Source organism: Zingiber officinale, chromosome 7A (assembly GCF_018446385.1).
Source record: "Zingiber officinale cultivar Zhangliang chromosome 7A, Zo_v1.1, whole genome shotgun sequence".
NCBI lineage: Eukaryota > Viridiplantae > Streptophyta > Magnoliopsida > Zingiberales > Zingiberaceae > Zingiber > Zingiber officinale.
In genome coordinates this window covers 122,179,509-122,251,597 of record NC_055998.1, presented here as the reverse complement: position 1 = coordinate 122,251,597, position 72,089 = coordinate 122,179,509, and the positions used below count along the sequence as shown (strand labels likewise).

Sequence of the window (72,089 nt, the reverse complement as noted above, 5' to 3'; positions counted from 1 at the left end):
TACATGTGTCGATGGCAGCATATTTACGGATAGGGAAGTAATCAACGCATACATTTCAATACTCTTTAGGAATGCATCTTCATCTAGTATGGCATATAACCAATCCATTGATTGTTCAACCGAATATGAGGTAGAAATTTATTATTATCACTAACTACGAATATATCTTGAATTTACAGTCATCACAGGAACACTTATGGGGAACTAGTGTGTTACACAAAAAATCAAATTTGGTTGATCATGAAGTTAGGTATATTTTTATACCAATGAATATTAATCATGCTCACTATCATTTATTGGTCAGGGACACCGAGATAAAAAATATGCTACCATTTTAGTTCAATGTCCTACAGTAGAAAAAATATTTACCATTTTGCAGAGCTGGATAGTAAATATTCTTCAAAATCATCTTTATTAGACAATAACAAATAATTATATTTAAATAATTTATCTTAATCTTATGTTTTGTGATAGGTATATAGATTGAAAAATTTGGCCAACACTAAACTAAGACAAATGCATGACAGACTACAAGATTATATGTCGTTAGATGAATGAACCTCTACTAAAGTTGATTGTCCCTAATAGAAATTGTCGTAAGTAAATTTAAAACATGATTAATTTACAAATTTATATTACCATTTAACTAAGTTGTTGAAATATTTGAACATACGACTGTGACTTTTTCATAATGCAATATTGTCGTCATTTGTTGTTCAATATAAAGATGGATTTCACACAAAAGGATATTGATACAACTAGAGTAGAGGTTGCTTTGTCAATTTTGAAGGACAGGGGTAGTAGATTCAAACTATAATTAGGCAATCATCAATAGTGTAGGTGACACTGTTGAGTATGTATGTATATCTTGCATATAAAATGTAGTGTGTTTATATTGTAAAAAGAGACTTGTTATACCAATTTGGTATGGAAGTATTTTAGTCAAATGTTAGTACTGATTGTGAATTTTTATTGGTGTAAATTGCGATTTGTTGTGACATATATTGTATAAAATCTCATTGGTATCATGTTATTATTGTGGTTATTGTTATTTACTTAATTGAGATTGTGGTTTACTGCTAATTGTTGGTTAGTTTAAATTATTGAGCTCTTATTTGTTCTTCTTGTGAAGGTTTATCGACCACTTTTGTGATAAAACTGGCTAATATAATTACATTGTCTAAAAATGAAAACTTAAATTTATCGACATATTTGAGCCCCAAAAATTAAATTGTGTTGTCAAAAAGTGATATCAGACAGTGGATATATATTAATGTCTTACCACAAGAGACTACAATTTGTTAAAACATCATGGCAGTGATCCTCGTCTTGTTAATGACCACCTTGTAGGTGATTGTAGAAAGACCAGCAACATCATGTTGCTGGTATTTCCTACCATCAGACACTATTATATGTGTTAGAATAGTCTATTGTTAATACACCTAGAACAACCACAACATATTGCTGGTATTTCACATTAGCAACACACTATAATACATGTAAAAAACTCTGTTGTTGATCCTAATAAGACCAGCGACACATTGTTGCTGATATCCTAGAACAACAACAGTGTTGTTGGTATTTCCACACCAGCAACACACTATGATACCTGTTAGAACACTCTATTTCTGAGTCTAGGAAGACCAACAATATTGTTTGTTCGTGTTGCTAGTATTTTCATACCAATAACACACTACAATACCTGTTACACTCTCTTGTTGATCCTAGAAAAACCAACAACACGTCGTTGGTGATAATGTAGAACAACAACAACGTATTGCTGGTATTTTCACACCAGCAATACTACAATACTTGTTACATTATGTGGTTGATCCAAGGAATACCAACAACACATTGTTGATAAACCTAGAATAGCAACAACATGTTCATGATATTTCCACATCAGCGACATAATTTAATACCTGTTAGTACACTCTGTTATTGATCCTTGGAAGACCAACAACACTTTGTTGTTGATAAACTAAGAACAACAACAATGTGTTGCTAGTCTTTTTATACCAATAACACAATATAATACTTGTTACACTGTATTGCTAATCAAGGAAGACCAGCAATACATTGTTGCTGATAGCCCTAGAACATCAACACTATATTGTTGATATTTACACACTAGCAACACATTACAAGGTGTGGGACCAGTTTATTGCTGATATTCCAAAACCAACAACACAATAGAAAATCTATCATGACCATGATATCTTAAATTTAAACTACATCTTCAGGTTTGACACATTTGAAGCAGGAGGTATCTTCTTGTTAGAGGTAAGTGTGTGACGATCTTTTTTAGCGATCATCTTCTCGTGCATCCTCTTGGCCAATACAATAACTGAAGTAAGTTGGTGTGAAAATTGCTTGGATTTCTTATAGTTAAGAAGAGTGTCCTCAATTTTTTAGTTCGAAGGTAGGACACCATTGATTTCGAGACATAAATTGTCATTTTGGAAATTTATCCATTTTAGGGTTTAGGACATAATTGTTGTTAGGGTTCTATACTTAATCATATTATTGTTAGCATTACATTTAAATGTTTTTCAGTCATAGATGGCTTCGAAAACATCATTTGCAAGTGCCAGTACGTGTTGTCCAACCTAGTTTCCTCAATAGAGGTCGAAGTAAAAAAGATAGATTGAGTTAACAAACTACGCAGGTTCAGGAAGTTCATTAATACTATCAAACCAACTACTGAACAAGAAGTGTTGATTCAGAGCAACCCTTCTGCGTGGGTCCTGGACATCCTTGAGGATAAACACGTCAAAGGTTTGGTCCAAAATATGTTTGGCAATTGAGATCAGGAGGAAAAGTGTTTCATTTTTCATCAAAAAAGATTGAAATTCACCAAGTTAGATATCTCTGTTATTGTTTGTCCACCTAACAATGGAGTGGTAGTCCCAATTACGTTAAATGAGGCATCCATCCCACTATATTTGGAGTATTTCAAAAATTCTAAATGTAATTACAAAGATTTGGTGAATTACATAAAGATGACAAGATCGGCTGAGAATCCAAATTCTGCCAAGCTATATTCTCAGTTATATATTCTCTATTTTTTTACATGTGTTTTATTCTGTGGTAGGAGTAACATCCCTAGAATACCTATGTTGTTTCTAATTGATTGTGTAGATAATTTTGAATAATTAGGTAGATATAATTGGTGTGATGCAGTGTACCAGTTCATGGCTCCTCAAATGGAAGATATTGGTATGGTAGTAACCTTGCAAGGAAAACCATAAGATTCTATTAAAAGGCTAAAGTTGGGTGGCTGTCAAGATGATCCTCAAGTACTTAAGAAAAACTAAGGATATGTTCTTAGTTTATGGAGATGATGATATGACCATACGCAGATATACAGATGCTAGTTTCCAGATGGACAAGGATGACTCTAAGTCCCGGTCTAGATTCATATTCATATTCATATTAAATAGAGGCGCGGTTAGTTGGAAAAGTTCTAAGCAAGACACTATTGTAGATTCTACCTGTGAAGCGGAATACATTGCAGCTTCGGAAGCAGCAAAGGAAGCGGTTTAGATCAAGAAGTTCCTTGGAGTGATTCCATCCATTGTTGAAGCATTACATGTTTACTGTGATAACACTGGAGTCATTGCATAAGAAAAGGAGCCGAGGTCTCATCAGTGATAAAAACATATGCTTCGTCGTTATCATTTGATCAGGGAGATCGTTAGTAAGAAAGAAATACAGCTTAAGAAAATTCCCACTAAAAGGATTCTAGCGGATCCTTTGACAAAGGCTCTACCACAAAGCAAGTTTGAGAGTCACGTCTGTGCTTACGGTTTAGGACACCGTGGCGATTGGCTTTAGGCCAAGTGGGAGTGTTAGAATTTGAGAGATGTCCTAAGGTTATTGCCTTACGTATTTTTCTATTTATTTGATAAGTATAGATTCACTATTTGAGTGCATATTATATGTTTGATTGTCTTAAACTCATTTACTGAATATCCGTAATATAATTCATAACATGAGAGAATTTGTGATTGGATTGCAACTAGTGATTATCTCTACATGTATAATTATGAATATATTGAAATTTTCCTAGTTGTCGAATTGATGTATTCGGACATCATCAATTCTGTAAGACTAGCACGGGTTATACTCCTTGGTTCAGCCAAGTAGTTATTTTCTCACTGACTGGAGACATTGGGATGTCGAGAGTTAAACATGGATGTTGGTTATGGTAACTAGTTCATTTGAGTGACTCGATGTAAAACTTTATATGGTTCAAGACATATATATAGATATGTCTGTGAAGTTCTTAGTACAACATGAGTGCAAGTTTCCTTCAACTTGAGGTATACAAGTCATCTTGGTCATAGAGACTTATACTTTGACATCTTAAGCATGCATCTCATTGAGGTGTGGACCCGGGATGATTGTGTATAAGTTGAAGTGTCCGAAAGTGTTTGGATAGCCCACAGAGGATTCACCGCTCCTTACAAGGAGGCGTATATCTTATGGTCACTCATTAGGATTATTACTCAAAATCTTTAGCCAAAGCATCGCATATTAAGAGTGCGAGACTGTTGTACACATATACGAGTAATTTGAATCCGTGGAATGAGGATGTATTCTTGGGCTAGGTGTGACATAGTCAACCTAGTGGGGACAAGACTCATAGACCATGTCCTGAACCAAGTGGGTATAAGACAAGTGAAAGGAACGAGCTAGTCACGACTCACTGTAACTGCTGAAGGGTTTAGAATTAATTCTAAGATCAACTATGATTTTCCAACTAATTGGGGATCATGATGTACTACTAGGTGTCACTCATGACCGTTCTATAATTAAGTAATTAATTATGGACAGCCAAGATAAATCAGAAACCTATTAGGTCACACACACTAACGAATCTCTAAAAGACGTAAAATAAATTAAAGAATAGGATTCTTAGATCAAGAAATAAATGTTTAGTTGAACCATACATAAGACAAATATGGAAATATTTGTCACAATAAAAGCACGGATGAGTCACATCTCTTATGGAAGAGTTGAATCATATTTGGTTTAATCATGAATTAGTCATGAACTAACTTGGTTTAGTTGTAAACCAAACCAAGGGGTTAATGGGCTAATTTTTGGTTAAGGGACAATGGGTTGGATTTGGACTTTCTAATCCAACTCATTAATGAGGGTTATATATTGATATGGTTAAGAAAAAATTATACACATGAGATCATTAATTGGCTTGTAAGATTTTTAGAAAACCTTAACCCAATTTCTCTTCTCCTCTCCCTCTCTTCTCTCTCTTTACCTCCGCCAACAAGGGGAAAACTTTCCCCTTGTTGTCGTGACCACCACAAGGGTGAAACCTCTCCTTTGTATGCTTCTCTTTCTCTTCCTCTTGATCTCTTTTCTTCGCTCGTGGCTAGTAACTTTCGAAGGAGATACTTGTACTCAAGGAGTTGTCTTGAGGAGCTCGGTGTGGATACAAATAGAGGCGAGGTTTGACAACGTTGCTACGGGTGATGCCCTTCTCGTTATAGGTCATCCGTAAGATACACCTAGTGTAAATTTACTTTTCGTAAAAATTTAATTATGCAATCATGTTTGGCATATTATATCCTTGTATGCATGTGGTGCATGTGATGTAATAATTTAGGAATTATTATTGTTTTATTTTTCGCTGTGCATGTTTACGAAACATGTTTTAGCACACACCACATCGGGCATATCCCAACACCTTGATAGTAGCTCTCGACTAGTATTGGGCATCGTATTCACTGAGTTTAGTGGCTCACTTGATCAGACATCTTAAAGCCTCTAGATTGGTTAGCACTCGGCTCAAGGTGTTATTAGTGAGCACCGTGACGAGATGTCACGCCCCAGAGGAGTCCCTGCCAGACAAAAATCCGACAGTATCTCCCCTGTATAGGTGACAATATGAAGCAATAAATACATACAATACATCTATATAACCATCAGTCCACACGGCTGGAACATACATAAAATAAAAACAACATAACCATGTAGTTAATATACGCAGCCTACCCGGCTGGACATAAATGAATAAAACAACCACGCAATTAATATTTAACCCACACGGCTGTATCAAAACGTAGTAGAAAAATGAAGAGGAAACCCACGATCAACAACCAAAATTTACTAGCCAATTAGGCTTACACAACCACAAGAGCACGAAAGCAAAACACTACGAATCAAACTCCAAACATAGACCAATTCATACAATACCAAAATCGCTGTATACTAAAAGTACAAGTAAAGCAGGAATAAAATCGATATAATGCAGGACCCAAGACTGGCAGTCGACATCTCTCCAAGCATCCATGACTCATCTACCTGCTACCCGGCAAAAGAAAATCATTTTGTGGGGTGGTGAGTACTGGAACTCAGCGGGTAAGGAAAAGATAGTGCATGAACATCAAAATACAACTAGAAAGTGAGCCAAGAGTATACAGTCTCATAAAAGAGATAGCAGACACTAAAATAAATCATAAACAACACATGCTCATACATGATACCATATCCTAGGCTAGGTAATAGAAGGTCATAAGTAGTACTAACCTGCTACAGTACTACCTATAACTACAGAGGTAATGTGTAAGGTAGGTAAACATTTTCAACAAATAAACCAAGGTCTAACTACCTACCACGAAAGCATATCTCAACATAGGGCAACCTATCGGCATAAGTGAACAACAGCAAGAAGCAACGGTAGCATAAATATACCACAGCAGCATAAGTAAGCAATAACAGCATGTGTAAACAGCAGCAGCCACAGCAAATATAATAACAGCGTATGCACGGATGGTCACCCCGCCCACCTCTCTGCACCACGATCCATGTATGGTCGAGAGGTCGGATCGATGACAATTGTACCACCCAAAGGCCGCCACTCCTCTCGAGTGACCGGATGAACAGGTGCTAAGTAGCTATCTAGCTACCAAGTGAAGGGGATCCCTACTGCTCACAACTCCAGCTACCACTACCCATGAGTGGCTGAGTGCGGCACGACAGGACAAGCGACATCTCCTCCAGCTACCACTACCCATGAGTGGTCGAGTGTGCGACGCGGCCCGATGACTCACTCCCCCACAAGGAAGAAGTGGTCGCCTGCATACATGCAATGACATGATGTGTACAATGCAGTAGTCATCGTATAAACATAAGCTAAAATCTAGTATAGGTCCTACATGAAGCCAGCATGCTAAATACGGTACATAAGTAAACAACCAACAAAACATACAAGGTTGGTATAAAGTATCTGCTAAATATCATTGATAACAACAAGAGACTATATGGATATAAAAAAATGAATATCTCAAAGGTTTTGAGTGGAAGTATCAAGCATAGGAAAAAATTACGAGTGGAGTCAAGGTAAAGTAGTTTTTATCCAAAATAACTCATGTACTAAGTTCAAAGAACTAAAAAATCAAAGTAAGAAGTACCCGCCTTAAATGTAGATCATATCAGAATAAATCCCTCGTTGTGATGTCGTCTCGAATCACAAACCCAAATCCAATTGCACCGTCGCCCATCCATAACCGAAGGAGCTTGCTTCAAAAAATTGGTGGCCGAAGCTAGGTAGAGTTGCTAATCTCCAAATCTGGTACCCTATAACACCACCATCCCCTCCACAATTGAGCATTAGATCAAATTTCTGATGCATAACCTCTAAACCCACAGCTTACCCTAACGGGCCCCTTCTTCTCCAATCGGATCTCTAGCAGTAGATGCACCAAAGAAGATCAGCGACCATGTGGCGCTGGCATTGTGGTTTGCGGCGAGAAGGAAAGCTAGGGCACGACGACTGCGGCTAGGGCACCGCAAGAACGGCAATGCTATAGCTCCGGCGTCGGCCTAAAGCAGTTGATAGTGACCCCTTGCTCGTGGCCGATGAGAACTCAGAGAGAGGAAGGAGCAGCTTGGCTGAGGGTGGCATCGGGGTGCGTCCGTGCGGAGATGGCTGAGGAAGGAAGAGGAAGTCGGCGGTCCGACAGAGGAAAGGCTTCGACGCAGAGAGGAGGGGAACGAGGGTGGAGAAGGGGTCGGCGGTGAGGAGATGGCTAGGGCTCGGTGGTGCTGCGGTGACGCGTGGAGGAAGTCGGTGACGGGTGAGGGAGGAAGAGAAGGGAAACGGCGTGCTAGGGCACGCGGGAAAAAAAACATATAAAGGAAAAGAAGAAAAAAAAAACAAAAGAAAATAATTTTTTCCTCTCTTAAATAAGGTAGTTTAAACAGGTTTTTTCCTAGCCCCACATTTATCCCCTTAACCTACACCATACGGGCTCCAATTAAATCTCAGAAAATTTCTAAAAATTCCTAAAAATTCCAATAAAATTATTTGTCAAATAATCTTATTTTTTTTAATTATTATTTTATTGTCGTATTTTACACGAGATGCGAGAGAAAGTAAGGACAAAGCTAGCAGGCAATCAAGACTAATAGCAAAGCCAACTTTTCCAGTGTTGTTTAGCGGGTCTCGACGTCCTTAAGTATATGAATTGTTGGGCATTGCCTTCCTACCAAACCAAAACCAAGCCAAGGGCTTCTTCAGAATATCACAAATACAACCATAGGTGTTCTCCTACTATATGCTTGGACAGAATGAGCAAGTTTGCCAAGTATGCTTTGAGATCGATGAAATCTTGTTCACACTTCTTGTCCCATGAAAATCAAGTTGCCTGGCATAGTATTTTGAGGAATGGAAGGCTTTTAATGGCTGATTGAGAGGTGAATTGTGACAATGGAGTAATTCACTTAACTAGCCTTTAGACTTCTTTGGTGTTTCTTTGGGAAACCCTAGTGGTTGTTGTTGGTGCGGTCGTTGTTGCTCATTGATGGCGGTGACATTAGTTACAGGTTGTGGGGGCGCGAAGGCTAGTAGGTTGCAAACCAGAGGCATAGCGAAGAAAGTAAAAGAGGCTCGTGGCTTGACGACAGAATCAACGAGAGGCGACAAGAGTCCAAAAGGGAAAGGCTATGAGGGGTCCAAGGAGGAAGACGTGTGATAAGATGTGTTCTCATAATACATTTACAAACAATTAAGTATCGAACCTTCTACACTAATGTAGTATAGAGATGACTTGAATCGTCTCTCATAAGGAATGTTAGCAAGAATGAAATCTTATGATCAATTTATATAGACATAGAATTTGGATTTTAGCTGCTCAATCTAAGGATAGTAAGGAGAATACATAATTGGAAATTCACTACAGTATGAACATGAATAAGATGATGACAAACATAATGGTATACAATTAACAATGATAAAAGGAACACTAAGTTAACTACCATACATCAAAGTGATCTATCTTCCTTTACATAATTTAGGGATAGACCATGAGGATGTGGATGAGCACAACATCAACTAGAAAATCAATGAAATTATTCTATGATTACAACCTAATTCATGCAATTGTAAAGCGAACAACCACACCTCGTTTACTCTACAACAATGAGGAAATCCAACGTGAAAAAAACAAAATTAAAGTCACCAAAACTATTAAACAATTGGAATTCAATTCTAAGTGGAAGGAAATGAACCTATCATCAATCTTCCAACCACTAGATCTAAAGAAAATGAAATCTTTTTATTTGAGTAATTTGGTTCGGTTTCAGTTTTAAACTTTCTTATTTGATTAAACTAAATAAACCCCCACGCAATTCCTCCCTTCTCCTTTTTCTGCCCAAGTCCCCATGCCTGCACAACTCCTCCTCGCTTATGCTAGACGTCGTTCCCCCTTAGCTTCGACAACCATGGCGTCAGCCAAGATGTCTCAACACCCTTCCCCTTGTGGCTTCGACAACCACGACGTCGGCCTTGACACTCTTCCCCCCACGACTTCGACAACCATGGTGCCACTCGAGACAAGACATTTTCCTCCTACCTTGGCACCACCTCTCCAGGTATCCGATTGTTATGTCCAAAAGAAATTCACGTATCTCCATAATGATATAATATTGTCCACTTTAGGCTTAAGTCCTCATAATTTTATTTTTGGACTCTACCCAAAAGTTCTCATACCAATGTAGATATCTTACATCCTTTTAAACCCATGATCTTTTCCATCTCTTTCCAATATAGGACTTTGATATCCCTAACAATTCTCCCCTCAAACGAAGGACTATCATTACTTTCATGGTTCAAACCTCCCAGTAAACATCCATCCACTCTTGACCTGTATCTCCACAATAGTATGATATCATTCTTTACGCCTAAGCCTCATGATTTTATTTTTAGGCTCTATCCAAAAGACTTTATGTCACACCCCGAGGATAAGGTTGTATAAATGAATCATGCATATAAGGTAACAAGTAATAATCAACAGCCCACACGGCTGAAACATACACAACCACGCAGTTATATACACGGCCCATATGATTGGAGAAAAAGAAATATAACCATGCAATTATATAATACACAGCCCACACGATTATACTAAAAACACAACGAAAGACAGAATAAACAATACATAGCCTACACGGCTGGTACAAACACAAATTGCGCAAGATAATACACTGACTGCATATTGGCATGACTTACACCACAATACAAACTCCAAACGAATAAATATAGCCACAAGGCTTAAAACCATAAACAAAACCACATAACACAATATCAAAACCAAATACAAAGTACCAATAGCGCAATACAAAATCACATGAAAAACTGATCTCAGATGTGATGTGGGACTAGCAGCTAGGATCCTCTAAGAAACTCCATAAATCTTCTACCTGTTCCCTGGCGAAAGAAAAATGAGTACAATGGGTGGTGAGTGTGGATTACTCAACAGGTAATAAGAACATGGTAGTGCATGGACAAAAGTATAAGACGATCAAAGATATACAATCTCAGTATGGAAAAATAAGAACATAATCATATATATATATGGCATAACAAATATACATACTCATACCGGTCTAACTCAAATAGTATAATGATCAGTAACTCATTAGGGATCAACAACAAACCTGCTTATAACACTTGGACAATATATATGACAGTATAATCATGTATGATAAACAGTAATAGATCATCAAATGTGAGGACACTGATCCATCACAAAAATACGTCATATGTGGGAGCAACACTCCACCATAAGCAATCTATAGTATGTGAAAGCAACGCTCCACCATAACCAATCCACAATATGTAGGAGTAATGTTCTACCACAAACAATCCGTAATATATGGTAGAAACGCTCTACCACAACCAATCCGCAATATATGGGAGCAACGCTCTACCACAAAAAATCCGCAAGTGACTAAGACATCTAGCTATCTAGCTAGGGACTGCGCGAAATCACTCTACCACAGATCACTGTGAATAATCTGAAATGTCAGGGTCTCTGTCTGTGCGAGATCTCTCTACCACAGATTAATAGTCATCTAGCTACGGGTTGCGCGAGATCACTCTACCACAGATCATTGTAAGCAACCCAGAGTATAATAACCGGAGGATAAAACCATAAGCAAACAATCATATATGGGAGCTACGCTCCGCCACAAAAAAATACAAGTGACCAAGACATCTAGCTATCTAGCTAAGGATTGCACGAGCTTACTCTACCACAGATCACTGTGAGCAGTTTGAATTGTCAGGGTCCTTGTCTGTACAAGATCACTCTATCATAGATCACTATAAACAGATAGGTAGTAGATATCTAGCTACAGGCTGCGCGAGATCACTCTACCACCGATCATTGTGAGCAACCCAAGATATAACACCCACCGTCAACTGGCTTTGACCTCATCCTATAACGAGAGAGAGCCTTGGCCGATAGGAGACATGTAAATCCAGAGGTATAACAATCGCTGTCAACTAGCTCCACCTACAAGGGAGCAATGGTCGTCAAACTAACTTATACCACATGGGAGCAATGGTCGTTAAACTAGCTCGTACCACATGAGAGCAATGGTCGTCAAACTAGCTCATATCACATGGGACAATGGCCGTCAAACTAGCTCGTACCGAAAGGAAGTAATGGTCGTTAAACTAGCTTATACTACATAGGAGCAATGGTAATTAAACTAGCTCATTCCGAACGAGAGAAATGGTCGTCAAACTAGCTCATACCACAATGGAGCAATGGTCGTCAAACTAGCTCATACCACTAAGGAACAATGGTCATCAGCATGTATATAGTGCAATGATGAACATGATGTAAATAACCATGATACCGATACAATAATCATCAATGCAACAACTCCCTCAACATAGGTACAATATAATCAATATGATCCTCCAATAGTACACACCAGACACATGTGTACACACCACACGAGTATAATCAACATGATACCTCTAATAATACACACCCAATATGTGTGGATATTCAACGTAGGTATAATCAGCTAGATACCTCCAATAGTATACACTAAACACGTGTATACATACCACAATATAGGTATAATCGACAGGATACCTCCAATACCACTCACCAGCCACCTGTACACACGACAACCATGTGTACACTCACAACATAAGTATAATCATCAAGATACTTCCAACTAAACATGTTGAACACATGTACACATAACAACAAAGGTATAATTGATAAGATACCTCCAATAATACTCACCTAACATGTATGCACACACACAATATTCAATATATCCAGAATCATGATCCATCAATCACATACACCTATATGCATTAAAAGACCTAACATGTGTCTAATAACAACATTTACAATACATAGCAACATCTATACATGTGTGCACACTAATAATGCATAATCGGCATGATAACCCCTACGGTACACACCATACACATGTGTATACTATAGAGTAGGAATATCAAACAATTAGACTGTATGACAATAAAAAGATCATCTTAAAGATCAAGTATGGATAAAATACGAATGAAGTCAAAATATAACAATCTAATCCATTAAATAATCCATGCATTAAATTCAAAAAACTATAGAGGCCAAGAAAGAAGTACCTACCTTAAATGTAGGTCATGTCAGGTAACTCCACACGTAGAGATGCTCGTCTCTAATCAAAGTCCTGTAATCACATAATGTATAGTTTAGCTAAGAGACCTGCTTTTCCCCCCTCCCCTGACACCCTCACCTCCCGGCCCCACCCATTTTTTTACCTTTATACCCCTTATTTTGTGTCCATGTTTTTTTTTACAAATTTTTATTTCTTTTTAATCAGTTTTTTTATCAAAATTTTTTTAACGGATTTATTTTTTAATCAGTTTTTTTTATCAATTTTATTTTTTTAAATAATTTTTTATTATATATTTACCATGATAAATAATATTTATTTAATATTAAAAAATAGTATAATTTTTTAATATTTTATTTATTTTTTAATGGTATATTTTCACATTCCACACTCTCTTTTCCCGCTCCATCATATTATTTATCTTTATACTATTTTTTTTATTCCATTTTTTTTTATTAAGTATTTTCTCTGCAAGAATATCATATTTGTAATCTGAGATTGAATTCTATGTCCCTAATTTTCTCTGTCCACCGTGTTCCACTCGTCGCCTCCAGCCCACTATTAGCGACCTCTGGCCGTCGTCCCGATCAGAACTATATCCTAGGGGGAAGATGAACTCAAGGGGATATATCGCCATCGACACGATCGACATCGGTATTCGACCGAATCTGAGCAGGGACTCAGATCGACGGTGAAGGAAAGTCTGCTCAGATCCGGTAAAATTTTGGCGCTGATCGCGCCGATGCGACCTCACTACGTTCACATTCTCCCTAGAATATAATTTTAATCGAGGCGGCAACCGAGGGCCTCCGACGGTGCCGCCGACGGTGGGATGAGGCGACGAGTGAGAACAAGAGCAGGTAATATTGAAATAGAGGATTCGATTTCTTGTAATCTTTTATTTTTTTTAATAGTATATTTTAGGGGTTATTATTTATAAAAAATTTAAAAGTAAAATATGGATAAAAAATATTAAAAAAATTGATGAAAAAATAATAAACAGAATTTATTAAAAAAATAAAACTAAACAAGTAAATAAAATTGAAAAAAAAAAAGAAGTAAATACAATTAGAAAAAAAAACCCTGTGATTTAAAGGAGGGGGCGAAAAAGTCATTTAACATAGGAGAAAGAGGAGGGTGGGCTGTCAGAGGGGGTGGGAAAAGCAATTTACTTTAGCTAATTAAATATGTCACTACTAACTAAACTGCATCCCAACAAATTAGGAAAAATCCTAACTAAAATGATCATTAATTAACCTTAATTAATGATCTACTTGAATTGATTCTAATTATTTGATCAAATTGCTCTAATACATCACTAACCCTAATCTAATCCATCCCAATAATTAGATCCCTCAAATAGTAATCAACCTCGACTAAACTTATTGTTAATCATGCATTTCACTCTATCAATTGAAGCAAGGTAGTCAAGTTTAGTTAGGGTTTACCCTATCTGATGATAGCTGATGGTGGCTCATGATCATAGAGTGCCTCGCTGCTAGAGGGATGGTTAGCCACAGTAAGGGACTGTCAATGGTCTTCCCATGATCGTAGCAACCTCCAATTGGTAGTGAGGGAAGTAGAGAACACCCCAGCCTATGGCTAACCACTAACCACTGAACTACCGACAATAACTCAGGTCACTGTGGTCGCAAGTGGGTGGAACAGCTCCGACTATTAGGATGGTGTCGTCTGGTGACGATGGCACCAGCTCAGAGAAGAGGAAGACAATGACCCTACCAGGTTGGGCTTGACACCGTTAGTGGGTGATGTTGCTTTGGTGTGAAGTGGTGGTGATTGATCGGCATTGGCCCTCGACGATGTCGCGGAGCAGTGGTGGCGCGAGGCGGTTGTGAGAGATGGTCGCTGCTCCTATCGTGGCCGCAACCTACGCTGGAGGTTGTGAGGTTGAGCTGGAGGCGTCCGACCCCTTCGTTGTCGTCGGCGTTGATGCCCGATGACCCTGTGGTCGGCGGATCGGAGTAACGCGAGTCGCGCGATGCGGGAAGTCAGAAACTACGCAGCCGAAAAGGAAACTCGTGTGCTTGGTTTCCGGCGAGTGTTCGCGGCCAGGAATGAAAGGACGATGGCCAGATCGAGGCTTGGGCAGTTGGTCCTGACGAGAAGAGGTGGAGGTTAGGGCACCGGTGAAGAAAATAAGGAGGGGGATCGAGTGAGAAGGTGTGCGGTGGTGAGGGAGAAAAGGAAAAGAATTGGGAGTTTGCACAGTAACCCCACTTATAAACTTAGGTTTAAATTCATTAAAACCTAAGTTAACTCCTTAATTAATTCCCACTTAAATTATTCTAAACCAGCATTCTTCTAACCTAATTAATTCATCCTTTTAAATGTGTCAAATGTGTCATATGTACTTCGTTTAAATCTTAAAATTTTTCTAAAATTTCCTAAAAAATTCTATAAGATTATTTTTCTAATAACACTTATTATAAAAATTCCGTATCTTACACTTATTATATCCTTTTAAACTCATAATTTTTTTTTATCTCTTTTTAATATAAGACTTGATGCCTTCTTCCCCTTCTCTATGAAAGCATCGCCTTGTTGTTTGAGTTTGGGTCGGACAGCACCGCCCCTAAATGAATTCTGCCTGACTCTAAATTAAGATTTGAGTTTTTGCCAATATAATCATTAATTAATTATAGTCATGCTCTACTACTTCACCTGAGAGGCATCTCCAACACTACAAAGAAAATCAGGGATACAGACGAAAATATCTGTCGGTATTCTGTCAGTATATGTGACTACAGACAAAATACCAAAGGAATATCCGGTGTCGGAAAGTAATTTGATGGAACATATTTACCAACGGAATTACATATTTCCGTTGGTAAAAATTTGCCGACAGAATACATATTCCGTCGGCAATGACGCAGGGATAGGGTAATCCAGCATACTGAAGTTTACTAATGGAAAATTATTTTCATCTTTCCGTCGGTAATTACTGACGAAATATGCATATTCCGTCAGTAATATATCAAAACACCAATGGAATGGAATGTTCCGTTGGTGATTCATTTCCGATAATCACCGACGGAATGCACATTCCATCGGTATTCTGTTGAAAATCAAAAAAAATTGCCAGCAACGTCTTGATTTCGCTACTTACCATGTTTACAATTTTCAAATATATAAAATCATCACAAACGATGGCATTATACATACAATCCACACATAAACAAATCAAATATATTCACACACATACATTATATAACAATCACATGTACATACAAACAATCACTTGTAAAATCCACACATAATACAAACAAACAAAACTAAACAATTCTACATGCATGATACAAAAGCAAATATCCATATATAAATCCAAGTTTACCAAATACATATCGTAATAGGAAGTACTTTAAATAATACGACACAGATAATAAAGAAAATCTTGCAAAGAGTCAAATATCAAATGATCATGTTGATGTATAAATAAACATTTTTACATATATGTTTAACGAATTTTGTATGCAATAAAATGATACTTGAACAAAAATGAGCATATGATGATATGAAGAGCCAATATGTAAATAGAACCAAATGTGACTTATGAAACACATAATAATAAAATATTTAGAAGTGAGCATATTATAATATTAAAACAGAATAAATATGTTACCATGATCTATGTATGATAAATAAAAAATTAAATTGTAATTGAACATACCTTAGAAAAAGCTAATCATCACCGTCTGATGGAACTTGAGTCTCCTGTGACTCAGAACCATGTGATGCCTGGGTGAAAGAAGCCACGATCGCCCGCATTTGGGCCATGAGAGCTTCATTACTCTTGTCACATTCGGCTCTCTTCTTCTCCTCATCAGCCCTCCATTGATCTATATCGACCATCCTCTGATCCATTAATTTCAATTGAGTGTACAGTTCTTGATTTTCACGTTTTAAAGACTGCATCTCACTAGAAGAAGAGGAACTAGCATGACCCACTAGATTCCTCAAACAATCAAATCCTCCTGACAAGCTTGGCCTTCCGGTGTTCGACCCGATCACCCAACCCAAGTCCATCAATAATAACGTATACCACTAAAGGGTTATTATTGAACTACTGCACCAATCCCATATTACAATATGGGCTCCTTCTTATCATGAGTGTGTTAATCTTCCTGTGTTTAAGATATCGTATGTCCGTTAATTAATTGAGTCACTGACAACCCAATTAATTAATATCTGATTCCAAGAGTATTACCACTCAACTTTATTATCATGTCGGACTAAATCCACTTGCAGTGTTTACATGATAATTCTTATGAGCTCCTCAAGGGGACATCATCAACCTAAATAATTAAGAAATAGATTCCTTCTATAATCAATAACACACCATATAAATAGTACTATTTCCCAACTCATCGGGCCTATTGATTTAACGAATAAATCTTACCCATTGATAAGTTAAAGAAATAAATACTAAGTATACGTGCTTGTTATTATATAGGGATTAAGAGGACGCACATCCATAATAACAGAGGTTCTGTTCTTTTATATAGTCAGTATAAATCGAATAACCTCAAATGGTCCTGTTCAATACATACATAGTGTACTAGTGTAATTTTATAGTCAAGACAGACTAATACCAAATTACACTACAACCGTTCCAATGGTTTGTCTCAATCCATCTTGGTTGTGAGCTACTATTTATAATTTATAAGGAACCGATAACATGATCTTCTGTGTGGCACCATACAACATGTTATCTACAATATAAATTAAATGGACAACTGCATTGACATATATATAAATATAAAATGTAGACATTTGATCAAAGTGATTCTCATTTCAAAATATTTCAAAAAATAGATCTTCATACAAAAGCTAGGCTTATAGTATACATCCCAACAGAAGTCTCAGTGAGTGAAGTCGGGCCCTAGTGAGTGAAGGTAGGTGGTGGAAGTCCCGATAAGTGAAGTCGGGCCCTAGTGAGTGAAGGTAGGTGGTGGAAGTCCCGATAAGTGAAGTCGGGCCCTAGTGAGTGAAGCTAGGTGGAGGAAGTCCTGGTGAGTGAAGTCGAGTCTTAGTGAGTGAAGCTAGGTGGAGGAAGTCCTAGTAAGTGAAGAATAAAAGTCCTAGTGAGTGAAGCTAGGCAACCCTAAGGGGAGATAACCCTAGGTTATACTTGAATTCTATTAACACTGTTTTTATCTGTTGAGCTAACTTAGTGTTGCAGGAAAGTTCATCTAGGTCGATGGGCTAACCAGATAGTTGGCACGAAGTCTAGATGGGTTGAAGGGTTGATCGGGCGTCTGACAGGTAAGTTAAGGTAAGTCACTAGAAGGGAGTGACTGTGAGGGTGTATTCCTGGGAAGGGAACATTAAGCGTCGATCCAACTTAGATCCATTTCGAAAATCTAAGTTGAGATCGTGATTAAATTCCGGTCTCGAGGAGACGTAATCTAATTACTGCTTTTATTACTCTTATAACTTAACTGTGCTAACATTTTATTTTGTAGGGTAGTTTTGCATTTTGCCTCAGACTAATGTTTTTTGCAGGTTGCTGAAAAAACAAAGGTCCGAGCGCCCGGAAGGGATCTGGGCGCCCGGAATGCAAAAGTTATCCCCGAAGCACGGTGCCACATGGAGCACTCTGGTTGGATGGGTTACATCACACTCCAGGCACCTGGAAGGGATCCGGGTGCCTGGAGCCTCTTATATAAGGAGGATGCACCCTAGAGCAAAAAACAACTAACAACAAGATCTTCCAACGCTTGCTTTGCCGTGTCGTGCTCCTGCGACACTGCGAAGCTCCTTCGACAACACGCTTCTTTTTCATTCCTTATTGTTGTTGGTATTTTTCCTTTAAAGCAATTGTAATTTCACTTGTAATATTTCGAATTGCTAGTGGATTGCCCAACAAAAGCACTCAACAAGTGCGGGTCTTGGAGTAGGAGTCGACGAAGGCTCCGAACCAAGTAAATTGGTTTTGTGTTAGCGTTGTTGTGTTCTTGTTTTTTCGTTGCGTACTTACTAAATATTTTAAATCGCTATTCACCCCCCCCCCTCTAGCAAATTTCTCGATCCTATAACTGTTTCGCCTTGTTCCAACTTAATGTTGTTGATCTGGTTTCTAAGTAGATCCTGTCTTGCAGATTTCACCTCCGAGGTTCCTTTGTGTAGTTCCACGAACTTCTCCAGAGCTCCTTCGCAAATTCGTAAAGTCCGATCCGACTGACTTCTTCTGGCGGTAGAATACTTAGCAAATGAAATTCTACTTTTTCATTTGCCACGAAATCAGTTAGTGATATTTATCTTTACCTTCGGGTGCTACAAAACCAAACTCCATTATTAAAAATAAATCAAAATCAATCTTGAAAAATACCTCCATTTTCTTCTTCCAGATGGCGAAGTCCCTCTCGAACTTTGGTGGATGGATGCTTAAACCGACCATCTCGTGTGCTTTATTTGACGGTTAGTCCTCCTGAATCTGTTAGTCTCTAATACCACTTGTTGGACCGGGTAGGCCGGCTGAAGAGGGTCGAGTTACCTTAAACACAAAAATAAAACACCTTCTCGATCTTTCAACTCGAATTAGTATTATAATTATAACAGAAATAACAACTTTAAGAAAAATAGTAAAAGACACCAGAGTTTACTTGGTTACAACCTAGATGGTTGTTAATCCAAGGCAAATAAATGCTCACTAAGAATCTCCTTCACTGAAGGTGGAGAAGCCTTTTGCACTCATTAATAGCTCAAAAAAGACTAGTAAATTGAATACTGAAGTTGTTGTTGATTTCCTAGGTCCAGGAGTCTTTTTATAGCCCCCGAGAAATCTCACCCGAAGCTTGAAGGCGCCTCCCAAGGGTTTGGAGGGCGCCTCTAATGAGGTGCCAAGGGATAAAGTTTTATCCCTTGGTAATGGTAAAGTTGACTGGCTGAAGGCGCCTTCCATAGTCTTGGAAGGCGTCTTCACACTGTTCATCGAAGGCGCCATCCAACCATGGAAGGCGCCTTCCACAGAAGGCGCGGAGGCGCCTTCAACAACCTTTGAAGGTGCCTCCAGCAGCACTTACAGCTCCACTTCGCTTCTTTGCTGCTGTGATTTCTTGGGTGATTTCGGCCACCAGAATAGGGCACATTTAAACCCACTTTCCGGCCTTCTTCTTGAGCAGGCTTTCGCTCCGGCTTCTCTTCCCTCGAACGTCATACACATCCTTCTCGTCCACCGACATACTCTTCCGCAGCGTCTCTTCCCTCGGACGCACCAAGCTTGTCGGCTCTCTCCCGTACCGTCCTTCTTGCTAGTCACATCTTCCGCTCGACTTCTTATTCTCCTAAGCTCCTGCACACTTAGACACAGGGATCGGAAAATAACATGACTTAACCTAACTTGGTTGATCACACCAACAACAACCTTGAGATTCCAACAATATTTCCATATTTGCCCTTTGTCTATTCTAACCAAATATCTTATCTCTTGATTTGAAAATTGAATTCTCAAACTTGTTTTATGTCCTTTAGATACTCGTAGTGTGTGTGACCCAATAGGTTTTCAATTTATTTTGACTGTCCATAATTAATTATTTAATTATAGATTGATCATGAGTGACACCTAGTAGTACATCATGATCCTCAATTAATAAAAAAATTACAATTAATTCTAGAACTAGTTTTGAACCCTTCAGCAGCTATAGTGAGTCGTGCCTTATTCCTTTACTTGTCTTATACCTACTTGGTCTATGTGTATGTCCTTACTAGGCTGACTACGTCATACCTAGTCCAAATAATATTAACTCGTCATGTGGATTCAAATTGCTCCAACATATGTATAAGAATCTCATACTCTTAACATGTGATGTTTAGTAAAGACTTTGAATAACAATCCTGACAAATGGTCATAGGTATATGTCTCCTTGTAAGGAGTGGTGAATCCTCTGTAGGCTATCCAAATACCTTTAGGTACTTTGAATTATACCCATTCATCTTGGGTTCATATCTCTATGGAGATGTTTTACTTAAGATGTCAAAGTATAAACTTCCATGACTAAGGTGACTTGAATATCTCAAGTCAAAGGAAACTTGCACTCAAGCTACAATAAATACTTCACAGACATATCCATATGCGTAGAAAATCATATAAAGTCTTACAACAGGTTACTCCATTGAACTAGTTACCATAACTAGCATCCACGCTTAACTTTCGACATCCTAATATCTCCAGCTAATGAGTAATAGCTGTTTGGTCAGACCAAAGAGAATAACTCGTGCTAGTCTCATAGAATTGTTAATGTCCGAATACATCAATTCATTTATTATAGAATATTTAAATACTTCCATAATTACACATGTAAAAATGCTTACTAGTTATGATTCAATCATAAGTTCTCTCATACTATGAATCGTATTGCGGATATTCAGTAAGTGAGTTTAAGACAATTCAAACACATAAGTAAAGTGCACTCAAATAATAAATCTTTATTTATAAAAATAAATAGTATAAATTATAAGATGATTTACCTTAAGACATCTCTCAAACATATCACGCTCTAGATCTATCAATTATTATATGATCGTCTTTAAAAAAAATAAAAAAGATGCTATATTTTTAAGAATATTTCTTTTTTCAATACTATTAAAACATAACAACTAATTATTATAATGTGTAATACTTCATAAAACATTGTTATAGTAGTGTAGCGGTTATTATAGTATCTACAATTATGTAACAACTATTTAAATTAATTTAAAATAATTTTAATTAAGTTTAAATAATTTTGATTAAGATGCTAAAGAGTATTTTGATAGAATAGTTTTTAGGGTTTAGAATTTAAAATTTTAGGATTTAAAATTTAGAGTTTATCTGCAATATATAGATCCTTAATAATTTCTATAATTATTTTAAAATGATTTTCATCCATTTAAAGTGATTTTAATAAAAAATTAAATAATTTTGATCAATTTTATAAAATAGTGTTCAAAATTTATGATTTATGATTTAATGTTTAAGATTTAGTTATAATTGTGTAACAACTACCTAGAAATTTTTACCATCGTGTCTCACTTACTCAGTAGTTTCTATAATTTAAAAAAAAAAATTTTATAAAGTTTAAATAATTTATACCAAGTTCATAAAAAAAAATTAATATAATAATATTTTATGTATAATAATTTTGATTAAAATAAAATAATTTTTTAATTTTTTTTTGATAAAGTGTAAATAATTTCTATCAAGTTTATAAAAATTATTTTAATATAATAATATTTTATGTATAATAATTTTGATTAAAATAAAAATAATTAAATCTTCAGTGTACAGTTGTTCTATAACTATTATATGTTATAGTGGTTAGTTATAGTGTTGAAGAGATTACTTTCCTTTTAATTTTTGCCCTTAAAAATATATTATTTAAATTTTTGCCCTTTATAATATATTATTAAAGATATTGGAAAATAAAAATGTAATATGTTGGTTGCCCAAGCTTTCGTCTCCTAACCAACTTCCTACTTGTAAATCGCATTACTAGAAACGGAGACCGAGAAAAATATTTTTTTTTAAAAAAAAAAGGATATTGGGAATAAAAAGGGTATATAAAATCAAGCGCCGTGCTTGTGTTATCTCCTCCATTCCATGCCATTCCATCTCCATTCCACTTCTGCCGCCTTCTCGTCAAATCTCCAACTCAACGGAGAGGCAGAAGTAGAAGCGGAAGCATGGCTCCTTCCTCCTCCTCCTTTCTCCCGTCGAATCTTTTGGTGCTGCTCGGGCTGAGCCTCGCTGGCGTAATCCTTATGACGCGGCGCCTCCGGCGGCGCGTTCCGAAGGAGGACCTCGGCGCCTTCGTCCAGCGTCTCCAGATTCTCCCACCGCCTCCGCCCCCGCCACCCAAGGCCCCCCACCCATTGACCGGCCTCACCTTCGCCGTTGCCGACATGTGAGCATCGGATTCATCTCCTGCCCTTTTCTTACTAGTGCTCTTCTTTTTTTCTAATTGCCCTTGATCGTGCCGAATCTCGTCGTTTAGGTTGCGGAGAATTCTCCTTACTGTGCGTTTTAGGGGTTCTGTGCGACCTAGCGGTTCATGCGGTTTCTTTGAGACTGGATATCTAATAGTATGAGGTCTTGTATGATTACTATGATATCAAATAGTGAAGTGAGACTATAATTAATAGGATATGAATAGTATAGAGAGCCCGTGGCAGATGACTTTTGAAGTATAGAGAGTCTATGGGAGAGACTTATTGAATGCAATTCTCGCAGGTGGTAGGCCAAATTGTAGAGAAATCTCTTAATGTGATTTATTTTTTTGTTGGATCTTTATCCACAATCTGCTGAAGGTGCAGAGGTCAAGATGGCTTGAGCTGATTATCTCAAATTGTTGGCCTAGTAGGCCGATTTCCAACTTCATCTAGAGCTGCCCAAGACTGAGTGGGAGAGGGAATTTGCCGAGTCACCAAGTTGCCGAGTCAGTACATTTTTCTGTTAGATTGTCATCAGCATCAAGCCGTGTTTTCCCAAATGGTGGTGGTTGTCTAAGTTTTCATGCCCATAGGTTTGAACAAATTAATGTTATCGTCAACCTTTTCATCCAGTCTTGAGATAGTCGTTTTTAATTTTTGTTTGATGTACTAAATGGATTTTCTGGTGGTTGTAGGTTACCTATAACCATTTGGCCTTCAGGCTATTGGTCTTGTCATTTTAAAATATTTCCATCTACAAATGCAGACCCTAGTATTTTTCTTCTATTCTTCTTGTATCTGTCATTCAATTTTCAGATTGAGTGTGCTTTTTATCAAATGAAGTTTGTTTAAGCTCACGGGCACTCTTATTTCCTAATAAGAAAGTTATTTTTTTATGAATCAATAGCTAGATGTGCTTCAGCCAAAAGTTTAAATACATTTACAAACTCAGTGAGATTCTGATTATTTGGTTAATTAACAGATTTGATATTGAAGGATATGTGACTGGGTTTGGCAACCCGGACTGGGCAAGGACACATGAATTTGCAACGAGAACATCTCCAATTATTTTGACTCTTGTGGATGGTGGCGCTAGTTGTGTTGGAAAAACTGTCATTGATGAGTTAGCATATGGGTATAAAAGTTACACTTCGCATCCTCATTGATATTCATTCATATGTGTTCTATTCGTGTTTCCAGTCATATGTGCCAATATTTTCCTATGCGCCATTTGATTTTTTTTTTTATGTTTACATAAAGTCTTGTAGTCCATCATTTTCATCCTCTCTAAAGTTCTTCCTTCACTATAGTCATTCTTAGTTAATACCTTGGTAATTTTGCCAGCATAAGTGGTGAAAACAAACATTACGATACGCCTGAGAATCCTTCATCTCCTGAGCGAGTACCAGGAGGATGTTCAAGTGGGTCAGCTGTAGCTGTTGCTAGTGGCTTGGTAGACTTCTCCTTGGGTGAGCTTTTATATTTCGTATTCTTTTGTGAATGAGCTGTTAAAGTTTTATATAAAATCTCCTTAAACTAGTTTCTTATGCTTCATTTTGTCCTCTCAATTTTGTAACTGTTCTTCATGTGCTTTAGTTTGTATCTCTGAAACTGAAAAAAGATCAAACAACGACCAATAATCATGTAGTTTATGTATGTTTTTCACTATTCTTTAGAAATGATTTACAGTGATGACGATGAAGTTATCTTGCATAATGAGTTAGCAAACTAAGATTGAGTGTGGTTTATTGTATGATTGGGTAACATACCTAGTGACAGTGTGTCATGCCCCAAAATGAGCACTTCTCAACTGAACATATTTCCATTGACAATGTCCTTTGTGTCAGTTATTGATCCACGTGAGATGGTAGATAATACTCGCAACACTTACGCACAAAATCATCAACCAGCAAAGATGAATATCACATAAGGACAATCATAACATAATATATATCCAAACAAATCTTATACCATGCCAAAGTGTTGCCAAATGCTGCCAGTAGCAAATTGGAGGTGGAGGTGGGAGGTAGGAGATGAAGAAGAAGAGAATATAATTGCATATTTTGGGACAAAGGTTTAAATTACTTTTTGGCACCATGTTATGTTGACACAACATGCTTTGGTATCAATGGAAGCATGTGGAGATGAATTTAGATGGATTTATTCCTTTAATATCCTTTCACTTTTTACTTGTATAAATAACACACTGGCATTATATATATATATATATATATAAAATGTTTAAAATTTTGACCCGTGCTGAGGGTTCGGTTTCAAACTAGAACGATGCGGTTTTAGTATCATGTCGTGCCGATACAGTTTCGGTATTTTTTATAATTTATATATAGAAATTATTAGATAGATATGTTTATTGTGTATAATTTAAAAATAAATTGTATATTGATTTTATATAAGTTGTTTGATCAACTTAATATGGTTAGAAAAAATAATTAAATATAGTTTTCTTTAAAGATGTATTAATTACTCGAATTAAAATTGATACATCATAATTATATAAATTAATTGTTTATTCATTTAATTAATTATTAGTTTAAATATTATATATTTAAAATGGTAAAAAAAATCAAAATATCAATTAAACAGCAAATAAATAAATAATAATAATAAATTATCAGAATATAAATATGATTTATTAGAATTTTTAAATAAATTTTAAACAGTAAAAAAGAAATTTTTATAATATCAATTAATAATTTTTTATTTTTTAATTATTTTTTGATTATTTTTTACATTTTAAATATATTTTTATATATTTATAGGGATAATTTAATTAGGATTTATAAAAGCCTATTTAAAATATCATATTTCCAGTTAGGAATTGTTTAAATTAATTAAATCTTTTTTTCTTTTGCAACAGTACTCATACAACACCGTGATCTCGCAAGCAGTACTCGCGCGATACTTCCTGTGGCGGCGGAGGCGTCGTGCGATGCTTTCGGCGCCGGCGGAGGCGTCACGCACACTTTTGGCGTCGGCGGAGGCGCCGATCGCGGGCGGATGACGAAGGCAAAATTGGTTCACCTGCTGTGCCAATTTCGCTTCCTCACCGGAATGGTAAATTATATATATATATATATATATATATAAAAGAATGATACCCTACACAACTTATCCCGTGGGCGACATCCAACGTGGATGCTCTGACGCGGCCTTTACTCATTTTTTTTATTTCTCTCTCATCTGTATGCAATTCTCTTCTCTCTCCTGCATGCAAGGTGGTGTTGGTCTTTAAAGACCAGTATCAGGATACTGTTTTAAAACTAGCACCACATTAGTGCACCAACTCTGGTTTGAAACCAGCACCAACGCACCACGTTGGTTCTGGTCTTTAAAGACCAGCACCAACGTTAGGTTCAAACCAGCACCAACATGGTGCTGGCCTTGAAAGACCAACACAGTGTTGCTGGTTTGAAACCAGTGTTGCTGGTCTTTAAAGACAGTACCAACGTGGTGATGGCTGGTGCTGGTTTCAAAACAGCATTGGTGTTGGTCTTTAAAGACCAGCATCACCTTACATGCAGGAGAGAGAAGAGAATTGCATGAAGATGAGGGAGAGAAATAAAAAAAATGAGTAAAGGCCGCGTCAGAGCATCCACATTGGATGTCACGGTTGTGCTGGATAAGTACACACACACATATATCACTGATACTTGACATGTTTCAACATTTTTAATAAAACAATAACACATCTCATAAATACAAAGTAAAATAGAAAATACACAAAAAAAAAAAATGAAGGAAAGCAGAAAACAACAACCAAGCCTTTTCCCATTAGGTGGAGTCAGCTGTATGAATCATTTTACATCATTGAGCTCTATCTCCTATTATATCATCATCTATATTTAAATAAATTTTATCTTGTTTTATTGTTGTTAACCAAGTCTTTCTTGGTCTTCCTTTTCCTCGTTTGATATGCATGTTTATCATAGTTTCACATCGCCTAACTGGAGCATTTATTGGTCGTCTAAGTACATGTTCGTACCATTTTAAACGTGTCTCTCGGAGTTTTTCCTCAATAGATGCAACTCTGACTTTCTCTCTATTGCTCTCATTTCTTATTTTATCCATCCTCGTATATCCACACATCCCCTTAACATCCTCATCTCTGCAACTCTCATCTTCTTCTCATGTGCTCAAGTCATAGCCCAATATTCAACTCCATATAACATAGCAGGTCTAACTGCGGTTTTATAGAACTTACCTTTAAGTTTAAGAGGTACTTTACGGTCACATAAAACACTCGACGCTCCCCTGCATTTCACCCATCCTGCTTGTATTCTATGTAAGACATCTCTCTCAATCCCTCCATCGTTTTGCAAAAATGATCCTAAATATTTAAATCTCTCGGTTTCGGGCAACTCATCCTCTCCTATCTTAGCAATTGTTTCATTACTTCTAATATAGCTAAACTTAAATTCTATATATTTTGTCTTTAATCTACTAAGCTTAAAACCAACCCCTTCTAGGGGTTCCCTCCAAGATTCTAGTTTAGCATTTACTCCTTCACGTGTTTCATCTACCAAAATAATATCATCTGTAAACAACATACACCATGGTACTGTGTCTTGAATGTGCACAATGAGTTCGTCCATAATTAGTGTAAAAAGATAGGAACCTAGAGCTGATCCTTGATGTAACACTATCTTTATTGGAAATGTTCAATTACTCCGCCTAGAGTCTTTACTCTGGTCGTTACATCCTCATACATATCCTTAATTAGTTCAATATATGTTACGCTAACATCTCTCTTTTCTAAAATTTTCCATATAATTTCTCTTGGGACTCTATCATAAGCTTTTTCTAAGTCAATGAATATCATGTGTAGATCTTGTTTTTGCTCTCGATATTTTTCAATTAATTGTCTAAGAAGATGTATAGCTTCTATTGTTAACTTTCCAGGCATGAACCCAAATTGATTTTCTGTTACTGTGGTCTTCTTCCTTAATCTTTTTTCTATTACTTTTTCCCAAAGTTTCATAGTATGACTCATTAGTTTAATACCCCTATAGTTTGCACAATTTTGCATGTCTCCCTTGTTCTTATATAAGGGAACTAGAGTACTTATCCTCCATTGATCAGACATTTTTTTCGTTTTCAATATCATGTTAAATAATTTTGTAAGCCATTCAATACCTTATTTTCCTAAGCACTTCCATACCTCTATCGGAATATCGTCTGGTCCAACAGCTTTTCCATTGTGCATCTCATTCAAAGTTTGTTTTACTTCTGAAGTTTGAATTCTACGATAAAAATTAAAATTTCTGTACTCATTTGACTTACTTAAATTACCTAAGTTAAGTTGGTCACCTAAACCTTCATTAAAAAGTTGATGAAAATACCTCTTCCACCACTCTTTTATTTCTCCATCATTTACTAATATCCTATTACATTCATTTTTAATACATTTTATTTAGCTAAGATCTCTTATTTTTCTTTCTCTCACTTTAGCTATTCTATAAATATCTCTTTCCCCTTCTTTTGTATCCAATTTTTGATATAATCGTTCAAAAGTTTCATTTTTTGCTTCACTCACTACTTTCTTAACTTCTTTCTTGGCTATTGTATATTTTTTTAAGTTTTCCTCATTCTTACAAATATATAATTTCTTATAAGTTATTCGTTTTTCCTTCACTTTCTCGTGTACTTTCTCATTCCACCACCAAGATTCTTTACTTAGTGGTGTATGCCCTTTTGACTCACCGAGTACACTTTTAGCTGCTATTTTCAACTTTAATACCATCTTATCCCATGTTGTATTAGAGTCATCGTATATTTCATCTAATGCTTGTACTTTTACCTTCTCCTTAAATATATTTTGCTTTCCATCCTTTAACTTCCACCACTTAATTCTAGGAATCATATATATTTTCTTTCTATTGATACTATGTTTGAAGCGTATATCCAACATTACTACCCTATGTTGGGTAGTTAAGCTTTCTCCAGGGATAATTTTACAATCTTTATAAATCTTTCTATCTTTCTTCCTAATCATAAGGAAGTCAATTTGTGATTTATTATTCCCACTTTTGAATGTGATTAAATGTTCTTCTTTTTTTCGTAAAAAACGTATTAGCTAATATAAGATCATATGTTATCGCAAAATCTAATATAGTTTTCCCTTCCTCATTCTTCGTTCCAAACCCATAACTCCCATATACTCTCTCATATTCCTCATTTTTCACTCCGACATGCCCATTTAGATCACCTCCTATTAAAATCATTTCATTTGGTGGAATATTTTGTAATATTTCATCTAAGTCCTCCCAAAACCTTGATTTGGTAGCTTCATCTAATCCTACCTGTGGTGCATATACGCTAATTATGTTCATAGTTTCTTTCGTCACTATTATCTTAAGGGTTATAATTCTATCCCCTTTTCTAACTACTCCTGCAACTTCAACTTCATCCTTTAACAAACTATCTATAATAATACCCACTCCATTTCTTACTTTACTCTTTCCAGTATACCATAACTTAAAACCTGAGTTCTCTACCATCTTTGCCTTCTCGCCTGTCCATTTTGTCTCTTGTACACACAAATACTAATTCTTCTCCTAATCATCATATCTACTACCTCCATTGATTTACCAGTGAGAGTTTCTATATTCCATGTTCCAAATCTTAGATTATTAGTTTTCCTATCATATTCGTTCTTATCCAACCTATGGATATGGATAAGTATAATAATATGCTTAAAATTATTGCAATTATTGATAACTTAACTTACTCGGGCTTGTGCATGAGTATCTGCCAAGGGGGTGGATCCAAGTGTCTCACACAACTATTACTAAAATTGTGACACTGACGTATAAGAATAGAAATGTAAGGTATCCACTCGGAGTGTCGGGGTTCTACTGTTGGTAGCTACAACTATGAAGGGATGAAGAGTCCAAGTATCAAAGTTGATAAACAATTTTGAAATTCTTCACTACCTTCTTTTTGTTTCTTTTGTACTTTTTCCATATGATCTGACCATGTTCCAACAGTTCTTTTTCTGCTTCTTCTGTTCGTTTATAATATGCTTCTTTCTACTACCTTCCCGTGGACAAGTGTTAGTCTCGGCTATTGGCTTAATATCTGACATTTTAAAAAGACTTTTCTTTTGGCAAAATGAATTTATGCCAACACTTGAGCTTTATTCTACATCCATGTTTTGCAAGTTATGAAAATAGGTGGGCACTGCACGATATTGAAAAAAATGAAGATATTGCAAGATCACAGAATATTTCCTTTTTTTTTTTTTTTATATTTGCAGGTGTTGACGCTGTTGGTGGAGTGAGAATACCCGGGGGATATTGTGGCATTTTAGCTTTCCGGCCTTCTTATGGTGTTATTTCTAATATGGGTGTTATTCCTGTTTCCCCTAGCCTGGACACAGTTGGTATGCAAAGTTATTCCTGTTTCTCCTAGTCTTGAAACAATTGGTATGCAAAGTCTTTCTAGCTCTTGAAATATTACATATTCAACTGAACATGTGTGCTTTACTGTTTGCTGAAAACTACCATGAAGGTTAGTCATATTTTCAAATTTTTTGATATGGTGCTAAACTTATAAACTGAAGTGTTAGAATGTAGTGACTATTTATTAGACCATCACATGAGATAAGTTTTTCCATTGGATGAATGACTTAATGCAACATTGAGATGAGTCGAGAACACAAGAACACATTATTTCTTGATTCCATTAGAAATTTTGTATGTTTGATATTGTATCTTATCCTTTATTTGTTTTTACCTTTAAAGTTTGTAACAAAATAGTACTCTGTGATGTTTCATTTCTAACCAATTATTAACCACAGATATTTGCGTTTGTATCTCTGGTTTCAGGATTATTCTCCAAGGATCCAAATGTGTTGCATCGGGTAGCTCATATACTGCTCCAGCTTCCATATGGCGGTTTGCACCAACCTAGAAGTATGATCATTGCAGATGACTGTTTTGAACTGTTGAAGATACCAGCGAGTAGAGTGACTCAGGTGCTGGTCAAATCTGTAGAGAAGCAGTTTGGAAGTAACTATCTTGAGTTTCTCCTCCAAGGAGATGCTTATATCTCCCTTTTTTTTAATATTCATGACTTTGTTCTAACAGTATCTTGCTAATTCATTGGTGTAGGGCGACTTCTAAAGCATCTAAATCTTGGAGATTATTTGTCTTCAAGAATCGATAGTTTGAAGCATCTTCAAAATGGAAAAAAGAATGATGAGTCAACAAGCACACTCTTATCACTTGCAAATGCTATGCGATCACTTTATAAGTAATTCCTTATCGCCATTGATACTTGAGCAATATCTAATTTCCTCTGGATATTCATGTTTAAATGTTTTAGTTGAGTTTTCTCTTTGGGTTCGTGATGATGCAGTTTTTCCTAAGAAATTTTTGAATAATTTGAGAAACATATGTTTCAAAAGTTGAACCAAAATAAGAATAAACATTTTTCTGCAATTCTAATTTAACAAATCCTTCCTGATTAAGGAGATTATGAATTTTGGTCTTGATTTTTCTGCTAGCTTATGGATGGTTTGGTGTTAATTTCTTGTCTACTTCATCTTGTTCTTGTTGGGTACGCCGTACACTTTACCTCATATATTTTTCTACTGTACATTCAAAAAAGAGCTTTGCCTCTGGCTTGGTGAACTTGGTCAATTCCTGTGATTGGGGAGTTATCTTTGCAGCATATGTTATGCTACTCACTATTTGGTATATCATGCGCGTTTATGCGCTGGCTCCTTACTTTGCACAAATACATGATGGCACTACATGGGAAATTAGAAGGAAAGAAATTAAAATAGATGGGATATGAATTGTACTCAGAATCTCGATGTACATGAGATCTATATCAGCACTGAAAGTTTAAAGAAAAAGGGAACAATTTCATATGGTTGTTGCTATGATCTCTAAGGACTATTGGCGCAAAATGTGGATTGTGCAAGTCATATGCTGATAGGTGTGGTATTGACAACTCACCAGGATTTTTTTTCCTTTTTGGTAAATGTCCTGTTATTTTCTTACTTAATCAACCTATGTTTTTTTTATGTGCATATAATTGGACTGATAAAATGTATTGGAATTTTATTTTTTATACCGAATCTTTGTTTAGTAGCAAATTCTACCACTGCTTTCACATTCTTCGTATTGCATACATTTTCTTTATGGCATTGCTTAAGCTTAAATTAATAAGTTTGTCCTTTATTCACAGCCATGAGTTTAGGAATAGCCATGACGAGTGGATCAGCTCTACTAAGCCTGTCCTAGATCCTTTTATATCAGCACAAATAAATAGATCGTCAGACAATACACTTGCACTTGATTGTTGCCATTCTGCAAGAGATAAGACACGCTTGGCCCTATATTCTCTTCTAAAGGTACAAGAGATAGAATTATTCTCGATTCAATAACATATGTTTACAATGGAAGTTCAAATGTAATAAGACATGTTATGCAACTCTTTAGTCTGATAAAATTGAAGCATCAAAGTTTACTTTAATATTGTTAGTTTGTCCATTGTTCTAATTCTTTCTCATTAACAGAACAGTTGACTTGATTTTTTTGGCTTATAGTTAATTGAATGTCCATACATAGAATTAGTACAAGTATATTTAATCAATATATTTGTGAGAACATCATCATTAGAAGTAGTTTATATCAAAGTGTTAGGACTATGATGCCTTGATGTTGTGAGAACATCAACATTACTGCTCTTTTTAACTATACTGTTATTTTGACTGAGTTGGTGGTTCTGCAAACAGGATGATGGCATACTTGTTATACCTACAGTGTTAGGACTTCCTCCAAAGCTTAATGCAAAGGAAATATCATCAGAAAAATATCTTTCTTATACATTTTGCCTGTCTTCTGTTGCTAGTATGGCAGGTTGTTGTCAGGTACAATGCCATTAAATGGAAGCTCAGTGAATTTATGTTGGCAGATTTAACTTGCATGACTCATGATATCTCCAGTTATTCAATCATGCTAACAATGATTGTTTTATGTGCTAATTCCTTACAACAGGTCACTATCCCCATAGGAATACATGAAAAAACTCCAGTCTCACTTTCCTTCATTGCCAGGCATGGAGCAGACTCCCTCTTGCTAGATACTGTCAAGTCAATGTATTCTATTTTACAGGAACAAGCTAATATAGCATCCAAGTCCAGCTTTTCAAAAAGCAGCATTAGCAAGGAAGAATCTGCTGAAATTGCAAAAGAAAAAGTCAGTTACAATCTCTTTATTTCATGTGTTTGCTTCTGTAGATTTATAGCTAATCTTTACAATATGGAACAGATTATTAGTATTAATGCTATTGACATTTAACTTTTATAGCTAATAGGAACACCTGTATAATAATATGGAAAATCGGAGAGAAAAAATGAGAACGGGGATAGGGTAATCACTTCGAGGGATCGACCTCCAATAATCAAGTGGAATTGATTACTCAAAGAAATTACTTGTCTTCTCAAAGGTTACATAACATCTCTTTGAATAGACACGTAAGAGTACCTACAAAAAATAGAAAAAATCTAATAACTTATCTAAAGGAAAATTAAATATAAATTTATCCTAAAAAAAAAGAATAAATAAGGATAATGTTTTCAAGGGTTTATTTGAATAGGTCTATATGGGGATTGTATCATTTCATCGTACTTCAAAACAACCTTGTCCTCAAGGTTGATCTTTTTCTTTTTCTTTCGATGATTTGCATGAAATAACTTCTTATTATGTGCCAATTGAAATCTCCTTTTGATGAAGACAGATTACCTTGTATGATTCTTTCTTAAGTTTGAAAATTTCCTTTGATAATGAAATATATTGTTTTGGGTCTTTGTAGAAAGTTTATGAGCATGCTGATACTTTCTTTTTCTTCACTTAGCTTTGCATTGAGTACTCATCAAATTATGATAAAAAAATACTCCATGATTTGTCAGATGTTGTTGAAGGTGACAAAGTATTATTGCTTTGTTCACTTGAATTATAGAAGTAGTGATTGGTGTTAACGACTTCAATTAAGGGTGTCACAAAATTAGCTACTCATGTATATTGTCTTTGTAACTATCTTGTTGTTGTTCAATGAATCCTTTTACCTTTATTGTTTGTGGAGGTTGTTATCCTTCTAAGTCATGAATTGATTTGGTCATAGCAACATCTTGTATTTCTTCTTCATTGATATCATCTTTTTTCTTTGAATCTTCTATTGGTTCCTCCATCAAAACTCTCTTCTGTGTACATTGATGACTTTGGTACCACTTATTATTTCTTCACGCTTCCTCATTGACTTACTCTTCTTGCAATCGTGCAAAGGACCATGCAGCTTTTACATTGCGAGGATAGTACACTTCACCTCTTTTTGGATGTTAAGATGAAGTCCTTCAATAAAGGTATTCAACAATTTTCGTTCTCACCAATCACAATTTTGGTTAAAGAGTCGAAGAAAACGACTGATATTTTGCTACCATTATGATTTGTTGAATTTTAGATAATTCCTCATTTGCATTATCATACTCTTGAGGTGTGAAACAAGTGAGAAGACCATCTACAAACTCCTCCCATATTGTAGATCCATGGCATGACACAAATAATTGATACTATCGGAGAGCCTCTCCATGCACATGCAAAGATGCTATTTCCACCTTCGAATCATTTGGTGTGTTGTGTAGGAGAAAATGTCTTTCTGCTTTGGAAAGTAGGATTTCTACTTCGCCAACAAGAGAATTCATCTTCATAGAATCTCCAATTTGTCATAATATGAAAATCCTTGCTCTTACCAAATTGATAGGAACCCTTGTCCTATCATCTGGAAAATCGGAGAAAAAGAATGAGAACGGGTGATAGGGTGATCACTTCGAGGGGATCGACCTCTAATAATCAAGTGGAATTGATTAATCAAAGAAATTACTTGTCTTCTCAAAGGTTACATAACGTCTCTTTAAATAGACACGTAAGAGAAAAAGTCAACTACAAAAGGGAGAAAATCTAATAACTTATTTAAAAGAAAATTAAATATAAACTTATCCTAAAAAAGAGAATAAATAAGGATAATGTTTTGAAGGGTTTATTTGAATAAGTCTATCTGGGATCGTATCATCTTTATTTCATGTGTTTGCTTCTGTAGATTTATAGCTAATCTTTGCAATGGAACAGATTATTAATCTTTATGCTATTGACATTTAACTTTTCTGCTGATTGTTCTGTGCTTTCTTCATGGAGGTGGCCGGTTGTAAATTGTTTTAAATGCTGTATTGTTTGTTCAAATTGGAGAAAGTGCCACCTATTTCTTTTAAATATTTCTACTGTGTTTGTCTTTATGGATTTTTTTTCCTCTCTTGATTGTGTTGCAGGGTAATGCTGCTTACAAAGATAAGCAATGGCAAAAAGCTATAAATCTATACACCGACGCAATCCAACTTAACGAAAAGAGTGCAACATACCATAGTAATCGAGCTGCTGCATATCTGGAATTGGGAAGGTACATGTTGCCTTTGGCATCTTGTTCTATGATTTTCATTGATGTTCTCTATAACAAATTGAATTACTTTATTTCCTTGATTTTCCAATCAGTTACCTTCAAGCTGAAGCGGATTGCACTGCTGCTATCAACCTTGACAAAAAGGTAAGTTTTTTTTTACCTTTTAGTGAATAAATTTTGTTTTAGATATGGGGAGCTTGGAATTAGTATAGTCCCTCTTTTCCCTTCAATATCATGCTGTTTTTTGTCATAAAGTTGCCATGACTTCTCATGGTTATATAATAGACATTTGGTTCGACTTCTATAGTTGCTTTTTTGTTGTCTTGTGTCAATCTTGGGTAGAATCATGTTAAAAGTCAAGCGTTAGATTGTGACATTAGGCACATAATTTTGGTTTATATGTACTTCAAAGATTATTTATCAGCTGAGTGTTGAAATGTATACTTCTGCATTTGGTTGATAGGAATAACCATTCTATTTCCTATCAATTCCTGTAAAATTATTTCTATGCATGCTTACAAAAGTGAAGATTTTTATTGGAAAGAACCCATATGAGTAAACTGAGAGTTCACTCAGTTAAGCATTAAATAGAAGAGTACTATACAAGAACTACCACAAAGCTACTGACCAAAAAATAAAAAAAGCAGCTCTCATGACACCATACAGGGATAGTAGCATAAGTTGGGATAGTAGCATAAGTTAGGATATAATTAGTTCTTGTTGGAATCCATCAAGTGGTAGCCAAAGATGCTGAAACATCTGAATAAACCTAACCACCCTTTCTTCAAAATAAATAAGCCTGCCCCATAGGCTGATCAAATTTCAAAGCTCCAAGCGTCTGTCAGATTGTTCAGAGACTCCTGTAGCTTCCTATTAATGCCTCCACTGCCACCTCTCACTTTCCAACTAGCGGCATATCCATCCATCTTTAAACCATAGCTCTAATGGAAACATTAGACCCTGGAAAATTTTCTCGCATCCAAGGAATATCTGTAGATTTGTGATTCCTCGATCATCCTTCTTAGCTATTCCTTCATTCCTAGGAATAGCTATTTTTCCTCTTATCCACTCTTCAAAGAATATCTATTTCTATTCTATTCAATTTTCCAAGAAACACATTTTGAATAGGTTGGGTGCGCCTAATGGACTGATCAGGTTGGATGGGCTGGGCTTCTGTCTACATTAACATACTTAAGCAACCATATTTACTTGAGCAACCATATTTCTGTATCTAACTTTGGAATATTTCAAATTACTAGTTGGTCGGTTTGTCATCGTCAATTCTTGTTTGTCCCAAGTGCCAACTATTGGAATTGGCTATATGAAATCCTATTACACCATTCAACTCTATAAAAGGTTATCTCACTGGTAAAATTATGTAGTCTATTGGAATGTTGTTAATTTTCTCTTGTTATCTTTTATTCAGCATATTATCGGCTTGAAATATTTCCCTTGAATTGGTCAATATTCATATTTGATCAGTTTTTGAAAGCACTTGAATAATTATCTCATTTTCAGCAGCATGTTTTTTTATTTTGCTAGAATGTTAAAGCATATCTACGAAGGGGAACTGCCAGGGAGATGTTGGGCTACTATAAAGAAGCAATTGAAGGTCTCTCTCTCTCTCTCTCACACGCGCACACACACACACACATTATGAATCTCCAACTATTTGGAATTGACCATAGAATCTTATTCTGTAATTGAAACCTCACTATATACATATTCAAGCTCTCACACAATATACATAATCTACATGAATGCATGTGAATTGACTTATTAACATATCTGTTTGTATTAATTGCAACCTTTCCCCTGAGACAAAGATCACCCGAGGCCTATGTGAAGTCTGTTAAGTCTAATTAGTACCAAAGAATTGTGACCCGCTTATATGAGATGAGATCCTCTGTCTCCAAAATGCTATGTCCCCATGTCCCAGAGCCGATCGGACGGCTATGATATTTTCAAGATATACACTGCATTCTTGAGATGTGATTTAGTCCGTCCGATCGACTCTGGGACATGGGGACACAGCATTTTGGGGACAGAGGATCTCATCTCCGCTTATATATCTTCAACTTATTTCTAATTTATGATTCCATCCCTTAAATATGCAGATTTCAAGTATGCTCTGGTCCTGGAACCAACAAACAAAACAGCAACAAATGCTGTCAATAGGCTAAAGAACGTGTTTCCCTAGATCTTAGACTACACGAACTTCCAGCATTTGAAGTACTTACAGATTTTGATAGCCCGCTGTCGATGAATGATACGGGTTCCAGCTGTGTTCCTTGCAAGAGTGCTGCACCAGTCATAACATGAATGCACATGAAATGTGCCCCAATGGTACAGTGCTATAGTTGTGCTGGTGGAGGTGCCTCAGTTTTGCAATAGCTCCGTTGTCCGATGACAGTAAATATTTTCATATTATCTGCCCTTTTTGATGATTATCTCTTTGTTTTTTGAATCTAGACTCATTTTTAGCTGCTGTTAAGTGGGAGCGCTATAGTTGAATAAAATTTAAGACTTATTTCTTATAATTGCAATTTCTGTGTAACTAATCTTTCCTTTTGTTTTTTTATTGAGCATTTTATCTGAGTTCTATTTCATGTAAAATATTATGATCAGAACCAGAAAACAAACAGGTCGCAATAACATGGTAATGAATTCTGGCTTGGGTGAAGTTGAAGTAACCTTTACAAGTTTGATTATTTCCTTTCTACCTAAATTTTGATTAAATTTTTAGTTGATTGCTGAACATTCTATTGTCATACTGAATTACATTGAAGAGAGAAGTTGAGGGATTCTGGTGATGATGAATTTATTTGGGTTGATGATGGTCAATGGATTTAGGTGAGTTGACATAGATTGTGTTTGATTAGCCTAAACCAGAAGCTGATTTGGAATAAGTTCGCCATTACATTTTAATTGTTGTCTAATGTTTTTTTTAGTTGGCACTAGGTATCAATTGTTGTCTAATAAACATTATTTTCGAAGCATATAGCCATTATTTGATGGTGATTGGTGTAGAAGATCATGTCATTATTTGTTGTTTTATGGTAAATGATTATACTGTGTTGCTTGAAGTTCTTGTCATTCATTGATTATTGTTGTGATAAATGGGTATACTTGCTGTTTGAAGTTGAAAGGTTAAGATGTTGGCATTAGTGTTTGTCATTTGTGATGCCGTGCTATCATTCAAGAGTATCTAATCAAAGGGTCCCCATGGGATGCACCGTCGTTAACTACTTGAGGTCAATTTCTAGTGGCGAAATGTTTCTTGACTTCCTTACCTTCCTCATGCAGGGTCCACTGTGTCAAGAGCAAAGTCTGATTTATGTCTCTATAGATGGCTGTGAAATCGGTCGCATGTAACTCCAGGTGAACATATGACCTTTTGTCTATCAAAGTAGTTCCATTGTCTGTTTCAAAATTGAAGATTTCAATGCTAGAGATCAAGTGTTGTATTATTCGGATTAAAAATTAATAAGAAAAAAACGGAGGTGATGATGCGAGAATTAGATTAATCATTCTAGTGCAGCCATGGTTATTTTTGTTGCGATTCTTCGCTCCAGCAAAGACGGTGCATGCCACATTTCACATTTAGAATTAGGCCATAGTTTGAATATAGTGACCACGTTTGTGTTCAAATCTTACCTATCCAACAAAAAAAAATAATAGCAGAGTTAAAATCATCTAAAAAAATCCACATTTTTTGTACTTGTTTGTGTTTGCCAAACGTTCTTTGGCGAGTAAAACCACAATATACTTCATTAGCGGTAAGAGAGCAGCAGCAGGGCAATGCCAGTGATGTTCATTTTGCAGCACTATAATTATTTGGGCAAAGTCAAAAGAAGGTTTTTATTTTTACCGAATTGTATAAAATGATTTTCTGGCCTATATCTTGGGTCTAAATTTTAAATTATCGGACTTGTACTAATTATAGTATCTAAATTTTGAATGAGTTATAACAGTTATGATTTTATAGTCACTATAATATTAGAAAAAAAAGTAAGATTAAAATTGCTTTGAGCCTTCAAACAAGATTTAAATGATGTTTTTTGATTATGAAATTGTATTATTACGATTCCAATCCAAGATAAAAGTTATAATCTTTCAAAGTTTAAGATTTAATATTCACGTTGTAGCAATTATGAAATCGTAGTTGTTACATAATTATAGCAGTTACAGTTTCATAGTTATTACAATGTGAATGTTAAATTATAAATTTTGAGTGGTCATAACTTTTAATTTGATTTGAACAACAGGATATATAATATATTAAATCGAAACTTGTTTAGAGATATACAATTAGTTACGGGGTGGAACCCATAATGACCTAGTTTCAGGTTAAAAAAATATTATTTAAATCATTTTTGAATGCTTTAGATAATTTTAGTCATAAATTTTTTTCTATATTGTATCAGCAACGGGATCGTAGTTGAGACAACTATGTGGCCGTTAAATTACAGCAGCTACAAAATCATAGTTGTGATAACTACGTAGCAGTTACGATTTTTAACTATTACAATACGTTCGATCAATTTAGGATTTAGACAAGAGATAAATAGTACGTGAAGATAATTATATCATTTTATAGAAGTAAGACATCATTTTATAAAAAAAAAAATGAAAATGGAGCGCTTCACCTTATTTGATTTTTTTTTAATCAAAGGGCACCCCACCTCCTTAAAAATGACATAATTGTTCTCCCTTCAGAACTATTTTTATTATTATCCTACCTATATCTCTTACCCAAATCCTGAATTGATCGGTACATTGTAGCAGCTACATTATGGGAAGAAAAATTAAGAATAAAATTGTTCGGAGCCGTCGAAAAGGATTTAGGCGAGGTTTTTTTATACTAAAATCGTGTCGTTTTCCACCCTATAATTAGTCGTAAATCTATGAATGAAGTTTGATTTGAAATATTGTGTATCCTGTTATTCAGCTTGAGTCAAAAGTTATGATCTCAAAGTTTAGGATTTAATATTCATGTGGTAGCAACTACTAAATCGTAATCGCTACAACTTACGTGATAAATCAGTTGTAATAGTTATGAAACCTTAACTGCTATAATTGTGTGACAGATCAATTATAGCAAATATAAAATTATAGTTGTTACATAGTTGTAGCAGCTAAGGTTTCGTAATTATTAACTTTAAAAGACTATTACTTTTGACTCGAGTTGAACCACATGATGTACAATATATAGCTCATTTAGAGATTTACAATTGATTATGAGATTCCATAATAGTCTAGTTTCAGACTCAAAAAATATCATTTAAATTCTTTTTAGAAATTCTGAACCATTTTAATCTTAAATTTTTTTTCATATTATAGCATATACGGAACCGTAGATACTATAATTGCATGGCAATTCAGTTGTAGCAGTTATGAAATCATAACTGCTATAATTGTATAGTAGCTACGATTTTGTAGTTCAGGATTTAGGTAGGAGATGAATAGTATTGAAGGATAGTTATATTATTTTACAAGAGTAATATATCATTTTGATAAAAAAAAAAAAAAATGAAAATGGAGTGCTTCTTTAATGATCGGTAAAAAAAGCAAAAGGCTCTTAAGGCGTAGCTGACATGGTAATCATATGGCATATTTGTAACATGGAGAGCAAGTAGGGCAGATCTAAAAGTTTTATTAAGGGGGCAAAGAGTTAAATATCTCAAATACATAGATAAAAAATTTATCACATAATAAAAATTAATTGATGAAGATTATTGATAAAGAGTATCTCTGAAAAAAAATAATTCCTTTTAATTCAGGCATTCAGCTATAGATTAACAGAGAGCCCTTCAGGAGATATTTTATTAATTATAATTTATATGTAAAAAAATTAAAACATAAGGGTACTAATTAATAGTTATAAATAATAGATTAGTAAAATTTATTTAGAACATAAGGTTAGTATTACTGTAACTATATTACTATAGTACTCTATTATTTCATATTAAAATATTTAAGACGGTAACCATCCCTAGTGGAGTCGTCCCTAGGAGCGAGGGTTGAATCCTGACAAAATCGATAAAAAAATGCTCTCTTATAAGAAGGTATACTCAGTACATAATTTACTTTCTCCTATGAAATAATCGTAGAGGTCGAATTTCATTTCTTATTTTTTATGAGGTAAAAAACAATAAAATGTATCCTAATTTTTTCTTTATGAACGAATTAACTCGCTTCATTTACTATTTCTAAGTATCTTATAAAAAAGTGATAATTTCAGTTAGTTTTATTGACTATCTTTAGGAATGATCGGTCTGACTCTATAGAAATTTTCCACCAACTACCAAGATAAATCGGGAAGCACATATGATGGTCAGATCATAAGTCCATCATCTTTTAGTTACGTTCTCTAAGAAAAATTTTTATAAATGTATTATAATTAGAGATCGAATCATAAATTTTTAAATAATAATTTAAATATTTTATCATGATATCATGACGCATATTTTAATATCCAATAAAAGATGACTCAATATATTATTTTAAGTTCATTATTTTACCTTGTAGACCTATCAAGTTTAAGAACTTATCAAATTGAGGATTTGATCTTTCTTACTAAGGAAGGAGACATTATACTCCCTTACATGTTTTCCATGCTCGTACTTTAATGCCTCCCCTCCAATTAAATTTAATGCAGTGACGTGGACATGAGTTTGATGGTTTAGGATTTGATCCAATTCCGCTCCCTTGCCAGCTCATGCATGATTTCATCTCAATCCCTCTGTCGCTATCCTTCCTTCAGTCTTGTAAGGTTAGTTCTATTGTCGGATTCGGGTAATCGGGTTTTGCCGAGGTTGGACTCCTCCAGTTGTCCCCACACACCCTCGCACCCCTGATCCATGATCCGTCCGTACGCTCGCCTCCCCTCTCCCTCTGCCCTGCAATCGAGCGGTCCAGATGCGGAGGCGATCGCCACGTCACCCACCAACCGTCCGATGATCTCGTTCCTATATATTTACTCGTCTTTCGTCACCCGTCTCTCTCTCCTCCTCCTTCTTGCATCATTTTAATCGGCGCCATGGAAGTAGGGCGCTCCCTTCTCCTCCATTATTCCTTCTTCGCCGTCTTCCTCCTCCTCTCTGCATCCCTCCTCTACCTCAACCGTGCCTCCGAAGCCTCCTACCACCGCCTTCTCCTCGCCTCCGCCTCCGCTTCCCTTGCTCTGATCTCCGTCCTCCTCGCTCGGTCGCGCCTCCTCCGTATCCGATCCGCCGGCACAAGCCTCCCCGTCCGATGGTTCATCGGGTCCGTCGAAGAGGACCCCGAGAGATTCCCGAACACGCGGGGAAAGGTCGCGCGAGAGGGTGTGTTGCTCTTCGGCAATGGGGATGTCTACGAAGGGGATTTGTCCGGGGGGCGGTGCCATGGGGGAGGCGTGTATTGCTTCTGCGAGAAGGGGCGGTACGAAGGCTGTTGGATCGATGGGAAGTACGAAGGGCACGGGATCGAGAGCTGGGCCCGAGGGAGTCGGTACCGCGGGCAGTACCGTCAGGGTATGCGGCACGGCTTCGGGGTGTACCGGTTCTACGACGGCGACAGCTATGCCGGTGAGTGGGTCGGAGGAAAGAGCCAAGGATGCGGAGTGCAGACTTGCTCCGACGGTAGTTGCTACGCCGGCGAGTTCAAGTGCGGGGTTAAGCACGGCCTCGGCCTGTATCGCTTCAGGTGACGAATTGGTCTCTTTAACAATTTTTCCACGACGCTTATTCTCCCTTCTCGGTTCTACTTCTTGAATCGATCCATGAATCAACGAATTCGTTGTATCATCTTGACGAATCGAACCACATATGTTCCGTGGAGCTGGTTGAACTCATCATCTGTTCCTGATGATAGAGTTCTTAATTTGGAATTATGAATCATAGAAGAATAATGCATCAGACACGAATTTCTTTGTCGATTTCATTTTTCATTTGGTTTGATCTCGTTGAATATGTTATGGAATAATGCATCAAACCACTATAGATCTGTTTGCTCTCTTTTACTCCCTCAATTGGCATGATGGAAGAGCGATCGAGAATTCAATTTCTGTCTACAATTGGGTGACTGGCCTTTCCTGTTGCAGGAATGGTGACAAGTATGCCGGCGAATACTTTGGAGACAAAATCCATGGATTCGGGGTGTACGACTTCGCCAATGGTCACTGCTACGAAGGTTCATGGCACGAGGGAAGGAGACAGGGCTTCGGAAGATACACCTTCCGGAATGGCGAAACACGGCCTGGTGAGTGGGACTATGGCGTTTTGAAGAACAGCCTCTGCGCCTCAGATCCTGCAGTCTGGCGAGCTGTTGAGGTATGCCTCCCAATCCATCACACTACTCTGCTATTCTCATCAATTTGAAATATCTTTCATTTGTTTAGGCTGCAAGGACGGCCGCAGAGAAGGCAACTAAAGTTCCTCAAGTGGATGAACAAGTTAGGCAGGCTGTCTCAGCCGCAAACAAATCCGCCACCGCCGCTCGAGTTGCGGCAGTGCGAGCCGTCCAGAACCAGAAGGAAGACAAATTCTGTTGCATTTTTGTATAAGTTCAAACCTTGCAATCGAAGATTTTGCCAGGAACGACACAGACGTCTACCTGATCCCAATGGAGAATGAGCTATACGCTCCAGAAGCTGAGAGCAAACGTCAGAATTAATACACCATTTAACACTGTAGAAAAGTCCATAGGTTTGCATCGATCTCCATCTGGTCAGCATCTTCTGCTCCATCCACTAAAGAAGAAGTATTTTGTAGGATAATGTGACAATGTGCTGGTTGTCAGTGTACTCCAATCTGCATTTGGATTCTCACTGCAGTCACTGGATGCTCATTTGATTTACTTTGCAGGCTTCTCTTCTCAGCAGACAGATTTGCCTTTTTATTTTTTTAATTTTTTATTTTATCAATTTACTGTATGACTTGGAAACTTAGTAGGGTAACATCTTGTTCTGTTGCAGAATCTTGGAGCAAGCTCCAGCTACTCCCACCTGCAGGCTTTTCAGTAAGTGGTGCTGGCAATATTAGTCATTACATACCGTATTTAATTTTATTTGTTTGGCACGGTTAGTAGAGATAGAATATAAAAATGGTGTGGTACCGGTACGATCTAATAGACAACTTATTTTAAAAATTAAAAAAATATCTTTCATAACATAAAATAATTTATTCCTATATGTTTAATAGCAAAAATGAATATAAAAGTATAATTTTTTACTTTTTCATTTGTATATTTTATACCACGTTAGGTGGGTTAGCCAGGTAATTTTTTTATTACACATGTAAATTTTTTATTTAATTTATTAAAATATACTCCTTCGACCCTCAAAACCTAGCCCACCTCATTAAATTCAAGTCCCCTGGATGGTAGTGCAGAATGGCCTATACGAAGCGGAGGTGATTTAAGCAATTTGGTCCATCCCAACGGAGAGAATAGTCTAGGCTACCCTAGACATAGAGTTCGAGAGACTGGTGCGAGTAGGTCAAACGGATTGACATGCTAGTAGATCTGGACAGACTTGTGGGTTTGACAATTTGGGTAGGCCACTTAGACGGCCCAAGCATTGAAAGGTGGTTTGGATGGTCCATACTAGTCGATCTTTGGGTTCCAAATCTAGTTCGGATCCTCTGTCCCAAACCTTCTCTGTCCTCATGTCTCACTGTCGATCGGACGGTCCAGATTACATCTCAAGGTTGTCTTGCACATCACAAGGATACTACATACATCTTAAAGATGTCATGATGCCTTAAGATATAATCTGGACCGTCCGATCGGCAGTCGGACATGGGGACAGAGAAAGTTCGGGATAGAGGATCCAAACTATTCCAAACCTGTGCTTCTATACACATTCAATTTAGACTAGGGGTGAACAGTCTACCCACTAAATCGACCAATCTGTTTATATCGATCCGAATCGAATCGAAAAAAAATCCGCCGGATATAGGGCTAGATGTAGGGTCTTGATATTCCATTATCCGATCTAGTAGGATCGGGTAGTTTTTTATCCCAATAATCGAACCAACTCGATCTACAATCACCCCTACTTGTAACAACTACTATCGATAAGTTGTTACATGTTGTAGTAGTTGTTGCCGATCTGCTACAAGGTGTAATGAATAATGTCTACTATCATTTTAAAATATTTTATTTGTTTGTTGTTTTATATTTATATTTTATATTTCATTGGATATAGAGTCAGATATCCAAATAACTGACAACCCGTCGAATATCTGATACATAATAACTGCGGATATAAGATTAGATGTAGGTTCTGATATTATATTATCTGATCTATTAAAGTTAGATAATTTTTTATCCTAATAATCGAATCAATCCGATCCACGATCATCTCTAATTTTGACTTGTTTTATGTGGCCATGTGGGCCTTTGTTATTTCGTTTTTTTTTAATTTTTATAGCTCTCCGAAGGATTAACCCAGAAGATGACTAGTTCAACCCTAAAATAATATTCCACCCTATCAAATTAAATTTAGGAAGCGCTTGCATCATGCATTCAGTGTAGGGCGTTCACTATCCATAATCTCACCATAGACAATTGCTTTCTGGGCAGGATTCAAATTGTGATACTATATTTGCAATCAAAGTACTTTACTGTTGCACCATGCCTCGAGGGCACCTTTGTTGTTTCATTTTTTTTATATTAGGTATCTAGATCTTATAACTAGGCTAAATTGGGTAAACGATATCACCTCACATTCTGCCTATCAAATAAATCTAGGAAATACGCTAGCTCCTGACGAGGCACCTAACACACTAAAAATTTGATCGCCACAAGTGCTCTCGCAAGGGATCAAACCTTCACTTCCTGTGAAAAATGCCCAGTTGTTGCCAGCATGCGACACTTTGGGGAGCACCTTTATTGTTTTATTTATTTATAGTTGACACTAGATATCCAGTTTACGTCAACTAATCATAGGATGACCAACTTAGCTCCACGAAAACTTTCTACTAACCAATAGAGTAAATCGAGAAGCACTCGCAACAGATGACCCATCAGCCCAACATTCTTAATTTAACCATTTATTAAGATAAATTCATCCATTAATTTGTCGAAGTTGGAACTCGATCTTTAGATGTTTGGAAACTGAGAAGGTGTCATGTCGCTGCACCATTACCCAAGGGCACCTTTATTATTATTTTTAGTTGGTACTAGATATCCAGCTTATGTCAACTAATCCTAAAAGACTAACATTCTTAAGTTAACTTTCTATTAAGAAAAATTCATCTATTAATTCGTCAAAGCTAAGACTCGATGCATATATGCTTGAGAAACTGTGAAGGTGCACTACCTTCACCTTTATCGTTTTATTTTTTTTAGTTGACACCAAGTATCTAGTTTTTTGAACCGACTAATCTTGGAAATGACCGGACCGGCCCGACCCCACGAAAGTTTCCCACCGTCCATCAGGATAAATTGGGAGGTGCTCGTGGTCGTCTATCTAGACGACTCGCTTTCTCAAAACTTTTATTGTTTTATTTTTTTTTGTTAACACCAGGTATCTTGCAGCTTACGCCGACTAATCCTGGAGTAACCGACTCAACCCCATGGAAATTTTCCCATCGTCCAACAGGGTAAAACAGGAAGCGCTCGCATTGAGTGGCCCATCAACCCAGCATTCTTAGTTCAACCGTCCATTAAAAGAAATTCATCTGTTAATTTGCCAAGGTACGTTTATTATTTCATTTTTTTAGTTGACACCAAGTGTCCAGTTTATGAAGACTAATTTTGAGGATGGTCTATCAAAACGACCAACTTTCTCAAGACCTTCATTGTTTCATTTTTTTAGTTGACACCAGATATCTAGGTTATGTCGACTAATTCTCGTGATGGTCTATCCAGATGGCCCGTTTTCTTAAGACCTTTATTGTTTCATTTTTTTTTAGTTGACATCAAGTATCCAACTTACACTGACTAATCTTGAGGTGATCGGTCCGACCCCATGAAAGTTTCCCAATAGCTACTCGGGTAAATAGGGAAGCGATCGCAATAGACACTCCATCAGTCTAGCGTTCTTAGGTTAATCACATATTAAGGGAGATTCATTCATTAATTCATGGAGGCACCTTTATTGTTTTATTTTTTAATTGGCACCAGGTATTCAGCTTACATAGATTAATCCCGAGGGTGACTAGCTCAGTCCTACAAAACTTTTCCACCGGCCACTAAGATAAATCGGGAAGTGTTAACAGTGGATGACCCATCAACCCGACATTCTTAGTCAACCGTTCATTAAGAGAAATTCATTCGTTAATTCGTCGAGGTGGAAACTCGATCCTTAGATGCTTGAGAAACTAAAGGTGCCCCGTCACTGCACCATTACTTGAGGGCATCTTTGTTATTTCATTTTTTCAATTAATATCAAGTATTCAACTTATACCGATTAATCCTAGGAGTGACCGACCCTGTCCCACGGAAGTTTTCCATCTGCCACCAGTAGAGCCGTCAATTTAGGTTGGGCATGTCGAGTTAGTCCACCCTTGTCAAATAATTTAAACGGGTTGAGTTGGAATTTCTAGGTGGACTGACATTCTTGGGTCTATGTCACGTGTGGGTCGACTCATGGTGTGATTGGGTTGACCCGGGGGTTGAGAAGAAAAAAAATTATCCAAGTAAATTTTTTCTCAAATAAATAGAAGAAGCAACAACAAGAGATTTAGGAAGTGTTTGAGAAAACTTTTGCTTATTTAAAAGTGATTTTATAGGGATTATTTTGAAATTAATAAGAATCTAAAATATGGAGTATTTGGAAATAAAAACCAAAAGCTAATATAAGGTAAAATTTAAATATTTGATAAATAATTATTTCTAACTTTAATTTTTAGTTAAATGATAACAATGTCCTCAAACTATATAAATTAATATTTTTTAATTATCTAAATATAATTTTGATACACTAGTATTTATATAATTATTATTATATTTTTAATATTGTATCAAAAATAATTTTTTTATAACAGGAATGTTTAAAAATATATATAAATTAATAAAAATAAAAATATAAAAAGTGATAAAATTTATATAGATATGCAAAAATATGTATAAAAAAAATTTGAAAATGTAAATTATATAAAAAATAAAATATTATTTAAAAAATAAATACTTAGGTCATTGACTAATCCTCGGGATGACTAACCAGACCCCACAGAAGTTTCTCCCAACCATCAGAGTAAATCCGGAAGCGCTCACAGCAAGAGGCACATCAGTCCAATGTTCTTAGGTCATTCACCCATTAAGTAAAATTCATCTGTTAATTTGTCAAAACTAAAACCTAATCCTAGATGTCTAGGAAATTGAGTAGATGCGCTGTCGCTGCACCATTGTCCTGGGTCACCTTTGTTGTTTTATTTTTTTTAGTTGATATCAAATATTCAGCTCTTCAAACTAACTAATCATAGGGTGACTTGCTCGACTCCACAAAAGTTTTCCACTTGTCACTAGAGTAAATCGGAAAATGCTTATGGAGGCTTTCCAGAAAGCCAACATTTTTAGGCCAGTTTTTCACTAGAAGTAAAATACATTGTAATGCACCGCAGTTGAGATTCAAACCTTAGATTCCTTGATTATAAGTTGGAAGGTCTAACCATTGCATCATTGCCCGGGGCCACCTTTGTTGTTTGATTGTAGTAAAAAGGTGATTATGTTCACCACAGACGCCCCTCACAATTTTTTCCTGGGTTATATGAAGGTAGGTAAATCACAGGGTCAATTTATATCCAACCGCCAAGTAGCTAGGAGATGGGAGGAGTTTTTTCCTCGAGGGCATATGTTCACTGAGAATTGATCTCTACCCCCATTATAATAAGCATGTCACTCTCTAGTTAACTGGGCATTCTGTGGGGACATCTTTGTTGTTTCATTGATTATATTGATTGCACATTAAATTTTCTAGATTACATGGAGGAAGATAAATTATAAAATCAATTTATAATCGACTATCAAATGATTAAATGGAAAGAATTTTTTTCTCAAAGATATATACCCGTACAAATTAATTTTTATTCTATTGTAATAAATCTATCACTATTTAATCAACTCGAGGACACCACTATTGTTTCATTGATTGTATTGATTGTACATTGAATTAATCGTTGTTCTGATTTGTATTATATGAGTGCAGAAACCATATTTAAAAACTTTGTTTTCATATTTCAATTTTATGTTTAAGTTCAGTTGAGAGAAAACACTCAAGAGAAACCTCGTATACTTTCTTAAATTATGATCGAAATTAAATTCAAAAAACTTCCTTTTGATCCCACATAAAAAAACAAAATCTGATAAATCATCTGAGCTTTTAGATATTTAAATTTATTTGATAAGATAATCGAATCGAATTGAATCAAGTTTAAAATAAATTAAATTTTTAAAATGATTGTTAAATTTTGTTTGATTTATTTTTTTATAAGCTTGAGTTTGTTTGAAATTTAATTTAATCTTGATTCGTTTAGATATTATTGAACTCTTAATTTAAGTTTGACTTGAGCTTAGGCTCAAGCTCGAGCTTGAGCTTGAGCTGATTCGAGCGACTTGGTTCGAAAGTACGTGCCACTGTGTCTCTCTCATCCATCTCTAACTATGCTTTTCTTTCAAAAAAGCAATTCTACAAAGTGATGCTACGTTTGATCTGAATATACTGATCCATTCCTAGTGAAAGATTTTTCAAATTTGAATGAAAAAAGAAATCAATGAAGCTTTTCATTATTTTATTTTATCAAAGAATCATTACTACCGCGTGATAAAAAGTTGGGAGTTTTCAATTAGAAAAAAAAAAGTTGCATTTTTTATGCCTTTTTTTTCCATCCTCATGCATAAATTGCCGATGCTTGCCTTCTTCCTCTCAGTGTAGGCGTAGCACATTTGTCTGGGCTATTTTGGACGCCCCTTCTCTCCCCCGGCGCCAGGTGTGCTGCTCAACGCGCACGCAGAAGTCGGAGGGGAAAGAGAGGAACGGATTGGTTGTCGACGACGACAGAGAAAAGCAATGGCAGCTAGTGACATTTTGAGAAGAAGAAATAAATGCAGTTTTCCAGTTTCGAACAAAAAAGGGATTTTGTTAAGGGCGAAAGGGAGCGCCTTGTGGCGTCTATAAGCAATGATGTTTGCTCACGCGGTCTTGATGAGCCAGGCAGAAGAGGTCGAAGCGACTGAAGCTGTTGATCCTCCGCTTCCTCTCGCCTGCTAGAAACCTCGCATTACCAACAACAAAAACAAAAGAGGTTTTTTGGAATAGTTCATAGAAGAATCGAAGAATAGGTTGCGGAAAAAAGGACATGATGGTGGAGGAGCGGTGCTTCTTCAACAAGGTCATTTCTCTTTCTTCCTGCTTGTTATTTGTCTTTGTTTTTCAAATGAAGGGTAGGGGGAAAAAAAAGAGTTTCAATCTTGCTCCTTTATTTTACTTTTCTCTTTTGAGCATTTCATTGTCTGCAAATGGAGTATGAGTAATTGCTTTCTACCTTATTTGTCTCCCCTCTCGATCACCCAAATCTTCTCTAGGTTAAGATTATATTGCACATTTTTGGAGGTCCACTCCCTGCTTTATCTTGGTAAAAATCCAGGAAGAATGAGGGTAGTCTCTTCATTGTCTTTCTTCCCAACCCCTTTCCCTCTTTCTCCTTTCTTTATCCAGAATCTCCCTCTCCTTTTCTGCTATCACTTGCTCTGGTTTCTGTATTCGTGTGTTCGATATAGAGCATAGTAAAGAGAATAACCAGTGTGAAATTTCTTGCAGGACACACTTGTTGTCAAGGCACCAAAGAAAACACACATTGCATTGAAGATGTTTATGTTAGTTACTGTGACAATATGCGGCATCTATATTTGCTCGGTATGTACAAAGCAGATAAGAATGCAAAGCAGACCCAGAATTTTGAAATTTGAGATAATCAAACCACCTTGCAAGAATTCTTCAGTATCACATCGAGAATTCGCGTATTTGCACTATCCATCACCAGTCACTCATAGCAGGCATGCGCGTTGGCAATTTGTTCTCTTGGCTTTCTTTCATCCATTTTTATGTGACCAACCAGTCATTGTCTTATCAGGGAGGAATGTGCATGTACACCAGTTCATTTTTTTTCTATCGTGTCGATGCAGAGGTCTGGAAGTGGGTGGTTCGAGACTCTCTTAAATAGTCATGTTAACATTAGTTCTAATGGGGAGATCTTCTCTCCCAAAGAAAGGAGAACTAACATATCTACAATCATAAGGGCATTGGACAAAGTGTATAATCTCGATTGGTTTAGTAGTGCTTCGAAAAATGAATGCACTGCAGCTGCTGGCTTCAAGTGGATGCTTAATCAGGTAAATCGGTTGAATTCTTTTTGTCTTAATATGCCTATTGAAAGTTTATAAGTTTGCATGGTTTGAAATGATGACAAAGTGATTTCTTTTCAATTTGGATGCAATTGAGAGTTTCTTGAACTCCTATTTTGATTTGAGTTAGGATGAGCTTTGTATGGATGCTCTGGCTGAATCGAAACGAATTGTTGCTATGTGTTCATACTTTTAATGCTGCACATAAGATATGGTTCTGTGATTTGCCAAAGCCGAAAGAATGAGGTGCATGAATAATGTATGAGGTTCATGTATAATGCATGGTCACAGGTAAAAGAGGGTGAAACTTGGGATAAGAACTCCAGTCTCTTCAGGGATCCACATGCTTTATGAGACCTTTGATAACAAAACGTGAGGAAACGCCAATCATATTGTACAAAGTCGTAGCATCTGCAGATAATTGTTTGCTCACCTACTATTGGTTTAACTAATTTCTTGCAAGAGTAATATAATTCACTTCTTCATGTAAGTTGACAAGTTTAAGCTTTAAGTTATTAGTTAAGCATAGTTTCCCAATGTTACTAGTATTAAATGAGAGATAATTCTTGAATTCCGGCCTGATCTTACTGCATCAATATGATTCTCACATCGATTAACTGGGACTATTTCAGGGTCTGATGGACAATTGCATAAAAGTCATCCAATATTTCAGGGAAAGAGGTGTCTCTGTAATATTCCTATTCAGAAGGAACTTACTTCGTCGTTTAGTTTCACAGCTCGCAAATGATCATGATCGCAGTACTAAGCAACTAAATGGAACACATAAAGCTCATGTACATTCTGAAAATGAGGTTAGTCTCCTTTGTCATACTGTTACAATCTCCCGAATTTTATGTCACACCTATTGACAACATTCAGGCCAACATTCTCGCAATGTACAAGCCAAGGATCAATACCTCCGAGTTAATCTCAAATCTTAAAAATGCTGAAAAGTTTGCGAGTGATGCCTTGGAGCACTTCAACAATATCCGCCACATCGTTCTGTACTACGAGGATCTTTTGCAAAATAGTACTGTGAGTTCAGCTTATCTATTGACTCGGGTTCTCATTTATTATGCTCAATAATGAAGTTAGTAAGTTATTTATAAATAGAGCACTTGTGGGTGAAGTTCGAAAGGAAAGATTTTGTTGTTAAAATGCAATGCCCTTTAGTATACCACTTACATTCTTTTGTTTATTTTCTTCCCCAGAAGATGATGGATGTCCTGGAGTTCCTCAAAGTACCTCACAGAAAACTAGTTAGTCGGCATGTTAAGATACACACAAAACCACTACCCAGTTTGATCGAAAACTGGGATGAAATTTACACCAGTCTCAAAGGAACAGAGTATGAGAGCTTCTTGAAAGCTGATTATGTTTCATAGATAATCTTGCCTCTGCACGAATTCCTGTTAGCCGGGTTTTCCACGGCATGGTCATGGCAAGGTAGAGAATTATTTATTTCAAATTTTTCGTATTGATTGCTTATCATTTTAGTGAACACAATAAAAGAGTTTTCTAACATTTACTGACCCCAAGCAGCCAAAACATTTTATTGCAAGTTAGAACTACTTACTATGTCGACAAGGATCCCTTGGTACCAAAACAAGGTTTCACAAACAAAGGGGGATCAACAGAATACAGTGTTGGTAGTCAGTCTTGTTTTAATAGCTTCTTGTGTGAGTTTGTGAGAGCATAGGTTACTTGATCTCCTCTGCCATTTTAGCTTCTATTGTGAGTCTTGTTTTAAAAGATTTCCCTTGCAAATAGGAGGAAACGAGGCTATGACCCGAACAGTCCTGGCAGACAGTAGGGAATCTCCAAGTTGTGATGTTCCTATCCTCCCAATTCTATGACATCTTTCCATAACTTAGAGCTGAGATCAAGAGAAATGTTAAGTATCGCTTGAAATGTCGGTGTCCAACTGTTAGTATTTGGCACTGGTACAAAAGGGGTAGACGACGAGGTCAAGTATCAAGGGAATGCCTTTTCAGTTTAGTACCCTTTGAAATTTGAGGGCTTTGGCAGCCTTTCAATAGTATTGAGTTTGCGAGATACATTCTTGAAATCTTTCCCCAAAGAGAAATTCTCCCTGCTGTGTGCACTGTCTTGATCAGGTCTGTTAAAGCCTTCTAAACTTTGTTTGGAATTGGGAAGTTCCTTCCCTTTATAGTACAAGTGAATTAGCATTGGATTCTTGATTCCCAATGAAATTAAGTCAAAATAATTTTTCTTTCACTACATTTATTGTTGCATTTACAGAATATGTATGCTGCTCAGCTACACAAATCTCCATTTTGTTTTCAGCAGATTTTCTATCAAGAGGCTCAAGACAGAAAGACACAAGAAACACTGAGTAGACTTCTTGCACACGGTTATTCCATGTTAAAGATGGATCATTCCAACCTACAGATCTTTTATTTTATTTGAATATATAATATCTATATATAGTTCATTGTGTTTTTTAATTTTATTTTTTATATTATTTCTCCTCATAAAACTTTCTAATCCGTCCTGTATAAAAAGCAAGCTAGCAATGTTCATATTTTTGAGAGAAATCTAAGCTTTAGCACATGAGTTCAATCATGCTCTTACATGTCCTCCATTAATATGAAGTTTGGTCCTTCAAAATCAAATCTTTTGAAGTTCAATCTTGAAGAGTAGACTTCAAAAAAATTTAAAGTTCATTGGCTCTTCTTCCTTGGCTCGTGAAAAGGATTCACGTAAAGGGCGTTGGGTGAAATCTTCATGATTTATCTCCCTTCCAAATCGTATGGGATAGTTTTGGAAGGCCTCCTAGTGAGGGTTGTCATATTTTTCTGTAATAGTGAAAAGGATTGAAATCTCCTATCTTCTTCTATTGTAACTTGAGGAGGCATTGAATTGTTGGTTCCTGAGGCATCATCTGGCTTGCAGTTGGACTCCACACTCCCCGCTACTTGCTCCCTCTGGCAGAGCCACTGAGCTGCCAACATGACGCTGCTGCCACTCCCAACAGCCCTCATCATAGCGTGATCTCTCATCCAGGATTGCTCGCTTTCCACGTAAACCAAGAACGAAGTCGCAACTGCAGGTGAGATCCTGTGCGAGTGGAAATTGTTTTCGCTGTCCAAGTCACCGCAAACTGCTGTTTGTTCAATGAAGAATGATGGAAGAGGGAAAGGGAGGATGAAGTTGAAGGACTCGTTCATGATTGCAGGTGCTGAGCAAGAGCAGAGTGAGATTCAAAATTGCACACAGGACAAGAAGAACAGCAAAATGCAGCCCATTAGGAGAGGCACAGCACCACGGATCATGAAAAGAATAATAAACTGTGTGATTTCATAAACAAGTCTCAGAATTCTCATGAAATGAATATTTTGTTTGTCCCTCCTTATTTTAGCAAGGTATACAGAGGATGGAATAGACTAATTTCCACAGTAAGCAAAATTATAATAGATTAATACAGCCTACTCTACCTACACATATACAGCTGAGAGTTATCGATAAGAAGAATCAGATGTTCTTCCCCAAAGGGTAGAGCTTCTTCTCAATACACTGGACTTTAGTTTAGTTGGGATAATCACATCAGTCTCTCTACTCCTACGTCCTGTTAGTTTACTATGATTAATAGTGTGGGAATACAAAAAGGAAGATGCTCCCTCATCCAGACACTGCTCTCTGCCATCATCCCATATCCTATCAGCAGCAACACTATCTACATTCTGATTTGCCGCTGCATATGAGTGGGTTGAGTACAAGGGGGAGCCTCCACTGCTGTCCGAGAAATCTGAGAATCTCGAAGGACTCTGCCGAGCTTGTTGATCCAAGTTCCCAAATATGAAGTCTGAGAACTCTTCAGTGCTTGTTGAGTTTCGCGTGCTCTCTGTACTGCAGGAAGCCTCATCTGAGCAGCTGAATAGGGAAGAACTGTCACTCGAAGAATCTCTGTCTGGGAAATGAAACATTCCATCAATGGAATTACAAGGTTTAAGGCTGAAACCATAATCAACCATCTGATTTGGTTCATCATGGTGTTGATTAGGCGTCGTGGTTATGGGGTTATAACTTGTTTCTTCTGTGTCATAACCAGAAGAACAAGCTTCTCTTGACTTGCTCCTCTTAGTCAATACTTGGTCTAGGGACAAGGTCTTACTTGTCAAGCTTGGACAATGCGGTGAACATCTATCATGAGGAAAACGTTACTAAATCACATTGTGAAAAAAATTAAGCACATGGCCATCTAAACATTTACCTTGCATATAAAAGCATGTATGCATTTTTTGACATGACTTGTTCAAGCTCCATGGATTTTACCTGCACATGATGTGATCATGTTTCCATGTTCAGTTGTACACATGGTAAATGTTGGCAAGGCGACTAACAAATACAGTACTATTATATATTAAACCTATTCAAACTTACCACAGCATCATCCGTCTTAAACCATTTCCCTTGTATATTCTTCACATAACACACATAGTGGCCAGAAAAAGCAGCATTCATAACATCCAAGTGAACCACCACAGAATAAAGCTTGTACCCCAAAGATTTATCAGTTGTTTCGCGCATATAAGGAGCTAAATCCAGGTATTCAGGAAAACGAACAGCTTTATTGAGCTTACCAAATTTACCAGACTGTATCAGGATAGATAGATACATGTAAACAAACCAATTGCATTACTATATTCAAGGAAAAACAAATTATACACCATCATTGTTTCTCGCAAGAATTACCTGAAACCGTTTCAAGGCAATTGTAAGGATATTAGGGGCATCAACTATTGCCAATTTCTTTTTCGCTCGCTCATACGATTTGCAACTGAGGTAAACAAGTGTACAATCACATGGGATCAATTCATGACTAAAAATAATCAGTAAAAAGCTCATTCTTAGGATGTTACATCACATGAAGGGTGAATTAAAAGACAGACACAATGATTGAGAATAGCACATCTAAACATTCCATCATCTTAGTTGCTCACAATACCATATAAATGTGTTTTGCTTCTTGAAAATGATAATAGATTCACCGAGTAAAGATAACAGACTTGAAACTTTATTGTGAAGTGAGGAATCATCAATAACAGGTTATAGAAGGAAAAAACATTGCACAGGAGAAAATAGTCGAAAAGATTCATTAAGATAAGGAGGAAATTTCAATTAGAGTCCAGGTTTTATAAGGAGGAAATTTTCAATTAGGGTTCAGGTTTTACACAAGGATGATCATTGACAGAAAAATTTGAATCAGATGATTTTCCAATTCTCAGAAAGATGAGAGAATAGCTACATTTTTAGCGACAGAAATTCAATCAATTTATGCTTTAAGACAACATGCTTAATAAAGATTTTCCCACTCCAGATAAGTGTTCCGCCTATATAACATGTGGGCATAATAACTCCGAAGGTATAACAGTCTAAAATGGTTAACTATCAAGCACTTGTATAACACTCACCTTGGGCAATGATATCTATTCTCTCCATCCAAAACCTCAGTCATCGTAAATTTTCTGAGAGCTTCTTCAAGTGTTCCAACATTTCCTTCTATATCTAATGTAAGATCCATCATTCTTTCAAAACGCTCAGATCTATTGCGGCACTTCAGACACTCTATCTGTAATTTCCAAGAACTTTCAATTAAAATTTTAAATCATAAAATGACTGGAAAACACTTTAGCATTGGAAAACAAATTAGGCATCAAAATCAAAACCTTTGAGAGTAGGTAACCACCAAAAGTTAGTTGTATGAAGGTAGTTTCTTCAGTCCACCCATCAACAGAGTGTAAGCCAGCTTCCTTAAGGCAAACAGATTCCATTGCATCAATGACATATCTGTAAAAGGACGAAAATGAGTATATAGATATACACACGTGAGCTGTAACAAAATAATGAATACATAACCATTTTCTGAAAATAAGAGCTTATATTTTTCAACCTACCAACAAAAAAAACTTTCTCCTCTCTTAATTCTCAAGCATCAGTTACAGATAAACATACTGTCTCAGACATTCAGAGCTGATAAGGTAGCATTTAAGCATGCTTCATAGTTTTATAATATTAATAATTTTAAATACTAAACTCCAGTTAAATATGATTTATAACATATCACCTCAAAAATTCATGGGCATCTTCTTCTCTTCCAAGACCAAGATGACTACCAATTTTGTGTATGTGAGAAAGTATGCCAGCAGGAGATAAGGGAGAATTTCCTGCCTCTACATTCATAAGAAGATTTTCTAGTTCACATGTGAAGCACCATCCTCGCTTGGGGCCTGTTATTTAAGAGTTTTCAAACATTAGTAAAAAAGCTTGGGCAGCACACAGCAAAAAAAATGACGATGTAACCAGTGGATGACACATGCATGATTTTGAATGGACTCCTTCAAGAAGATAAGCAGCAAGTGGCGTAGTAAAAGCCAAACACTGGAGCACAACATTCACATAACAGCTGCAGAAAAGGAATGATTTAGAACATATTTAAAGCGGATCTTAAAAAGACAGTACAATAAGTGAGGAAATGTGTTATACATAATGTATTTTGTTACAGATACATCTTGTTACAGCTAAAAAGAATCAACGTGTATTGAGCCATTATTATTCTCTTTGTGATATTTTTAAGGTAACAGTTTCAGAACTTAACCTGAAACTTAACAGACTGGCTTACAGAAGGTTTCAAGCACAATAGAATTTGGGCCTTCAGTGAAAAAGTGGAAATTCAAAAGTTCACAGCTTTTCATCAGGGGAGAAGCAGAGTGTACGGATGCTCTACTATTTATCTCGATGATTTAGCCAACAGGGAGTAAGAGAGTTGGATTCTGTGGCATGATTTGTTATACTAAACTCCTCTCAGAGAGGACAGATAGGGGGGAAGAGGGAAAAAGTAAAATCACCTGTATACCCTTTTGTTTTCAATTAAATTTACCTAATAATACACCTAACTTTGATGTATTTTAGTGATTTAGTCAATTAATCCTCTTTGCAACCACCTCTCCTCTCTGCTCTCTCTGCACAGTAAATGAAGCTAGGAAGAGACCTTCTCATCTCTTCTCCTCTCCATTCCCTCCAGTTAAATAGAGCCTTAGGCTTATAAACAATCTAAAAATTAAATTGTTAGTCAACAAAATTGAAGAGAGAACAAAGAGCATCATCAATTATTATTCATAAAATCATGTAAATAACTGGTCAATGACTAATAATTAAATGAAATAATCATCAATCTTTATTGGCAAGTATGAGAATAAAAAAATGAAAAATCTCAAGAGAACCATTTTGGCAAGGATCTCATGTAGAGGAGGAAAATAGATTCAAAACTTCAAAAGACACATGCTCAACCTTGTGAGCCAAAAAATATTAAATAAGGATGCTGTCAAACAACAGCTACTAAAAAATATTAAATAAGGATGCTTTCAAACAATAGTCACCAAGAAAAAAATTAAACAAGGTTCAAACAATTGTTACCAGTTGTGGCAGTTTATTAGACCACTAGGACGTAGAACCACTTTGTCAAAATTGTACAATTTGACAAAGTACTCAAATGGGAAAAGCATCTGAAAAACAAAAGGAAAAAATGTCACTATCTCAAAATACCTAAAAAAATGTGATCCCATCCATAACTTCATTTACTGCCAAAATAAATAATAATAATAATAATAATAACAATAATAATAATAATAATAATAATTATTATTATTATTAATTCAAACCTTCAGTCTTTTGGAAGAATCATTGTTGAAACTAGATGTATGTTGCTTTGAGATCTTTGAAAGCTTTAACTGTTGAACAACTCTTTGAACAGATGTTTTAATGTCACTCGAACGAGATCCTACATTGTGATGAAATCTCACAGGAGCTTTAGGATGGTTATCCTCTTTTCTAGATGCATAGTCTGTTTTGAAGTGTCCAGCAGGAGATGCTTGTGTAACATAGGCTGGTGATAGAGACATCAAACTTTTAGACTTAACTAGCTGCGCACTGTGACTTTTTGAACCATAAGAAAGACCTGATTCATTTATAGAAGTTGTAGAGCTTGTATAGACAGTTTGGGCCACTCCTGACAAAGATCGTAAAGAAAGCATTTCATTCCTTGACTTTCTTTCAGAGCATATAGCCTCATCAGAAAGCTCGTTGGAAACAGTCACATGTGAATTGGCATCCAAGATATTGTGCTCTCTCTCTGTGAATGTTGTGGAATCTGTTGCATTAACAAGAGCGGAACTTTGAGTTATATTTGAATGATTTAAACAGCTTTCAGAATCTGTAAGCTTTGAGTTTGAAGGGGTATATTCAGCACTTTTAGCCTCAAATAAAGGTACTTTGCGCTCAACTTCTGTTCTTACTTTATCATGTGAGACATTAGAAGACAAAGTATCATGTGAACCGTTAGAAGATGATTCAATTTCACTTCCAGATTTGTGGTGTACACTGGCACAAACAACAGAAGAAAAGTCATCTAATGGTTTAACAGGGCCAGAGAGCACCACATAGCTCGATGATGAAGAATCAGATGAATCAGACGCGCTTTCTGTTCCAGATGAGTCCAAGAATTCATCATCACTAAAAGCTTCAGACGAGTAGCTTGACTTAGTTGATAGCTTCTTGCTGGATGTCATTACTAACGTCTGGTAATTTCCTTCAATGTATGGATAATCATTATACAAATCAGATCCATCACCTGTTAACCCATTCAATGGTGTGATACCAACTTGGGCACCAAAACTATCATCAATACGTGGGCGACCACAACTATTCTCATGTCCTTGTCTCCAATGGATTATCTGGCATTTTCTTGTGCTGCAATTACAAAGCAGAAACAAGCAAATACCAAGTGCTAAATGACTTTGATCAGAAGAAAGATCAAGACATGCTGAAGCTTATGTGGATAGATGTTCTAAAATAAATAAAAAAGAAAAGCTGATAATGTGTAGTGGAGTAAATTCCATAAGCAGTATAGAGAAGTATATAAAGAGCTTAGCAATTTAAACATGTATAGTTAATGAGACTCAAATCTGAATCCTTTCAAGTATATGCCACAAGAATATAATTTGAGATGGCAAGATTTTTATGTGTCACGTTTCAATGGAAACAAACAATCTGTTAGGGTTGAGCCCACTATAGCACCACACATTGGTATCATGATTCCCAAAAGTCCACTTGTAGAATCAATCTCAATAAGGCGATGCTTGAGTTTGCCACCTCATTGCCTTTTTCAGATCAGTAATTAGTGCGTCAAGAAACAAGAAAAACCTTTTCTTGATTGAGAGGGAAAAAATCATTAACATTATCCCCAAAGGTAGCCCCTTTATCCTTATATATATTACCTATATTTATATCCCCAAGTTTGATACGAAATCCTAACTCTTTACAACTAGGTCCCCATTCCCCAACACCTTAGATGTGAAGCCACACAGCTATATTTTCGTCTTCCATTGTAAAAACAATACATCAAATAAACGTAGAGATAGATCAGATCCCTAAGTTCAAAACAAATCCCATAATCGCGCAGTAAAAGGAAGCATAACTCAGCAAAAATCCCACAAAACTCCAATAATTTCTGAAATTGACAGAGTAGAAGACCACAAACCAGTATCTCACAGCTTTGCATCGAGAGCACCTCATCGTGGTAGGGATGTGGCATACAGCACACACTCCCCCTCTCGGCCCAGCAACCCCGCCTTCCGCGGCCGGGATGACCCCACCGCGCCCAAGGACCACACGCAAATACTCCTCCTCCGCCTGCACAGCCTCCTCCGCCGCGAGGAGCGCGAGCCGCATGACCTCCGCCCGCCTCGCCTCGGCCCGCCGCCACTTGCGCCGAGCCAGCAGCGTCAAGAGCGGGCAAAGGAAGAGCGCAACAACGGCGAACCCTAGGGAGGGCATGCTCCTGCGCCCGGACCACCCCGGTCCCTCTTCCTGTGATCCTCGTCCGGCGCCGCGAGCATAGATCTTCCCTCGAGCTTCCACCTCCCGATTCCCGCTGACCTCCTTGCTCCCCTCACTCCCGGCGCCTCTACTACCTCCACGCTGACTCCGCTCCGGATTCAGACACCGGCGACGAGAGATCGAAATCGGCCGCTAAAAGCCATAACCCCATCGATTATTGCTAAATATAAAAAAAGAAAAGTAGTACCACCAAAACCTATTTCAATTAAAAAATAGCATTCGTAAATCGTAAGAACAGAGAAATGAGTCAAGCATTTCGTTTGACTAGTACGAGTCAACAAGGTGTTGTTCGGCATCATCTATTATCAGCATTAATTAATTTGTAGAATATTTTTCAATTTTAAAGAGTATCGTTATATATATATATATATAACAACACACCAAATACGTATTTAAAATTGTGAAATTGTTCAAAGACCAACTTAATTTTTAAAATTTTCAAAATATATACTTATTTCTATTTACCCATCTCTCACCCATCACTAAGCTGTTACATTAAAAACACCACCACTATACAGGAGCAAGGGATTATCCCTTTAAATATAAGAACGCTATGTTTTAAATAATTTTACTAGTCTATTATTTATAATTACTACTATAGTATCATTGTGTTTACAAAAAATATACAAATAAATTATAATTAATAAAATATCCTCCAAAACCCCTCCATTAATCTATAGTCGAATGTCTAAATTATTTTTCTTAGATATACTTTGTTGGTAGTTTTTATCAATTAGTTGTTGTTATGTAATATTTTTTTTATATATGTATTTATGATATTTAATCTTTTGTCCTCCCTTCTTGATAAATTAAATTTCTGAATATACCCCTGTCACTATGAATTTTAAAAATCAATATCACTGTATTTGTTGGAATGGTGGTTTTAAAATTTATGTAATATCAAAGTGATATTGATTTTTAAAATACAGTATCATAATAATACTATTTTTTGAAATTCAACATTATAATAGTTGACGGGAAAAGTAAAATAAGAAATAAATACGTCCTTTGAAATGTAGAAATTAAGAGGAGGAAAAAAAATTAATAATATTATTAAATCTAAAATTAATACTTGGAAATATAGAATATAAGGTCTTATATAGTTAAATTAAAAAACTCTAAACTCTATAAAAAAAAAGAAAAAATCTAAATTGCCCTAAAAGCTATAAATAAATAAATATATAATCTAACATATCTTCTCAAACTCATAATGCTACAACTAGAAGCATTGAGAGTTTGTCAGATAAGAAACGAAAACGTGAAGCGGAATATGCCTTGGTAAGCATATCAACAATCTGTTGCTTTGAAAGAACAAAAGGCAATGTGATGATGTCAATCTGAAGATCGTGATGAGTAATGTGATAATTAATTTCAATATGTTTCGTCCACTCATGAAAAACTGAATTGCGTGTAATTTGAATAGCATCCTGATTATCACAATATAACGAAGTAGGTTGATAAAAAGAGACACTCATATCTGTAAACAACCAACGCAATCAAACTATCTCACAAGTAGTTAAGGTCATTGCACGATACTCAGCTTCTGTGAAAGATCTATAAATAACATCTTACTTTTTACTCTTCCAATAAATAAGGGAATCGCCAAGAAAAATGCATAAGTCAGTGGTAGATTTATAATTCGTAAGATCACCAACCCAATATGCATCACAGTATGCACGCAACTCAAGAGATAAAGTAGAAGGAAATAGAAGGCTTTCAAATTGAGTGCCCCAAAGATACCTAAGAATACAAAGAACAGCAGCCCAATGAACTGTAGTTGGTGCAGCAACAAATTGACTAACCACATGAATAGCATACGTAGTTTTGTACAAACTAGGATTCGGCAAAGGTGAGTCATCAGATGGAGAATATCGAGCATTAGTGTCAATAGGAGTATCAACAACTCTATTATCAGTAAGACAAGCACGCTCAAACAGATCAGATATATACTTTGACTGAGATAAAAGATAACCTTTCGGGGAATAAGCAACCTCAATACCCAGAAAGTAGTATAGTATACCCAAGTCTTTTATAGCAAAACAATAAGCCAACTCAGACTTTAAGGAAGTAATTCCATCAGAATCATCACCCGTAATAATTATCTCATCAGCATATAATGATAAAAGAATACGACCTGCACTCGTACATCTAACAAACATTGTTGAATCATGATTACTAAGATGAAAACTAAATAAATTAATCATTGTAGAGAACTTCTCAAACCAAGCACGAGGTGCTTGTTTGAGACCATAAAGCACTTTATGAAGCCCATAAACTCCACCAGGTTGGTGTGAAATGTAAGACCGTTGCGGCCGGCTAGAAGGGGGTTGTTGAGTAGTCCTGTAAAAAAAAACAAAAAATAAGAACACCCTTCTCGAACTCTTTAAGCTAACACTTGCATAAATAAAGCAAAGCAATAATTAAAATCATAAAGAACGAGGCACAAGATATTTACTTGGTTACAACCGATGTGGTTGTTAATCTAAGGAAGTTGTAAGCACTAGAATACTTATTCAGGCGGAGAAGCCTCGTACAGTAATGAAGCGGAGAAACAAAAGCTTAACTCTAAACTAAAGCACACAAGTGTTGGAATTACAATTCGTGAGTTCGTTGAAAAGCTTCTGGACCAAGGCTATATTTATAGCCTTGGTTGGAGGTGCCCCAAAGGGTTCCGGGCGCCCTGGGGGGGATAAAACTTTATCCCCAACGTTTAAATCGCATTTGACGCGATCTGGTCAAGATTCAAGGTCCGGGCGCCCAGAGCCATTCCGAGCGCCCCGGGCTGTTCTGGGCGCCCGGAGCACTATAGTCAACAGGAGTTGACTTTTTTCCGTCGGGACCTTCACTCCGGTTCAGTTCGCCTTGGTCCAGGTCTTCAACTCCGGATCCACTCACTTGGGTGATCTTGGTCATCCGGAAAAGGGCTCACCCGAACCCAAGTTCCGATCTACTCGAGCAGGCTTCCGCTCTGGCTCCTCGTCCCTCGGAATCGTCGCATGATTCCTTCTCGTCCGCCAGCGTACTCATCCACAGTCTTCATCCCTCAGTCGCACTGAGCCCGTCGGCTCTCTCCCGTGCCGACCTTCTCGCTAGCTGTGTCTCTTGCTCCCCAAGCAATCTTCTGCTCCGACTTCTCGTCACTCAGAATCAGCGCACGCTTCCTTCTCATCCACCGAGGTACTCTTCCGCGGCACCTCGTCCCTCGGACGCACCGAGCCCGTCGGCTCTCTCCTCGTGCTGTCCTTCTCGCTAGCCGCGTCTTTCGCTCGAGTACCTATGCTCCTAAGCTCCTGCACACTTAGACACAAGGTAAAACAACACAGGACCTAACTTAACTTGTTGATCACACCAAAACAACCTTGGGGTTCCAACAATCTCTCCCTTTTTGATGTGAGCAACCCAAGTTAAGTTATGGTCAAAATAGACATGAAAATTAAACAATTTATATTGCAATAACGTGCATCAAGATAAAAAAATTAAATTTCAAAAATTTTCAATTTTCTACCTTCTACCTCCCCCTAGACTTATACTTTCTTCTCCCCCTTTGATCACATAAAAAAATGGGGTACAAAAAGAATCTAAGAGTTGATACTTAGAAAAAAAATTGTGAGAAATGATTTTCTTAAAAACATTTCTAAGTCAAGAAAAGTTTCTAAGTTAAAAATAACTTTTAGAAAATTTTTAAGTTTTCGTCATCAAAATTAAGAATTTTCTCAGCATAAAACTTTATGCATAAAAATTTTTTAGAACATGTAGAAAAAATTTAAAAAAATTCTATGCATTTATTTTAATTTTTTTTAATTCTAATGCTTATCAGAAGATTTTAAATTTCCATTTTAATTTATCATAACTTCTTAACTCACAATTTTTCAGATTTAAAGTAACTAATATTAAACATGCAAAAAATTGTATCATGTTAATTTTTATTATTAATTTGTCAAGATTCTTTAATCGATAAACTATTTCTTTTGACTTAATATTTTTTGTTATATTTTGAATTTCTAATTCACAAAAGTATTTCGAGAATATAAATTCTAACTTGATAAAGTTTTTCGACAACATTTCTAATTTGCAAACTTCGTTTGACAAAATATTTTATAATTTGCAAAAGTATTTTGACAACATAAATTTTAATTTGCAAAAATCTGTTGATAATAGATTTTCTAATCTGAAAAACTCTTTTGATAATATCTCTAATTTGCAAAATTCGTTCGAAAAAATATTTCGTAATTTACAACATTTATTCGACAGAAGATTTTCTAATCCGAAAAACTCTTTCGATAATATCTCTAATTTGCAAAATTCGTTCGAAAAAATATTTCGTAATTTGCAAAATTTATTTGACAGAAGATTTTCTAATCCAAAAAACTCTTTCGATAATATCTCTAATTTGCAAAATTCGTTCAAAAAATTATTTCGTAATTTGTAAAATTTATTCGACAGAAGATTTTCTAATCCGAAAAACTCTTTCGATGATTTCGAAAGAGAAAATTCTTTCGACGACTTTTCGATTAATTTAACTAATTGTTCAGAAGGTGGAGACCATACCTGACTTACCTTGTCTTTAGTTGATTCTCCCCCTGTCGAGTTGCTTTCTTCCGAAGTCTCTCCCCCTTCATCGATGTTCATCTGGGATAAGCTTTCCGTGTCCTCGGGATGGAGCTCGGCTGTCTCGACAGTTTCCTCATTCTCGGACTGTTCTGTCGGTGGCTCGGTGTCCATTGAGTTGTCAGCTTTCAAAGGTTCTTCGTAGAGTTTCAAGAACTTTTCCCAAAGTTCTTTTGCGCTTTCATACTCTCCGACTCTGTCGATATCTTCATTTGATATTACAGTTAGAAGGTGAAATTCCACCCGAACGTTTGCCATATACTCGTGACGTTACTTCTCGTTCTAGAGGCGTTTATCGAGTTCTTCTCCATTCGTTATCTTTGGTGCTTCATAACCAGATTTCATTATTAAACAAATATCAAAATCAGTGTTTAGGTATACCTCCATTTGTTTCTTCCATAAAGGAAACTCCCCCTCGAATGCTGGTGGGTATTCGCTAGCTCCGACCATCATTTTGTGGCATCAGTTGGCGGTTAGTCCTCCTGAGGCATACTCTGCTCTGATACAACTTGTAGGACCGTTATGGCAGGCTAGAAGGGGGTTGTTGAGTAGTCCTGTAAAAAAAAACAAAAACAAGAAAACCCTTCTCAAACTCTTTAAGCTAACACTTGCATAAATAAAGCAATAATTAAAATCATAAAGAACGAGGCACAAGATATTTACTTGGTTACAACCGATGTGGTTGTTAATCCAAGGAAGTTGAAAGCACTAGAATACTTCTTCAGGCGGAGAAGCCTCGTACAACAATGAAGCGCAGAAACAAAAGCTTAACTCTAAACTAAAGCACACAAGTGTTGAAATTACAATTCGTGAGTTCGTTGAAAAGCTTCTGGACCAAGGCTATATTTATAGCCTTGGTCGGGGGTGCCCCGAAGGGTTCCGGGCGTCCTGGGGGGATTAAACTTTATCGCCAACGTTTAAATCGCATTTGATGCGATCTGGTCAAGATTCAAGGTCCGGGCGCCCGGAGCTATTCTGGGCGCCCTAGGCTGTTCCGGGCGCCCGGAATGGTTCTGGGCGGCCGGAGCACTATAGTCAACAAGAGTTGAATTTTCTCCGTCGGGACCTTCGCTCCGGTTCAGTTCTCCTTGTTCCGGGTCTTCAACTCCGGATATACTCGCTTGGGTGATCTTGGCCATCCGGAAAAGGGCTCACCCGAACCCAAGTTCCAGTCTTCTCAAGCAGGCTTCCGCTCCGGCTCCTCGTCCCTCGGAATCGTCGCATGATTCCTTCTCGTCCGCCAGCATACTCATCCGCAGTCTTCGTCCCTCAGTCGCACCAAGCCCGTCGGCTCTCTCCCGTGCCGACCTTCTCGCTAGCTGCGTCTCTTGCTCCCCGAGCAATCTTCCGCTCCGGCTTCTCGTCCCTTGGAACCAGCGCACACTTCCTTCTCGTCCACCGAGGTACTCTTCCGCGGCACCTCGTCCCTCGGACGCACCGAGCCCGTCGGCTCTCTTCTCGTGATGTCCTTCTCGCTAGCCGCGTCTTCCGCTCGAGTACCTGTGCTCCTAAGCTCCTGCACACTTAGACACAAGGTTAAAAACAACACAACCCTAACTTAACTTGTTGATTACACCAAAACAACCTTGGGGTTCCAACATGAAATACTAGGAGGAGGTGTCATATAAACTTTTTCATGAAGATCACCATTTAGAAATGCATTCTTGACATCCATATGAGATATTCTCCATCGACAAACAGAAGTAATAGCAATCAGAGTATGAACAGTCATCATTTTTATAACAAGAGCAAATGTTTCCTCATAATCCATGCTATACTCCTGAAAATAACATTTTGCAACAAGACGAGCTTTGTATCGTTCGATAGATCCATCAGATTTAGTTTTAATCTTATATACCCAACGAGAATTAATAGTATATTTTCCTGGTGGCAATGGAACCAAATCTCATGTTTGACTCTGATGTAAAGCAGTTAGTTCCTCAGCCATAGAACTATACCAAAGTGGGTTACAAACAGATTCTCTATAGGATACAGGCTCAGAAAGACAATGAATAAATGCAACAAATGAAGTAAAAGAATGAGAATAACAGGAGTCAACAAAATATAGTAGCTTAGTAGACTTATGAACACGAGTGGATTGACGACAGTGGAGAGAAGAATCATCTGCAACCTCAAGAGATGATTGGGTAATGGCAAAAGGAGGAGTATGTGGAGCAGATATCTCAGAAACCAAAGTACCAATTTTAGTTGAGCTACCAGTAGGAGCTATGGGTGAAGCTTCCTTAGTGTTGGTATTGAAAGGATCAATGCAAAGTAGATATGACTTTATCATATTATGTGAACTAGCAGAAATATAAAAGAATGAAATATGTTCAAGAAACACAACATGACGAGAGACATATAATTTTTGACTAACAGGATTAAAGAAACGATATCCTTTTTTGACTAACATCATAACCCAAAAAGACACAAAGAGCAGAACGAGAGACTAATTTATTACGCTCGACATGTGGACGAAGGACGAAACAAGTACAACTAAAAACACACAAAGAGGAGTAAAGAGGAGCATGCCCATATAATTTTTCAAAAGGTGATAAGTCTGCATTGTGTGAGGTTGGAATTATATTAATCACGTGAGCAACGATAAGAATTGCTTCCCCCCAATAGGTATTAGGAGTACTGGCAGACAATAAAAATAAACTAGTTATTTCAACAAGATACCAATGTTTTTGTTCAGCCACACCATTCTGTTCAAAAGTATTTGTACACGAGGTTTGATAAATACTACCATCAGAAGCAAATAACTATGAAAAATGATTCAAAGTGTATTCGCCCCCCAAATCATAACGAAAACACTTTATGCCACTAGAATGTTGAGTTTTCACAAGAGCTCTGAAGTTGTTGAAAATGGTAAGATAATTAAATCTATGTTTCATAAGATAAATCCAAGAGTAACGAGAGCAATTATCAATAAATGAAACATAATACCTTGAACCTCCTTTTGTAGGAATAGGAGAGGGTCCCCACATATCAGAATGAATAAAATCAAATGAAGCAGAAAAAAGAGAGACTTTTAGAAAATGATAAGACAGAAAATTTGGCCAGTTTACAACCACTACAATCATAAATATCATAACTTTTTTAAAGGTCTTAATACTCCTATAGAAAATAAAAACTACAAACGAGACGTCAAAGCATGACATAAATGAAAGTGTCATAAATAAAAATCAGAAAATGAATGACTCAAATGAAAAGATGATAAATCCACACTTGAAGCTACAACTTCTAGTACTTTAAGTTGATCTAAAACATAGAGTCCTCTTTGCCTATAACCAGTCCCAATCAACCTCTGAGATTGCGAGTCCTAACGTAATAATTGGATGAAGAAAAAAAGACTAGATATCCAGACTCACATAATTGACTAACAAAAACAAATTTTAAAATAAGACTTGAAATATAATAAACATTAGTAAGAGATAAAGAAGATGTAATAATTGAACCGACACCTACTAATGATATAAGAGTACCATCAATAATCACAATATATATAGATGAATTGGGAGAAAAAGAAATAAAAGATGACAAATTGGATGACATATGATGGGAGGCACCAGAGTCCAAAATCCACAAGGATGAAGATATACCTAAAATACCAAACAATGACAAACCTATATGAGAGGAAGCTGACATCGCAGAGGGTTGTGAAGGAAGGAACTGTTGAAACTGCTCAAACATATACGAATCAAATTTCTATGAAGTATCTGCATGACCAGTGATCCTGTCCGAAAGCTGAATCAACGGACGCTGGGCACGTGGCGCTCTCCGAGTCGCTGATGTAAGTCTCCAGCTAGTGGTACGAACCTCCGGCGAACCTGCACAGAAGTCGGGCCGGGAAGGGGTTCCCGGCGGCGACCCTCCGACGCTCAAGTCAGGCAAGCAAGTAGTGAAAAAAGTGGCTCCAAAGGTATTTTACGCGTACCTCCGGCGAAGTATGAGGCTCTTTATATAGAGCGGTGAAAGAGCTCCTGCACGTCCACCGAGGCACATAGGTGTCCGTAACCCATACCTCGGTATGTGTCTGTCAGAAAGCTTACCTGACGTCATACTGCTACAGTCCAAGCACGTCTTCGATGGGACAACAGAACACCTCGTTGTCAGACTTGCAGAACACCTCGTGTCAGACTTGGAGTATGGCCTAGCCATAGGACTTGACAGTTGTCATAAGATGTTCTTGTCCTTCTCTACCGACCACAGGCCGGGGCGTCCGGCAGGCCGGCTGGACGGGGAGTCCGTCCGGCCAGCCCTCATCTTACGCGCCGGCCAGACGACACTCACATCACGTCCGGCCTGCCGTTGGCATCGATATGCTGGGGATATTTTCGGTAGGTTGCTATGTAGGGACTGTTTAGCAGTATGTCACCTTCTCTTAGGCCTTCCGCTCGGCTCTTTGCAACTGCTCAATTGAGTGTCGGAACCCCGACTTCTGTCGGGGCGACTTTTGCCATCGGCTATTCACCGGTCGGCCGGCCGGGAGATACCACCTGGCCTTTTGACTTCCGCGTGGCATTGACCCCTCAGAATGGGGGTCCCCTATTCTAACCGCCGGATCACTTGCCTCCCCCTCAAGTCTAGTCGAAGGAGGCGAAGTCCGACTGACTGGACTGCCGATTTGACTGAGTAACGACCGATACATTAGTCCGCTCGGCCAGGCTCAGGGATGCTCATCCGTTCGGCGGTATCTTGCCCGTGCCTTTGCGTTGCGTGCGATACAGGGCGCTCATTAAATGTAACCCGTATCTTGCTGACACGTGGCAATCTTTCTTTTGTCAGGGTATGGCGGTGGCGTCACCTCCGATGGGACAGCCGCAGTTTTAATTGAACGGCTGGATGATGACCTCGTTCTTCACGACCTGAATTGGACGGCTAAGGCCGTACGGGGCAAACGTTATAAATCTCGCGGCCCCCTCTCTCCGCCGCCTTCTTCTTCATCGACCTTCGACCCCCCGCTGTTGTTTCTGCTCCGGCGATCCTTACTCCCCGCCTGTTTGGTACGCTCGTCCTCTTCTTCCTTTCCTCGATCTTTCTCGTACCCGCAAGCCTTCCTTTTCAGCTTCCCTCCTCCTGTATTGCTTTCTTTTTCATTCTGTCGGCATTTTCTTTTAGTTTTTCTGTCCATATCTCTTCTGTTTCGACCATGGTGAGTACTTCTACGCCTACAGTCGGCGCTCCTAGTCTCTGGTATACGACTATGGAGAGCTGATTCGATGAAGAAGACGCACTGCGTCTCATTCGAACGTATGAAATTCCAGCTGGCCATGAGATAGTTGTGGCTAGTCCTTCCGATCGGCCTAATGACCCGCCGCCCGGCACCATTTGCTTCTTCCGTGATCAATTTTTGACCGGGCTGTGCTTTCCTCCACATCCGTTCATCATCAAAATATGCAACCACTTTCGCCTCCCGCTCGACCAATTAGTCCCGAACTCGATTAGGTTGCTGAGTGGGGTGGTAGTCCTTTTCAAATTGAATGATATCCCCTTGGACCCCCAAGTCTTCCACTATTTCTTCTACCCCAAACAATCCGAGTGGGGGACCTTCATATTGTAAGACCGTTAGATTCGATAGAGGGGGGGGTGAATATCGATTCGAAAATATCGAGTATAAACGCAGCGGAAAAGTAAAATAGACACAATGGTTTTACTTCGTTCGGAGCCTGTGACGACTCCTACTCGAAGGCCCGTGGTCCTTGACCACTTTCGTTGGGCAATCACTAGCAATTCGAAATGATGATTACAAAAGAACCGTACAGGGAATGCTAATGAAAACTGAAAACAAATACCGACAAAAAGGGAAAAGAACGGAGCGTAGTGTCGGAGCTTTGTTGGTGTCGCACTGAACGTCGAGCAGCAAGACC

General features: G+C 37.1%; 4 protein-coding genes across 7 annotated transcripts; 3 read left to right on the top strand and 1 right to left on the bottom strand.

The window, feature by feature from the left end:
- Positions 1–22,530: 22,530 nt before the first annotated feature.
- Positions 22,531–37,898, top strand: LOC122002293 (outer envelope protein 64, chloroplastic-like). Of its 2 annotated transcripts, XM_042557414.1 has the most exons (13): positions 22,531–22,853; positions 23,861–24,013; positions 24,223–24,347; positions 30,155–30,280; positions 30,726–30,908; positions 31,011–31,152; positions 32,095–32,260; positions 32,645–32,779; positions 32,907–33,107; positions 35,231–35,358; positions 35,451–35,502; positions 36,901–36,970; positions 37,476–37,898. In XM_042557414.1, exons 1-13 carry the CDS (start codon positions 22,633–22,635, stop codon positions 37,556–37,558), a joined length of 1,785 nt encoding a protein of 594 aa, XP_042413348.1. In that variant the 5' UTR covers positions 22,531–22,632; the 3' UTR covers positions 37,559–37,898. The 2 variants fall into 2 exon arrangements, with proteins under 2 accessions (XP_042413348.1, XP_042413350.1); XM_042557416.1 differs by lacking the exons at positions 35,451–35,502; positions 36,901–36,970; positions 37,476–37,898 and adding an exon at positions 34,194–34,270 and having other exon boundaries at positions 35,231–35,362.
- A 4,467-nt stretch (positions 37,899–42,365) lies between these two features.
- LOC122002290 (MORN repeat-containing protein 3-like) lies at positions 42,366–54,190 on the top strand. 2 transcript variants are annotated; one of them, XM_042557411.1, is made up of 11 exons: positions 42,366–43,047; positions 43,445–43,673; positions 43,742–44,048; positions 44,115–44,361; positions 50,217–50,678; positions 51,107–51,342; positions 51,420–51,678; positions 52,323–52,502; positions 52,570–52,725; positions 52,902–53,136; positions 54,001–54,190. In XM_042557411.1, exons 1-3 carry the CDS (start codon positions 42,401–42,403, stop codon positions 43,904–43,906), a joined length of 1,041 nt encoding a protein of 346 aa, XP_042413345.1. In that variant the 5' UTR covers positions 42,366–42,400; the 3' UTR covers positions 43,907–44,048; positions 44,115–44,361; positions 50,217–50,678; positions 51,107–51,342; positions 51,420–51,678; positions 52,323–52,502; positions 52,570–52,725; positions 52,902–53,136; positions 54,001–54,190. The 2 variants fall into 2 exon arrangements, with proteins under 2 accessions (XP_042413345.1, XP_042413344.1); XM_042557410.1 differs by having other exon boundaries at positions 43,742–44,361.
- On the top strand, positions 50,544–54,190 carry LOC122002292 (nodulation protein H-like). 2 transcript variants are annotated; one of them, XM_042557412.1, is made up of 7 exons: positions 50,544–50,678; positions 51,107–51,342; positions 51,420–51,678; positions 52,323–52,502; positions 52,570–52,725; positions 52,902–53,136; positions 54,001–54,190. In XM_042557412.1, the coding sequence occupies exons 1-6, from the start codon at positions 50,646–50,648 to the stop codon at positions 53,073–53,075; spliced, it is 1,038 nt and encodes a 345-aa protein (XP_042413346.1). In that variant the 5' UTR covers positions 50,544–50,645; the 3' UTR covers positions 53,076–53,136; positions 54,001–54,190. The 2 variants fall into 2 exon arrangements, with proteins under 2 accessions (XP_042413346.1, XP_042413347.1); XM_042557413.1 differs by having other exon boundaries at positions 53,998–54,190.
- Positions 54,191–54,985: 795 nt separating this feature from the next.
- Positions 54,986–61,774, bottom strand: LOC122002289 (ubiquitin carboxyl-terminal hydrolase 17-like). Its single transcript, XM_042557409.1, has 11 exons — positions 61,250–61,774; positions 59,373–60,459; positions 59,128–59,216; positions 58,032–58,117; positions 57,779–57,941; positions 57,381–57,501; positions 57,126–57,283; positions 56,407–56,491; positions 56,095–56,307; positions 55,925–55,986; positions 54,986–55,854 (listed from the first exon to the last, which is right to left on the bottom strand). Exons 1-11 carry the CDS (start codon positions 61,543–61,545, stop codon positions 55,170–55,172), a joined length of 3,045 nt encoding a protein of 1,014 aa, XP_042413343.1. The 5' UTR covers positions 61,546–61,774; the 3' UTR covers positions 54,986–55,169.
- Between the last annotated feature and the right edge of the window lie 10,315 nt (positions 61,775–72,089).

Excerpts from the sequence above, each read along its gene's own strand:
- LOC122002293 (XM_042557414.1), top strand. The coding sequence starts at position 22,633 with ATGGCTCCTTCCTCCTCCTCCTTTCTCCCGTCGAATCTTTTGGTGCTG. Across the intron at positions 24,014-24,222 it reads ATTGATGAGTTAGCATATGG|CATAAGTGGTGAAAACAAAC; the intron begins GTATAAAAGTTA and ends TAATTTTGCCAG. Across the intron at positions 35,359-35,450 it reads GCATATCTGGAATTGGGAAG|TTACCTTCAAGCTGAAGCGG; the intron begins GTACATGTTGCC and ends TTTTCCAATCAG.
- LOC122002290 (XM_042557411.1), top strand. The coding sequence starts at position 42,401 with ATGGAAGTAGGGCGCTCCCTTCTCCTCCATTATTCCTTCTTCGCCGTC. Across the intron at positions 43,048-43,444 it reads CTCGGCCTGTATCGCTTCAG|GAATGGTGACAAGTATGCCG; the intron begins GTGACGAATTGG and ends TTCCTGTTGCAG. Across the intron at positions 43,674-43,741 it reads CAGTCTGGCGAGCTGTTGAG|GCTGCAAGGACGGCCGCAGA; the intron begins GTATGCCTCCCA and ends TCATTTGTTTAG.
- LOC122002292 (XM_042557412.1), top strand. The coding sequence starts at position 50,646 with ATGATGGTGGAGGAGCGGTGCTTCTTCAACAAG. Across the intron at positions 51,343-51,419 it reads TCACCAGTCACTCATAGCAG|GGAGGAATGTGCATGTACAC; the intron begins GCATGCGCGTTG and ends TTGTCTTATCAG. Across the intron at positions 51,679-52,322 it reads TCAAGTGGATGCTTAATCAG|GGTCTGATGGACAATTGCAT; the intron begins GTAAATCGGTTG and ends GGACTATTTCAG.
- LOC122002289 (XM_042557409.1), bottom strand. The coding sequence starts at position 61,545 with ATGCCCTCCCTAGGGTTCGCCGTTGTTGCGCTCTTCCTTTGCCCGCTC. Across the intron at positions 58,118-59,127 it reads CTAATAAACTGCCACAACTG|CTGTTATGTGAATGTTGTGC; the intron begins GTAACAATTGTT and ends CCTTTTCTGCAG. Across the intron at positions 55,987-56,094 it reads TTAAGACGGATGATGCTGTG|GTAAAATCCATGGAGCTTGA; the intron begins GTAAGTTTGAAT and ends CATCATGTGCAG.